The 72,089-nt window shown below is 39.6% G+C and overlaps 3 protein-coding genes across 5 annotated transcripts; 1 reads left to right on the top strand and 2 right to left on the bottom strand.

The window, feature by feature from the left end:
* Nucleotides 1–41,245: 41,245 nt before the first annotated feature.
* Nucleotides 41,246–46,558, top strand: LOC121985382 (pentatricopeptide repeat-containing protein At4g19440, chloroplastic-like). Of its 2 annotated transcripts, XM_042538806.1 has the most exons (3): nucleotides 41,246–44,211; nucleotides 44,316–44,356; nucleotides 46,280–46,558. In XM_042538806.1, exon 1 carries the CDS (start codon nucleotides 41,298–41,300, stop codon nucleotides 43,731–43,733), a length of 2,436 nt encoding a protein of 811 aa, XP_042394740.1. In that variant the 5' UTR covers nucleotides 41,246–41,297; the 3' UTR covers nucleotides 43,734–44,211; nucleotides 44,316–44,356; nucleotides 46,280–46,558. The 2 variants fall into 2 exon arrangements, with proteins under 2 accessions (XP_042394740.1, XP_042394739.1); XM_042538805.1 differs by lacking the exon at nucleotides 46,280–46,558 and having other exon boundaries at nucleotides 44,316–44,487.
* Nucleotides 46,559–47,147: 589 nt separating this feature from the next.
* Nucleotides 47,148–49,095, bottom strand: LOC121985383 (protein trichome birefringence-like 33). 2 transcript variants are annotated; one of them, XM_042538807.1, is made up of 5 exons: nucleotides 48,617–49,095; nucleotides 48,343–48,514; nucleotides 48,054–48,253; nucleotides 47,819–47,977; nucleotides 47,148–47,755 (listed from the first exon to the last, which is right to left on the bottom strand). In XM_042538807.1, exons 1-5 carry the CDS (start codon nucleotides 49,003–49,005, stop codon nucleotides 47,365–47,367), a joined length of 1,311 nt encoding a protein of 436 aa, XP_042394741.1. In that variant the 5' UTR covers nucleotides 49,006–49,095; the 3' UTR covers nucleotides 47,148–47,364. The 2 variants fall into 2 exon arrangements, with proteins under 2 accessions (XP_042394741.1, XP_042394742.1); XM_042538808.1 differs by having other exon boundaries at nucleotides 47,148–47,737; nucleotides 48,617–49,093.
* Nucleotides 49,096–62,034: 12,939 nt separating this feature from the next.
* Nucleotides 62,035–63,122, bottom strand: LOC121987738 (zinc transporter 8-like). The gene is made up of 2 exons (XM_042541473.1): nucleotides 62,562–63,122; nucleotides 62,035–62,490 (listed from the first exon to the last, which is right to left on the bottom strand). The coding sequence occupies exons 1-2, from the start codon at nucleotides 63,120–63,122 to the stop codon at nucleotides 62,035–62,037; spliced, it is 1,017 nt and encodes a 338-aa protein (XP_042397407.1).
* Nucleotides 63,123–72,089: the final 8,967 nt, after the last annotated feature.

The raw sequence follows: 72,089 nt of genomic DNA, 5'->3' as shown, positions 1-72,089 counted from the left end.
AGAAGTAACATTGAAAAGACCAATGTGACTAAGGCTTTTAAGAAGCCTAAGAAAGTCACTAAGAAGGTCAAAGGGAACTTATAGCTAGAGTTGACCTAGAGGAATCTCGTGTGACCAAGGCTTCTAAGAAGTCTAGAGAGATCATTAGGAAGGTATCAAGGGAAATTATCCCTACTAAGTACCTAGAGCACTCAAGGATCACCAATAGGTTTTGGATTTTTAAGAGTATATACCCTATATGAGTTTAGAGAGTGTCAACTCTAATTGGAAGGGTAATTAACCCAATCTTGATGTAGTTTGCACTTTAGGGCATGTTCATGGTATTGTTACACCTTAAAAATGAGAATGATTAATTGTTTACTCTTTGAAAGAGTAAATGTGCCAAAATTTGAAGATTTGGACTCAATTAAAATTGACACAATTAGGATAGAGGCAAAGAAATGACAAGTTGAGATTTTGAAATTTTCTTGAGAAAATGGCAAAGTTAGGTTTGACTTAGCAAAAATATATTAAAGTTAGTCTTACTTAGATAGATTATCTAGGTATTTTATTTATGCATAATTGTCATGCTTTGTGTGCCCTTCATATACCATAACATCATATTTTACATTCATATTTTCATAAAAAATAATCATATGTCATGTCATACAAGCATCATGTCACTGATGATAGATCTAGGATTTACTTTAGAATTTATTTTGAGAAATATGCATGTGGTATATGTCATAATCATCATCATACATTATTTTAATTCCTTGTAATTAAGAACAATGGCATTAATTAACAAATGACTTTCTAGGTAGATGATCAATTTTAAAATACCTAGATAGATGCATGATCCCTTAGTTTTAGGGAAACCCTATTTTATATCTCATAAAGACCATAAGTTAACTTATATGTGTCTTGATACACATTATATATAAGTGAGATGTTAGAAGGATAAATAAAACTCAAAATATTGATTTAGTATATTTTTTTGAGTTTTAAATTCATCAAAACACATAGATTATGTGTTATCCAATCATTGGGAAAGCTAGTGTACAAGTCATATGCATTTAGCCTAAGGAACATGGTTGGAAATTAGTTTTGAAAATTATTTCAAAATACTTTTGAAAAACCTTGATGAAAGCTATCTTTTGATAGGAATCACCATTTTATAGTTAAACACAAACTAGAGCAAACATTAAAGTTTTCAATGGTTTCAACTTGTGTCAATTTTTGAAAATGAGATGTATTTCTTATAAAACTATTTTCCTATGAAAGTATTTGACTTAAATAATGTTTATATAAAATTTGATGATTTTTGAAAATATGTAGAATTATTTAGAAATTTCTAAAATTTGGCTGAAAGTTGATTTCAAAAATATCACAAACCCAATTGATCAACGGATTGATTGGGCATGCTTAATCGATCAGTTGATCGATTGAACTGGATTTTTTTGAAAGCAGAGCCTCATGGAATCAATTAGTTGATCAATTAACTCATGACTTGATCGATTCAAGCGCATTTCCGCAAACAGAGTCTAGCGGAATCGATTAGTTGATCGATTAAATGGCTTTGATCGATTGAATCTCAAATTCAATCGATTGAAAAAGTTGATTTTGGCTGTGTTGGTATAATTTTAGTCTATTAAGCTACTTTTAGTCATGTTAATCATCCTTAATCCTAAGAAATGCATTTATATATAATTAAGGATAGTTTTTTTAATGAAACGAGAAAGGATTGGTTAAAGAAGACTAAGTTGAAGTTTAGGATGATATTTAGTTTCAAAGTTGAATGTTAAACCTCAAAACTTTAAATTTTGGATTCCTAAAGGTTTAGGAATTCCAAGCCATTATTGGTAAAATGACAAAAGATTAGAGAATGTTTTAAGGGAGAGTTACTCCTTAAATACATAATTTAAATTTTTAAACAATAAAATAATGGAAGGTGGGAAACCTTCATTATTGTAAATGCTCTTGGATGAGTATTTGAAGATAATGAAGGGTATGAGACCTTCATTGTAATGTTGTGAATAACAAGTGAGGTTGTGAACAATATGTGGATAACTGTATTGGATCGCGGCGGCAGGCTAGAAGGGGGGTTGAATAGCCCTACGAGAATATAAGCAACCCTTCTCGAACTTTCAACAGAACACTTGCATAAATTATAAAAGAAATAAATTAAAATAAAAAAGAAGAGGCACAAGATGTTTACTTGGTTACAACTGGAGAGGTTGTTAATCCAAGGAAAATATCACACTAGTACTCCTTCAGGCGGAGAAGCCTCTTACAGCAGTGACAACGCCAAAAATAGAAGATAAACTAACAAGGAAGCACACAAGTGTTGGAATACAGAATTCTTGAGTTGATGAAAAGCTTCTAGACCAAGGCTGTATTTATAGCATTGGTTGGGGCGCCTGGAAGGGGTCCAGGCGCTTGGGAGGGGATAAACTTTTATCCTCTTCGTAACGGATCACGTTTGAAGCAATCCTTGTCAAAGTTCAACTCCGGGCGCCCGGAATGGTTTCGAGCGCTCGGACTAGTAAAGTCAACAAGGTTGACTTTTGGTCCAAGTCCTCTGTTCCGGTGCTGCTTGCCTCGGTCCGGGTCATCCGCTCCGCCTCCGCTCGCTTGGGTGATTTCAACCAACTGAAATAAGGCTCACCCGAACCTAATTTCAGCCTTCTCGAACAACCTTCAGTTCTGGCTTCTCGTCCCTCGGAAACGTCGCGCGCCTCCTTCTCATCCGCCCGCGTACTCTTCCACAGTGCCTCGTACCTCAGACGCACCGAGCCTGTCGGCTCCCTCCCGTGCCGTCCTTCTCGCTAGCTACGTCTTTTGCTCGACTCCCTGTACTCCTAAGCTCCTGCACACTTAAACATAAGGTTAAAACACGACAGGACCTAACTTAACTTGTTGATCACATCAAAACCACCCTAGGGTTCCAACAATCTCCCCCTTTTTGATGTGAGCAACCTAAGTTAAGCTAGGGTAAATAGACATAAAAAGAAATAACTAATATTGCAATAAAGTGCAAAAAGATAGAGAAATTGTAGAAAAAAAATTGGTCTACCTCCCCCTAGACTTATATTTTTCATTCTCCCCCTTTGATCACAAAAAAATGAGTTTCCAAGAAAAAATCTAAGGGTTATAACTTAGAAAATTTTGAAAAATTATTTCAAAAATTTTCAGAAAATATTTCTAAGTGAAAGAAGATCTTAAAGAAAATTTCTAAGTTTGAAAACAAAATCTAAGTTAGACAATTTTGCATAAAAAATATTTTGAAAAATTTCTAAGTTTTTGCAATCAAAATTATTTTTAAGAATTTCTAAGCAAAAAACTTAAGCAAGAAAATTTTTCTAAGTAAAAAAATAATATATATTTTTTAAAAAATGATATATTTTTTTTAAAAAAAATATTTGAAAGACTTTCTAAAGTATTATTTAATTTTAACTTTAATGCTTTATTAGAAAGTTAATTAAACATTTCATTTCAATATTTTGGCTTTCAGGCAGTGGCGAGGCACTAGGCCTTCTTGGTTATTGGAGCAACAACCACTTTCTTAGACAAAGCCTCATAAAGAAATTAACTGTTTAATTTTCTCGCTGAAAGCTCTAAATCTAATTAAGAGTTCAAGTTAAGCAAGACTTTAGAACCCAATATAGGTTCCAGCCTACTGGATTGACTAAAAATTTCTTAGGGACATACCTTTTTGAGATATTCCTAATTTATCCCTTGTGGTATCTAAAATACCAATTTAGATTATTAAATTTTCTAACATTTGTATTAGATGAGCATGCACGGTTTTTCAAGTTATTTATTTGTATTTTTAAATTATCATTTTCTAATTTTAATTTGTCTAACTCTTCTAAAGGGCAAGATTTAGCTAGTATTACTTTTAAATTTTTAATTTCTTTTTTCTAATTTACAGCAATCCTTAGTTAACAGTTTAATAAACTTAAATAGTTTATCGGGAGGAAGAGATCACACCTGACTTACCTTCCCGTGTCTCCCCTTGAACTGCTGCTATCTTCCAACGTAGCTCCCCCTTCATTGATGCTCTTGATGCTCATTTCGGAAGAGCTTGACTCGCAGTCGTTATCTTGATGACTTGCCATTAGTGTAAGTCTGGAGAAGGACTCGACTTTTGATTCGGACGACGTATCGTCCCACATCGCGTTTAAGACCTTGTGTTTTTGGATAGGCTTCTTACCTTTGTCCTTGTCCTTATTCCTCAGCTTGGGGCAGTTGTCCTTGACATGCCCTTCTTCGTTGCAGTGGTAGTAGCGGATCATCCTTTTTTTTCTACCCTGCGGATGGTTAGTATTTTTAGATTTACAAAGTTTCTTGAAATGTCTTACCATCATAACCATTTCCTCGTCGTCGAAAGAGGACTCTGACTCAAGTTCATCTCTCGAAGCTTTAAAGGCAATGTTGTGCTTGGGCTCCTTCGTACTTGCACATCTTGATTCATGCACTTCAAATGTCGAGAATAATTCTTCTAAAGTAATTTTTTCTAAATCTTTAGAAATATAAAAAACATCTACTAGTGATGCCCATTTCATATTTCTAGGAAAAGAATTTAGTGCGTACTTTAGTGAATCTCGGTTACTTACCTTTTCTCCGAGATTCGAAAGTTCGGTGATAAGCTCTTTACCTCTCGAGTGCAGATGTGCAGTTGTTTCATCTTCTCTGAGTCGCAGATTGGTGAGCTGGTTGCGAAGTAGATCCCGTCTTGTGAGCTTGGCTTCGGACGTCCCTTCATGCAGCCTAAGGAACTTCTCCCAAAGTTCCTTCGCGGAGTTGTAGTTATCGATTCGGTTGACTTCTTGTGGCGGTAGAACACTCAGCAGATGGTACTCTGCTTTGCCATTTGTCACGTAGTCGACCTGCTCCTTTTTCGTCCATTGATATTTTTCTTTGCCCTCTGGTGCTACAAAACCAAATTCCATTATAAGAAGTAATTCAAAATTGGTTTTGAAAAATATCTGCATTCGCTTTTTCCAAGTAGCGAATTCCCCTTCAAACTTCGCCGGGTATATGCTCGATCCGGCCATCATTTTTGCTTTGATCGGTGGTTAGTCCTCCTAAAGCGTCCTTGCTCTGATACCACTTATTGGATCGCGGCGGCCGACTAGAAAGGGGGTTGAATAGCCCTGTGAGAATACAAGTAACCCTTCTCGAACTTTCAACAGAACACTTGCATAAATTATAAAAGCAATAAATTAAAACAGAAAAGAAGAGGCACAAGATATTTACTTGATTACAATCGGGGAGGTTGTTAATTCAAGGAAAATATCGCACTAGTATTTCCTTCAGGCGGAGAAGCCTCTTACAGCAGTGACAACACAAAAAACAGAAGTTAAACTAACAAGGAAGCGCACAAGTGTTGGAATATAGAATTCTTGAGTTGATAAAAAGATTCTGGATCAAGGCTATATTTATAGCCTTGGTCAGGGCGCCTAGAAGGGGCCCAGATGCCTGGGAGGGGATAAACTTTTATCCCCTTCGCAACGGATCACATTTGACGCGATCCTGGTCAAAGTTCAACTCCGAGCGCCCGGACCAGTAAAGTCAACAAGGTTGACTTTTGTTCCGGGTCCTCTGCTCCGGTGCTTCTCGCCTCGGTCCGGGTCTTCCACTCCGGCTCCGCTAGCTTGGGTGATTTCAGCCAACAAGAAATAAGGCTCACCCGAACCCAATTTCAGCCTTCTCAAGCAACCTTCCGCTCCGGCTTCTCGTCCTTCAGAAATGTTGCGCGCCTCCTTCTCGTTCGCCCTCGCTAGCTGTGTCTTTTGCTCGACTCACTGTGCTTCTAAGCTCCTGCACACTTAGACATAATGTTAAAATACGACAGGACCTAACTTAACTTGTTGATCACATTAAAACCACCCTAGGGTTCCAACAAATTGTTCAATAGGAGAGTTTTTTATGTGTGTCAAATGAAGAGAATGTAAAGTTTAAGTTTGGAAACCTTCATTTATCTAAAGGGGAAGATTATCCTCCTGGAAAGGGGAAGAATAAAGGAAACCATTATTCATGCTTTAGCATGAAGAAGAAGTTGAGGCTGAGATTAGCCTAACTTAAAAGTTAAGGTTGAGATTAGCCTAACTTAAAATTATTGTCAAATATCAAAAAGGGAGAGATTACTGGTGCAATTTCCCAGAGGATAAAGTTGATCAGGTTGACTAAGCTTGAGTTGGATCAAGCCTGAGTTTTGGTTTTTGAGTTTTGATGTTTGATGATATATAGAAATTATAGGTACAATTATTCATATGGGAGATGAATAGTCATAGGTGTTGGAGACCGTTGGTGGTCGGCTAGAAGGGGGTTTGAGTAGCCTTGCACAATATAAAAACAAAACTCTTCTCGGACTTTAAAAGAACACTTGCATAAATTAAATAAAGAAAGAACCTAAAAAGATGAGGCTCATAGATTTGACTTGGTTACAACCGGGGAGGTTGTTAATCCAAGGAAGTTGAAGTGCAATAAAGATCTCCTTCAGGCGGAGAAGCCTCTTACAACATTCAAGCACAGAAAATGAGAAGTTAAACTAAACAAGAGAAGCGTACAAGTGTTAAATATCAAATTGCTTTATCTATTTAGCTTCTTGGACCGAGGCTATATTTATAGCCTTAGTCAAGGTGTCTGGAAGGGGATAAAACTTTATCCCCTTCGGAACGGATCACGGTCAAATCATGATCTGGTCAAAGTCGCATTCCAAGTGCTCGAAAGGGTTCCGGGCGCCCAGATTGATTCCGGACGCCTGAACCATTAAAGTCAACTTTATTGACATTTTGCAGTCCGAGCTCTCTACTCTGGTTCTGCTCGCCTCGGCCCAGATCTTCCACCCCGCTAGCTTGGGTGATTTCGGCCAACTGAAATAAGGCTCACTGGAACCCAATTTCGGCCTTCTCCTCGAGCAGGCTTCCGCTCCGGCTTCTCATCCATCGGAATCGTTGCATGCTTCCTTCTCGCCTGCCAGCGTACTCATCCGCAACTCTTCGTCCCTCGGACGCACCGAGCCCGTCGGCTCTCTCCCGTGCCGACCTTCTCGCTGGTTGCGTCTCTTGCTCCTTGAGCAATCTTCTGCTCCGGCTTCTCGTCCCTCAGAAACATCGCACGCTCCCTTCTTGTCCGCCGGTGTACTCTTCCATAGCACCTCGTCCCTCAGACGTACCGAGCCCGTCGGTTCTCTCTCGCGTGCCGTTCTTCTCGCTAGCTGCGTCTTTCACTCGACTTCCTTTGCTCCTATGTTCCTGCACACTTAGACACATAGTCAAAACACTACAGGAACTAACTTAACTTATTTGATCACATCAAAACAACCTGGGGTTCTAACAATCTCTCCCTTTTTGATGTGAGCAAACCAAGTTAAGATAGGGTAAACCAAAATAAATCAAGAGTAATAAATTTTGCATGAAAGTGTAAAAATTTGATCTACCTCCCCCTAGACTTAATATTTTCCTTCTCCCCCTTTGATCACACAAAAAATGGAGTATCACAACAAGTCTAAGGGTTATAACTTTGAAAACTTTGAAAAAATTCGAAGATTATTTTTGATATCACCAAAAATAATTTTGCAATAATTTTAGAAACTTTTAAAAAAATCTCTAAATAAAATTCAAGCAGAAAGAAAATTTCTAAGTTAAAAACTTTGCAAACGAAATTTCTAAGTTTAGAGAACTTTGCAAAAAAAAATATTTGAGTAATTTCCAAAAAAATATTTGAAAAGACTTTTTAAAGCATTATTTAATTTCAATTTAATGTTTTATCAGTTAGTCAATTAAACATTTTATTGACTTCCAGGCTGTGATGAGACACTAGGTCTTCTTGGTTATTGGATCATTAACCACTTCTAGACAAAACCGCATAGGAAAATTAAACTTTTAATTTTCTCGCTGAAAGCGCTTAGTCTAAATTAACGTTCAAGTAAAACAAGACTTAGGAACCCAATATAGGTTCCAGCCAACTGGATTAATTCGATATTTTTTAGGGACATATTTCTTTAAAATATTTCTAATTTATGTCTTATGGTATCTAAGGTACCAATTTAATCCATAAAATTTTCTAATATGTTGATTATTTAAACATGCATGATTTTTTAAAATATCTACTTGTATTTTTAAATTATCATTTTCTAATTTTAATTTAGCATTTTCTATTTCTAATCTTTTAAGATCTTCTAACAGACACAATTTATCTAAAGTTAATTTTAGCTTTTTATTTCCTTTTTCTAGCATGCAAAAATCTTTAGTTAATAATTTAACAAATTTAAACATTTGGTCAGGTGGTAGAGACTGTACTTGACTTACTTTGTCGATCTCTGATCCTCCCCCTGTAGAGCTGCTTTCCTCCGAAGACTCTCCCCCTTCATCCATGCTCATATAGGATGAGCTTTCTGTGTCCTCGGGAAGGAATTCGGCTAAAAGGGTTGTCCCGGCAATTTCTTCGATCTCAGATTCTTCTGACGACGACTCGGTGTCCATCAAGGAGTCAGATTCGGCTTCAATCGATTCTTCGTCGAGATTCAAGAACTTTTCCTAGAGTTCTTTTGCACTTTGGTAGTTGCCGATTCTGTCGAGATCCTCCACCGGTAGTACACTTATGAGATGATATTCAGCCTTACCGTTTGACATGAAATCGTCTCGCTGCTTTTTGGTCCAGAGGCGTTTTTCAATTTCTTCTCCGTTCACATTCTTTGGTGCTTCATAACCATATTTCATTATTAGTAAAATACCGAAATATGTTTTAAGAAATACCTCCATCCGTCGCTTCCAAAACACGAACTCCCCTTCAAACGTTGGTGGATAAATGTTAGCTCCTGCCATCTCATTGCTTCAGTCGACGGTTAGTCCTTTTGAGACGTCCTTGCTCTGATACCAATTGTTGGGGACCGTTGGTGGCTGGCTAGAAAGTGGTTTGAGTAGCCCTGCACAATATAAAAACAAAACCCTTTTCAGACTTTAAAAGAACACTTGTGTAAATTAAATAAAGAAAGAACCTAAAAAGACGAGGCTCACATATTTGACTTGGTTACAACCGGGAAAGTTATTAATCCAAGGAAGTTGAAGCGCAATAAAGATCTCCTTCAGGCGGAGAAGCCTCTTACAACATTCAAGCACAGAAAATGAGAAGCTAAACTAAACAAGAGAAGTGTACAAGTGTTGAATATCAAATTGCTTGTTCTATTTAGCTTCTTGGACCAAGGTTATATTTATAGCCTTGGTCGGGGTGCCTGGAGGATTCCAGGCGCCTGGAAGGGGATAAAACTTTATCCCCTTCGCAACATATCATGGTCAAATCATGATCTGGTCAAAGTCGCATTCCGGGCTCTCAGAAGGATTCCGGGCGCCTGGACTCTTAAAGTCAAATTTGTTGACTTTTTGCAGTACGGGTTCTCTGCTCCGGTTCTACTCGCCTCGGTCCAAATCTTCTGCTCCGCTCGCTTGGGTGATTTTGTCCAATCAAAACAAGGCTCATCCGAACCTAATTTTGGCCTTCTCCTCGAGCAGGCTTCCGCTCCGGCTTCTCGTCCCTCAGAATCATCGCGTGCTTCCTTCTCGTTCGCCAGCGTACTCATCCGCAGCTCTTCGTCCCTCGGACGCACCGTGCCCGTCGGCTCTCTCCCGTGCTGACCTTCTCGCTGGCTGCATCTCTTTCTCCTCGAGTAATCTTCCGCTCTGCTTCTCGTCCCTCAGAAATGCCGCACGCTCCCTTCTTGTCCACCGATGTACTCTTCCGCAGCACCTCGTCCCTCAGACGCATCGAGCCCGTTGGTTCTCTCTCCCGTGTCGTCCTTCTCGCTAGCTACTTCTTTCGCTCGACTTCCTGTGCTCCTAAGTTCCTGCACACTTAGACATAGGGTCCAAACACCACAGTGTTAGGATGTATACTAAAAGTCTAGCTTTTGGTATAAACATATCTAGAAATAAGAATCACATTGGTCAAATGTCTACATTTATGATAAATGTAGTTGTTCAATTAATTTATATTGTAGATAACATGGTGTGTGGTGTCACACACAGAAGATCATGTTATCGGTTCTTTATAAATTATAAACAGTTGCTCACGACTAAGATAGAAAAGAACAAACCATTGGAATAGTCATAGTGTAATTAGGTATTAGTTTATCTTGACTAATAAATTACACTAGTACACTCTAAGTGTATTGAGTAGGACCATTTTAGGTAAGTTCTTTTATACTGACTTGATAAAAGAACTAGACCTTAGTTATTATGGAAGTGTGTGCTCTTAATCCTAATATAATAACAAGCGCATATATTTGATATTTATTTCTTTAATTTATCAATGGGTAAGATTTAGTTCGATAAATCAATAAGCTCGATAAGTTGGGAAATGATATCACTTATAGTGTGTGTTATTGATTATAGAAGGAAACTGTGTCCTAGTGATCTAGGTTGATAATGTCCCCAAGAGGAGCTCATAAGGATTGTCATGTTAAACCCTGCAGGTGGACTTAGTCCGACATGACGATAAGGTTGAGTGGTACTACTCTTGGACTAAGATATTAATTAAATGAGTTGTCAGTAACTCACTTAATTAGTGAACATTCGACATCTTAAACACAGGGAGACTAACACACTCATAATAAGAAGGAGCCCAAAATGTAATTTGGGATTGGTGCGGTAGTTTAATAATAATTCTTTAGTGGAATGAATTATTATTGATGAAATTAAGTTATGTGTTCGGGGCGAACACGGAATGCTTAATTTCATCGGGAGACCAAAACCAATTCCTCCTCTCGGTCCCTATCGTAGCCTCTTGTATATAGAGATTTATACTCACCACATACTCACCTTCTTACCCATTCTAATGGGGCCGGCCAAGCTAGCTTGGAACTCAAGATAGGGTCGGCCAAGACCAAGTGGATGAGCCAAGTTGGTGGCCGGCCAAAGCTTGGGTCCCAAGCTTAGGTGACCGGCCACTAGAATATTAAAAAGGATTTTTATTAAAATTATTTCTTATGTGGATATCATGGTTTTAAAAGAGAGTTTAAAATTTAATCTTTCCTTTTATAGCTTTCTACAAAAGATTAAGAAAAGATTTGAAATCTTTCCTTATTTGTAGATTGAAAGGAGATTTTAATTTTGAAGAAACTTTCCTTTTTAACCATGATCATAATTTAAAAGAGAGTTTTAAAAATTAAATATTCTCTTTTATTAGTTTCTACAAAAGATTAAGAAAAGATTTGATATCTTTCCTTATTTGTAGATTGAAAAGAGATTTTAATTTTAGAGATAACTTTTCTTTTTGGAAATTATCCACATGTTTAAAAGAATATTTTTAATTTATAAAATTTCCTTTTTATAACCCACTATGAAGGAAAAAATTATTGGAGAAATTTTTTATAAATTTCTGGAAATAAATTAGGAAGTTTTAATTTTTGTTTTAAAACTCTCCTTGTTTTGGGGAAATAAGTGGACGGCCATGTATATTGAGAAGAGAAAATTATTTTTAATTAAATAAATTTTCCTTTTCATGGCAAAAGAATTAAGAAAGTTTTTTATTTAAATTTCCTTATTTGCCAAGACCAAGGATTATAAAAGAAGGGGTAGAGGTGCCTTCATGGTGAACGACTCTATTATTTTTCTTCCTCTCTTTTCTTCCTTGGTGGTGGCCGGCCCTATTATTTTTCCCTCTTCCTTTTCTTTCTTCTTCATTGGCCAGACCTTGTAATCTCATGGAGCTTGAAGATGGCCGGATTTTAGCATGGAGAAGAAGGAGAGAAAGGAAGCATCCCTTGGAGCTTGGTGGTGGTGGCCGAATCACATCTATTTATGGAATATTTGTGGTGGTCGAATCATGCTTGGAGAAGAAGGTGGCTTAGGTGGATTCTCATCTCGGTAGATCGTTGCCCACACAACGCCCGAGATAAGAAGAGGAATACAGTAGAAGATCAAGAGGTCGTTGCATACAAAAGAAGGTATAATTAGTAATTAATTTCCGCATCATACTAGTTGTATTTCTTTTGTATGAATTCCAAACACAAGAGGCATTAGATTCTAGATTTGCGGATTTATTTCAAAGATGTGTTTCTTTTGTTTTGTTTTTCGAATTTGTGATTCGATTGTTCTTTTTGGTTAACCTAGAGTTATTTAAGGAAATTAAATATTAGCTTTCCTTAAAAGGCTTTGTCTAGGCGGTGGTGGTTGCTCCCATATCCAAGAAGGTCATGTGCCTCGCCATGCAGTCCTGGAAGTCAATTTTGGAGATTAATATTTAATGAAATTAATAGCATAGGTGGATTTGAATCAATAGTGTTAAGTTCCGCTTGCGATTCAAATCTAAACCATTAAGAACAAATAAGTTAAATTTGGAATCAATGATGTTAAGTTCCGTTTGCGATTCCTAATTTAATTTCTAAAGAACACAATAGGTTATTTAAGGAAAGGTTCGACACTTGTACAAAAATTTTTTGTACAGTGGAACCGGTACGTTTTCCTAGGACTAACCAACACATAGGACCTAACTTAACTTGTTTGATCATATCAAAACAACCTGGGGTTCCAATAATAGGTTGATCATAAGAGTCAAGTAGGTCAAGGTTGACCGGATACTTGACTGGAAAGTCCTATGAAGGTTAGGCAAGGGCAAGGGAAAGACCAATGGGAAGGTTAGGTGAAGATGAAAATTCAAGTGGATCAGTGTTGACCGGACACTTGGTGTAGAAGTCCCAGTGAGTGAAGTCGAACAGTTAAGAAAGTCCTGGTGAGTGAAGCTAAACACATTGAAAAGTCTAGATGAGTGAAGCCGAACAGTTGAGCAAGCCCTATTGAGTAAAGCTAGGCAGATGGAAATCCTAGTGAGTGAAGCTAGGCAGATGGAAATCTTGATGAGTGAAGCCAGGTGAAAAGCTCTGGTGAGTGAAGCTAGGCAGTGTGAAAAGTCCTAATGAGTAAAGCTAGACAGAGGGAAATCCTAATGAGTGAAGCTAGGTGGTGAAAAGTCTTGGTGAGTGAAGCCAGATAGTGAAAATCTATGTCGATCAAACGATTGACCGGATATCTGGTGTTTGGAAGTCCAAGTGGGTCATGGAGGACCGGACACTTGGCACGAGACGATAAGTTCAAGTGGATTAACGTTGACTGGACACTTGGCACGAGGAGAAAAGTCCAAGTGAATCAAAGGATTTATCAAACACTTAGTAACGAATCCCAACAGGTCAACGTTGACCAGATGCTAGGCACGAGGAAGTCCCAACAGGTCACAGTTGACCGGATGTTGGGCGTGGGAACCCTAGGCTTGAGTAAAGCAAGTTAGGGTTGCTCAATCGATCAGTAGATTGATTGGACAATGTTTTTGACGTGAGGAGCTCAATCAATCAAGTGCTCGATTGAGAGGAAATCATGTGAGCACAGAATGCCTCCCAATCGATCAGATCGATTGGGCTACTCTAATCCATCAATCGATCAACTGGAGCTGGTTTTCTCACGATGACACGAGGTAACCGGAATCAATTTGTTAATCAATTCCTGGGTCTTCTGTGAGAGCACAAAAGATATCTGGATCGATCAGTTGATCGATCTAGCTTACCCAATCGATCAGTCGATCGATTGACATATGACTGTTACACAGGTTGCGAGTTCAGATAGCTGGGATCAGCTGGATCTGATGTGGCAATCAATTGGGGAGTAAGCCCAATCGATTGGAAGCCCTAAATCGTGAAGTATAAAGACGGCGGTGAGGTTCAAACGTAACAATGCTTATATGACTCTTCTCCACTACTATTCGCTAGACTTTGAGCTTGGAAGACAAATGCTGCTACACTTTCCAATTGGTTCAAAGGCATCTTCAAACTATAAGAGATCAAACAAGAGAGGTTCTTCATTGTTTTTTTGTACATTTATTTCTTGTTTTGAGTTGTACTCTTGTGTGAGCTTGTACGAGATTTCTCCACCCCCACCGCCCTTCTCTAGCTTTGAAGTGCCCCAACAAAATCATGGTTGACCAAGAGTATAATAGGCATCGTTGAGGAAGACCTAGAGCTCCGTTGGGAATACAATCAAAGTTCCATATTAGAAATATATGGAAAAGATCATGAGTTTATAAGATGTAAGATATCTCTATTGGTATGAGATCTTTTGGATAGAGCCTAAAAATAAATCTATGTGGGTTTAAATCCAAAGTGAACAATATTATACCATTATAGAGATATATGAATTTTTTTAATCTAACAAGTGGTATTAGAGTTATAGTCCAGATCGAGCCATGTGAGTGGAATAGTGTTCTTGAACGAATAAGATGAGGGTTTTTAGAGGAGTGAACTCTAAGCAAAAAGTCCAAGTGGGTCAAAAGTGATCAGATGTTTGGTGGAAGTCCTGGAGGAGTGAATCATAGGTGGGGAAAAGTCTAAGAAGGTCAAGGGTGATTAGATGCTTGGTGGAAATACTAGGAGAGTGAACCCTTGGTGGTGAAAAATGTTAGGACACTCCAGCGAGCTAGAGGGGGTGATTAGCTCCAATCTCTTCTTGAATTATGAGTCACAACAGAAAATACTCGAAGTAATGCTAACACCCAAATTTACTTGGTATCCACTTCAACGAGGTGATTAATCCAAGGATCCACACAGAGTACACTCTCCATTATGAAAAGGCTCCTTCTCAGAAACACTCCGGAGGTGGAGAAACTTCATACAAGTTCACATACAAGAAATACAATGTAAACAAGAAAAAATACACAATACAAATGAAAACCTTGCTTGCTTTCTTATAACTTGTAAACGCCTCTTGATCATTTGGAAAATACAACAACACTTGTCTTCTAAAACTTAAGGATCGACGGTGAAGAGTGGAGAAGAAGAGTTGCATTTGAATCTTCCTCGTCACCTTTATATTTCGTGGATTAGGGCTCCCAATCGATTAGTCTTATCCCAAATCAATTGTCACATTAGATCTGAGCTCATCCAGTCATCCAAACCTCACAATGGCTCTTTTCTTCCTCACTTAATCAATTTTTCAATCGATTATGGGTCTTCTTAATCAATCACCCAATTGATTATGAAGCCCTTTGTTCGCTCACAAACTTCTCTCAATCGATTACCTAATCGATCAAGCAGCTCCATTCGATCACCTGATCGATTTTAAAGCTCTCTGTTCACTCACGCCCAAGCTTAATCGATTAGAAAATTGATTATGCCTCTTGTGATATCCTCAATCAATTAAAATTCTTTCCAATCGATTTAGCATAGTGTAATGCACTATGCTTCGCAAAAAACTAGCTTCCAATCGATCACTTGATCGATTAGGTTCAGGGTGAATCGATCACCTGATCGATTCACCATGCACTTCATGAAGATATGCCCTCAATCGGTCAGCTGATCGATTAGCACAGGTCTCAATCGAATACCTGATCGATTATCGCTTAATCCAAGTCTAGGATTCCCTTGCCCAATCTTCGGCCAACCATGATCTTTTGGGACTTCTCCACCAAGTGTCCGATCAATTTTTTGATTCACTTGGACTTTGTCAACTTCATTGTGGACTTCCCTTTGCCTAAGGGTGTCAAAAATGAACCCGACCCGACGACCCAACCTGAGTCGACCTGAAAAAAATCATGTTCAAGTTGGGCATTTTCGGGTTCGGGTTGGAGGGTTGGAGAATTAAAAATTTTCGGGTTGGGTCGGGTCGGGTTCGGGTTGACCCGGGTTGACTTAAATATAGGGTTTTGTGGGATTTTTTGGGATTAAATCAAATTTTATTTTAAAAATTTAAATATTTTTATGTATATTAATATCATGTTTGTATAATAATGATGGAGTATTGAGATAAAAATGAAGAATTATAGGGAAAATAGTCCAAAAAAATTGTTTTGAATCAGATTTTCGGGTTATATGGGTCGGGTTCGAGTTAGTTGGGTTCGGGTTTAGGTGTTTTGGGTTGAACTCGGGTTTGGGTTGGGTTAAAAAAAAAACTCAACCCGACCCAACCCGACCCAATCCACCAGAATTGACACTCCTACCTTTGTCTAACCACAGTTAGGACTTTACGTAGCCAACGTGCAATCCTCCTTAACTCACTTAAACTTTCCTTTGCTAATGTGTGATCCTCCCAGACTCAGTTGGACTTTCTTTTACTAACGTGCAGTCCTTTTAAACTCACTTGGATTTACTTGCCTAACAGTAGTTAAGACTTTCCTTGTCAATGTGCGGTCTTCTCGATCTATTTGGACTTTCCTTACTAACGTACGGTCTTCCTTTACCCATTTGGACTTTCCTTTTCTAAAGTGCGGATCTCCTTGACCCACTTGGACTTTTCTTTTGCCAACGTGCGGTCCTCCTCGATCAATTTGGACTTTCTTTTGTCTAACCCTCGAGTTAAGACTTTACCCTTGCTTAACCCTAGTTAAGACTTTCCTTGCCTAACCTCTAGTTAGAACGTTAATCTTGCCTAACCCTAGTTAGGACTTGTCTTGTCTAACCTCTAGTTAAGACTTTCCCTTGCCTAACCTCTAGTTAGGATTTTGCCAGTCAAGTACTAATCCTCCATGACCTATTTGATTTCTCTCACATATTGCTCCACAACATATTGTCTAAACATGTTGTCCATAATATATTGCCCAAGTATCAAAACTCAAGCTCGAATCCACTCGAGCTTAATCAAACTGGTCAACCTTGACCTAAGGAACGATTGTACTAACAATCTCCCAACAAAAAAGTCTTAAAGGAGAGGAGTGACTTCAGTTAATTGAATATTTGAGTGGAGGTTCGGAGTAGATTAATAATGACCGGATGCTTAAGGGGAAGTCCGGACCATAAGAATAATGATAATGTTTTATTTGAGGGGATGAAGATCGTTGAGAACATAATCAATAAATAAACTCATTCTTAATTTAAATGACCCTGAGTAGATTCAATTATATGAAAGTTTGTTTCAATTGAAGGAACAATTGCGTTAACTAAGGGGTCGACTGTATACATTCTGCTCGTATAAAAAAACCCTTTCATTTCTCTTGAATTGATTAAATAAGGATCCAGTCAAGAGTTAATTAGACAATCAATTATTAGAAATAGTCTACTCCTTACTTAAATTTAGTCAATTAATGAGATATTGAGTCAACTTATGGAAAGCAATAATGGCCTTAAAAGATAAAGCCTCAGTTAAGTTCCTTCTTCTACCATATTATTCATTATAACCTCACTAGCTACAACACTGCCCTAAGCTTTCATTTTTGTTGTTTACTCTCGTATTCCGCTTCAAGTGATTAATTTGGAAACCGACCAATTTATTTAATAAAAAGATTTTATTGATGATCATCAAAATAAATTTAAAAGTAAAATAACATACGGCTCTTTTAAATAACATATGGCTTAGCAATCAACATCTAAGAGTTATTTTTCCATTAAAGGGAATTAATTTACAATGTGTTATTTAATTAATTACGAAAATTCATTATCGTTGCATCGGAGGCCTCAAGCCTCCATTTGATAATAATAATAAATGTCAACTTATTAAAAAAAAAATCTTGAGAGATAGAAACATCAGTTTAACCAGTATTTTCAATGATTCCAGGCGTGTGCACGTGGACCAGGTCGCAAGGGAAGATTCGCGGTGGTCGTGGGTCACTCGATCAGCTAGTGGCGACCCACGACCCACCGCATGCACCTGCCGGCAACGGTGGGCCAGGCGCATCATTGCATGTCGCGTCGAATCCGGGCGCGCGGAGGTCGCCAGAGGACAAAATTGAGGTCTGATTTAATATTTGAAATTTGTTAGATGCCCCGTCTAGTTTCCGTACACTTGTCTTGCTGTCCATTACTTGTAATTATTATCTTCTCAAAGGCCTTTAAAAAAAAACGGAAATTGTCTATTTTGTAAATTATTTGTGAATTAAATTTTAACCTAAAATATATCTTCTTTCCTGATAAATTCAAGTACATTCTAAATTTTTAAATAATTTTGTTGGATTCTTGCCAACACTAATTGTTGGATATGAATTCATCAAATTTGATTATCAATCATATGATTTATTTTATTTTATTTTTCTTCCTCTATCTTCCTCTACCCATAGACTCACTAGACCTTTATTCTTGTTGGATAGGATTCATTATCATATTGATTTTGCTTGTCATTTCATTTCATATTCGAATGTAGGATTCGCCGGTATCTCCTACAGAATGGAAAAGAGATCTTCAAGGCATAAACAACCCGATGGCGAATCTTATTCAATTTAGGTATATTTAATTAGTTGGTTTAAAATTTAATATCATGGAATCAGTGGTGTCTAGATAACCCTATTTATCATATTGAGAAACAAGCTAATTTAGTTGTGAATCACAACAAATCCTTTTTCGATAAAGTTGTTCTAGAGTCGAAGCATTTAAGAGAAGTTGAAGAATGAGAGTTCATCATGTGGAGGTGATTAATTCTACACCACCACACATATTTTTAGACATGCTCATAGTTTTAAGGGATCGATGGCCACCTTGTTCAGGCATTGTGTATTGATCCAGTCTGGGATCGTCCTCTATTGACTTTAGGACTGAATGTCTCATACGTGGGATAGAGGCTAAATCCAATACCTCGGTTGAGTTCCGACCATATGCAATATCAAAAGAACTCAAACCTATAATCTTATTTCTTGATTTGTCGTAAGCAAACTTTGATTGGCATAACACCAAGTCTCATTGCTTCAACTTATTTCCTATTAGAGATCTTAAAAAAATTATCCAAACTCGGATTCACCACATCAATCTAACTATCTATCTAGGGTGATAAGTATTACTAAAATTCAACTACGTGCCTAATTTTTCTCCTAAGCTCTTCCAGAAATGGCTGGTGAACTTGGTATCTCGATCTAAAGTCATGGCTCAAGAAACGTAATGTAAATGTACGATCACCTTAACATAAAGATGGCCAATCTGGACAACATCCATAGTCTTCCCGTAAGCTATAAAATGTATCATCTTTGAAATTCTGTCAACGACAACTAAAGTAGAATTCGAGGTTCATTGGGTGTGGGGTAGTCCAAATATAAAATCTATGTTGACGTCAAATCAAGGATCTTCAAGAATAGGTAAGGGAGTATACAAGCCTGCATTGATGAGAACCCCTTAGACCGCTGCCATACATAGCATCTGTGTACAAAGTGAGTCACATCACTAGTCAAATTTAGCCAATAAAATTAGTAAAAATAAGGACTAATGTCTTATCACCTCTAAAATTATGAGTGATAAAACTCACTCATAATTTGTTGCCTTAATGAATAATTCGGGACATACAACTACAATTCACTAAACAGATAACCATTTTGCAAAATAAAATCATGACGTTGACCATCATGTATCTCCTGGACTATCCTTTCGAATGATGAGTCAGTTGTGTACATATCTAAAAAACCTCAAAACTTGTAACGCTGATACTCATGGTAGTGAGTAACGAAAAGCAACAACTCAGGGCATCTATGACACGATTCAGACTCCCAGCTTGATGTCTCAGCTTAAATGTGAACTCCTGCAAGTAAGTCATCCACTTGGCATACTGCCTACTTAGCTTGTATTGACCATTGATATACTTCAAGGCATCGTGATCAGTAAACAAAATAAACTCCTTCTATACTAAATAGTGACATAAATGCTTCAAGGACTAAATAATGGCATGGAACTCCAAGTTATAGGTAGAATAATTTCTTTTGGATCCAAACAGCCTTTCATTGAAGAAAGCAATTGGATGCCCAGACTGACTTATAACACCTTCTATACCAATGTCAAATGCTTCACAATTGACCTTGAATACTTGGTTAGAATTAGGAAGTGCCAGAATTGATATCACGGTCATCTTTTGCATGACCAGTTGAAAATTAGTCTATGTTTCTTCAAATCACTTGAAATCTCATCCCTCAAGACAATCAGTGATGGGAGCAATAAGAGTGCTAAAATTTATGATGAACCGACAATATAAAGAAGTCAAGCCATGGAAATTCCTAATATCGTGTAAAGTCCTCGGCTAAGTCCACTCTAAGACTGCATCTATCTTTGCTAAATCTACGTGCACACCATTAGTAGACACAATAAAGTCAAGGAAAGTTACAGATATAGTAAAAAAAGAATACTTCTTCGTGTTGACAAATAAGCACTCTGTCTTCAGCTTTTCAAAAATAACATGGAGGTGATTGAAGTGTGATGCCCATGTCGAACTGTAGACGAGAATGTCATCAAAGTAAACCACCACAAACTTTCACATGAAAGGCCATAGGATCTAATGTATATGTTGATGCAATTGTTCTCGGATCAAGGTTGACCAGTTTGACTAATCTCGAGTAAACTCGAGTTTAAGTTTCGATATTTGTCAATATGTGAGAGAGAAGTTAAGTAAGTCAAGGGAAGAGCAAATACTTGTTCAAGAAAGCCTTGACTGTTGTTAGGCAAGGGAAATCTCTAACTGAGGTTAGGCAGGGTGAAAATCTATTGAGTGACTAGTCTTAAATGAAGGTTAAGCAACGAAAAGTCTAAGTGGGTCAAGGGGGATCGTACGTTGGCAAAGAAAAGCCCTAACTGAGATTAAGTAAGGTGAAAGTCTATTGAGTAACTAGTCCTAACTAGAGGTTGTTAGGACACTTATGAGCTAGAAGGGGGTGATTAGCTCCAATTACTTTGTTGATGATTTGTTGCAGCGAAAAACTCGAAGCAATCGCTAACACTCGGATTTACTTGATATCCACCTTTTTGAGGTGACCAATCCAAGGATCCACACAGTGCACACACTCCACTATGAAACACTCCTTCTTGGAAATAATCCAGAAGTAGAGAAACCTCGTACAAGCTCACAACAAAAAAAATACAGCAAGAAAATGAATACACAATACAATAAACACCTTGCTTGATCTCTTGTAACCTGTAAATGCCTCTTGATTGTTTGGAAAGTGCAGCAACATTTGTCTTCCAAGGGCTCAAGGACTGGCGGAGAATGTGTGAATGAGATGATCTTCAAACCTTCACAAAAACCTTTTTCTATGATTCAATCGACGCCTCTAATCAATTAGACTTTCCCTAATCGATTACCACATTATCCGACCATCCAACAACCTGTAAAACGACTCTTTTTTCGAACCTTAATAAATTGATGAGTCATCCCAATCGATTCAAAAATCCTTAATCGATTACCCAATCGATTTCCAAACTCTCTGTTCTCTAGCAAAAGACCTTAATCGATTAGACCAATCGATTAAGAAGTCTTAATCAATTGCCTCAATCAATTCCCTTTATCGTGACAAACACAACTCTTAATCAATTGCCTTAATCGACTAGCATGGCAAGAATCGATTGTTCAATTGATTCCATCACCTTCTATTCTCGCGATAAAAGTCGCCCTAATCGAATGCCCTAATTGATTAGGGTATGGCCAATTGATTACCCAATTGATTGCCCAAACCTAACTCGCTTGATTCGAGTCTAGGATTCTCTTTGCCCAACATCATATCAACCGTGACCTGTTGAGACTTTTTCATTAAGTGGCTGGCCTACCTTTAACTCACTTGGATTTCTCTTTGTCTAACCACAGTTAAGACTTTCTTTTACCAAATGAGTGATTTTACTTGACCCACTTGGACTTTCCTTTGCCAACGTGCAATCCTCCTTAATCCATTTGGAGTTCCTTTTGCCAACATGCGATCCTCCTCGATCCACTTGGACTTTCCTTTGCCAACATGTAGTCCTCCTTGACTCACTTGAACTTTCCTTTGTCTAATCGCAGTTAGGACTTTCCTTTGTCAACATGTGGTCCTCCTTGACTCACTTGGATTTTTCTTTGCCTAACCTCCAGTTAGAACTTTACCCTTGATTAACCCTCGGGTTAGGACTTTTCCTTGCCTAGCCTCCAGTTAGCACTTTTCCCTTGTCAAACCCTCAAGTTAAGACTTTGTCATTGCCTAACCTCCAATTAGGACTTTCCCAGTCAAGTATATGGTCAACCTTGACCTACTTAACCTCGTCTCACAAATTGTCTAAAACATATTGTCCAAATATCGAGACTCAAGCTCGAATCCACTCAAGTTTGGTCAAACTAGTCAACCTTGACACGAGGATAATTACACTAAACAATCTCCTAACAATTTTTCCCTTTCAATATTTGAAATATGTTTAAGTTAGGCTAACTCATATTAGCCCAACTTCATTCTTCATCTCATGACAAAGCATGGATATGGATTTCTAATTTAAACTCCATATTTTTTCCTTCTTTGACACACATCAAAAACTTTCCCCGAGAGTCATTATGTTCAAAGAGACACAATGAAAGTCTTATACATTTCATTGAATCTTATACTCAACCTTGAGCATATATTTATCACAATAAAGATTTCCAATCTTCCATTGTCTTCATTCCTTATCATTAAAAGAAAATTCATGCTTTTAAGGAGAAATTTCCTCTCAAAATGTGGTACAAACTTCTATCATTTGCACCAACAATAATTTGGAGTTCCTAAATCTTTTAGAAAACCCAAAGTCAAAGTTCTGAGGTTGAAAATTCAACTTTGAATCCAAAGCTCCTCCTAAACTTCAAATTTGTCATATTTAACCATTCTTTTCGTATTGTCATTAAGAAAATTATCCTTAAATACCAATCAAAGCACTTTGGAGGGTAATTAAAGATGGTTAACTCGACTAAATATGGCTTAATGGAATGAAAACAGACCATTTAAACTAAGAATAGTATTTTTTTTAATCGATTGGTTTTAGCTATCAATCTATTATAACATGTCCAAATTGATTGACATTGGGTGCCAATAGATTACGGTCATTCTCCGCATGCAGATTCTGCACTATAACATATTCAGATTCCGATACCAAGATTTTTCTCATAACTAGAGCATGTTTTTGAATTCTGAACTTCCATGTGGCTACAGTATCAAATTTTGGAATTCAAAGTAATCTTAGCTTGAGGATTGAAGAGTTAAGCTTGCCAATGCATCTCATTTAGCACTGAATAAACAGGAGATTGAATTCTAAACAATTGTGATCAGAAACTTCACTAACAATTGGCACAAAATTAAAGTAAATTCTGCTCTTCTCTATTAAAATAGTTTCCCTTTTCTAGAAATGCTAATCAATTGGAAGGACACTTCATTCAGATTTTGTTTTCCTTTCTTTCATAGATGATGCTCATCCCTTGATTTGCTTAGTGGGTTGGTACCAAATTCTTGATACCAGAAAACAGCTTCAAGAATCTGCATTCAGGATATCAGTTCTGCATTTTTTGCAACTGTAGTGTCACACTTCCATTAGATAATCTTTACACTAGCTTGTAAACATCCTTCAACTTGGCATACATATAAACCAAAAACATTTGTTTCTGGAATCATAAATCAATTTCAGACATTCAATTTTCAGGAACCAACTTCAAAACAAGTTCAAATCAACCACTTCTTCTCTTCCTTCTGAATTCAGGAATTCAAGAGGTCATTTCCAAGATTCAGATTCTAGGGATTGCATTCATTGTACTTCGATAAAGAGACCAAAACAGGGTTTAATACCCCAACAGCAAAATTTGAAACTAAGTTACACTTCAGAAACATTTTCAACCATTCAGCTTTAAGGAATCAACTTCAATTTTGCTTCATGTCCAGTTGCAGCCCTCTTCCATACTTGAATTCAAATCCTGAAGTAGCAGCTCTTCAATTTAGAAATGATTTCAGACTGTAGAAATAAAGATGAATTCAGAATTGATTTATTCTCACCAGTAACAGAATTCAACTCTGGATTTTTTTTTTAATCATCAAAGGATTTGAAGATGTGTTTCACTTAAACCCTTTACTGATCAGAGAACTATGGCTGAAATTACATCAGCTTTAGCTGCCAGCTGAAATTGCATAAATCAGACACTATTTCAGAGTTGCAGAATTTAGGATCCCAACAAATCCCAGTTTAAGTTATGAAGAGTTGAGCTTAGGGAAAGGTATAACTGAGTTCAAAACAATGATAACTAATCAGGAACTAGGTCCATCTGAATGCAATTTTCAAATTAAACTACTATGATCCTTTAGCTAGAAAGAAGTGTTCTGAGTTCAGCTTGAGTTCCTGAATTTCCAACACCCAATCACTCTTCTAAATCCACCTTCAATGACTCTAATTTAATTCCATATACAACTTCCCACACACTTGTAATTTTTTGTCATCATAACTCATCAAGAATTCATCCAAACTCCCAAGGAAGTAAGGCAAATGGGCAAAGCAAATATTGTAAAAGATAAAAGTGTTGAGTGAATTATTCAACAAGCATTTGAAAGAAAAGAATTCAAAGAATGGGGCAAGGAATATACTTCATCATGTTCATGCATGCATATGATTCGTAATTTCGAAAAGAAACAAAGCAAGTTCTAGAGTTCAATTGTCATGAGTGCATATCACACACACACACACACACATATATAGCAAGAATGTAGTAGTCCTCACTAGGCTTTTTTTTTTTGCAGTCAAACTCAGGGGGTGTTTGGTTCTTTCTTAGGAATAGGAATTGGAATGGAAATCATAGTATTGTGGAATGAGAATGAGTATGAGCATGGATATCACTCTTAAAAGCAAGGTTTAGTTAGTTGAATATTTTCTATCGGAATAAATTAATTTTTTTTTTACTCTTAAAAGAAAATAAGAGAAAAAAATCAGATGCGAGAAAAAAATATGATGAGAAAGTATGAAGAGAGAGAAAGTGCGATGAGAGAAAATGAGAAAAGAGAGTGTAATGAGAGAGAGCATGATGAAAGAAGATGAGAGAGAAAACATGATGAGAGGGAAAATATGGTGGGAGAGGATGGAGAGAGAGAAAATATAATGAGAAAAAATGAGAAGATAGAGTGTGATATGAAAGATTGGGAGAGAGAAAGTATGATGAGAGAGAAAATATGATGAGAGAGAAAGTCTGATGAGAAAAAAGAGGAAGCGAGTGTGATGGGAGAGATTGATGAGAGAGAAAGTATGTTAAGAAAAAAAGGAGAGAGTATGATATGAGAGATTGAGGAGAGAGAAAATATGATGAGAGAGAAAGTGTGATGAGAGAAAAAGTCCGATGAGAAAAAAAGAGGAAAGAGAGTTTGATGGGAGAGATTGAGAGGAGAGAAAATATGATGAGAGAGAAAGTGTGATGAGAAAAAAAATGGGAAGAGAATGTGATGGAAGAGATTGAGGAGAGAGAAAATATGTGATAAAATAAGGAGAGAGAAAATATGATGAGAGAGAACAAGGAGAGAGAAAGTGACATAAAAGAAGAATTAAATAAATATATTTTGATATTTGATATTAAGGGGGGGGATTTTAGTTTTAGGTCAAGAGTATTTTTTGAATAAAGGAATATTTTGATTGTTGAAAATAGAGTAATGACTCATTGAGGGGGGGCATGGGAATGAGTCATTACCCAATTATAAGGATTTATTCTCTTATTTGTATTTCCATTCATGTAATTCAAACATTAACAATGACACTATTCTCATTCCCCACTCTTATTCCCCTAAACCAAACGCCCCTTCAGTTAATTAAAATAGAATTTATCACCACACTAACTGATAATATGTAAGCAATGCATTCAATCATGTCAAATGATCTAGAACTTGACGGTCAAACTTAAAGAACTTTTATGATTCTTAAGGTATTACTACTAGCAAACACACATGGAAATATTTATTCAAAACCAAATGAATTATAAATCAAACAAAGTGTAGAGTACGAAAGTAAAATGTGAAATCGAAGTATGAAGTAAAGAAACATATGAAGTAACAAAAAAAGAAAAGAACCGACTCCCCTTTATTCCGAACAGTTGCAACCAATTCAAAAGTAGGATCCACGCCGATAACGGGATGGTCCGAGTGGAAGAGAGAGCTATCCTTATATGCTTGTGATGTCCCACTCCCTCTATTATTGTCTCCTTGATAGGTCTTCTTGGAGGTTAGAGACAGTTCAGATGTAGAATCCAAGCTGGGAGTAGAATAATTGCATTCGAAGTCATGATCACTCTCTTCACTCTTCTTCCTTAGAGCCTAGCAGTCGAAGGCGATTCAATTGGAGTGTGCACTCTAGGAGCTTGATTTTTGTCAAACCTGCCAGGCCAAGAAAAGATTGCATCTCCCACACAGATGCAGGGTAAGAAACAGATGGGAAAAACCAATCTCTGTAGAGCATGTATTGAAAAATAAATCACATCCAATAAAATTAATTATAGGTGCCTCCATGGAATTTTTCAAAAAATCAGAAAAAAATACTAATCTTGCAATGCTAAAAGGTACCTGGAGGTTTTAGAAGAGTGGATATGACTTCCTCTTGGGTTCTAGCTCTGGCTCTGGCTCTGGCTCAATGGTTGTGCTATCAAAGAAAGTGATTCTTTGGGCTGTACCTCCACAGTACAAATTCCTACATTTTCATCTTCAACAACATCATTTCCTGCAACATCAAAAGTGTAAACCAAAATCTCATATACAAAATCTGTAACAATAATAACATCATCAGAGTCAGAATTATGATCATTTACAAATGCAACATCATCACACAAAATACTAGAGGAGTCCTGTAGAGCCGCACTATCCGAGGCAAGACTGTCACAGTCTCTATAATCCATCTCCTCAGGCACGTCAATCTAGTCAGGAATGGTCTTTGAGTGTAATTGACTGGAGCCTTGTGCTAGCATCTAGTTGACAGATGACATCATTTGATCCAAGTCAATCTGGCAATTCTATAATGATACTTTAGTTTTCTATTGGGACTGGATATATGCCTCTTGTTGTTGTTGCATATGCTGCATAAACTCCTTTAGATCTTGCAATTCTGGTTAACTGGGGCATGAACTTCTTCATTTAACTCTTGAAATGTTCCCTAGGGAGTTGGCTCGATCTGCTAGACTAGATGTGACTAGGTAGGCATAGGATTAGGATCATCTTGAAATCTCTGTAGGCTCTGATATGCTGAATATGACTCAGTAAACTGACTTTATGCACCCTAATAACTTAAATGTGTATTATCCATCCAATTAGAATTATAGGTATTTGAAAATGACTCATATCTATTTTGTTGTTGATTGGGTTGGTAGTATTGTTGCTCAGGCTGATAATACTGCGGTCGATAATATCGGCTAATAATATTGTGGCTGCTCAGTAATCCATTGTTCCATGTTTCCATAGATGTAATTTGGTTGTTCTCCCCAACCAGAATCACAATTTTCATTAACACCTCCAAATTGCTGAAATTGAGTATTTATGGTTGCTCACAAAAGAAATTTCAAATTCTCAACTGAAACACTAGCAAACAAGATTAAAGACATGGGGAATATGTAATATAAAGCACATGGAAACAAGAGATGTAAGACATAAATAAATTTTTTTTTTAATTTTCACAATAAAGAACAATCCCTAGATTATCAAACACGGCTAACAATTCACCGACAATTGCCCCATTTTGATGACTATGTCTTGTACCACGATTTCAAACTCAATTAAGAATCAAACCCTTCTACACTAATGTAATATATAGATGACTCAGATCGTATCTCACAAGGAACATAACGGTAGGATGATAAACTTATGATTGAATGTTATTATTTGGTATTTTGAAGTTAAATAGGAGTTTGGATTTTGAGTTGCTAAGACTAATAAATGAGAGACAATGACTGGTAATAAAATCTAACTGAACTAAACTACATTTACAAGAGAATTAAAAGAAGCATAAAATAAAGCATTAACGAAACCTAGACTAATCTAATCTGATTACATCCAAATAAAGACAAGAACTTAAAACAATTGAAAGAGACAAGACAAGAAAGAATTAAGTAAAATAAAATGCATGAATTAAAACTTAACTATTAGAAGAAGCATTTGATCCAACAACATATGAGCATGAATCAAAATAAGATGAGTACATGCAATTCTTAGATATGGGAGAACAATCTAACTGCAAGCATTCATCACTCAACAAAAAGAAACATCAACTACATCAAAGCAACAACCATGCAAACCAACATATCAACAATTGGAGAAGAAGCTTGCTGTCCGGATCTGTGGGAAAAAGTAGGTGCTACGGATGAATCTTCTCCAGCGGCGAATCTGCTGGAGAAGAGCTGTGCACGAAGTGGATGGCATTGCGGAGGTAAATCTTCCTGTCGAGGTGGCTTCCGGATGCGTGGTCTCCTCTCTTGAAAGCTTCAACCGATCGGTGAAGGCTTGCACAGGAAGAAGCTGTGGCGGATGGAGATTGCTCCGCTTCCTCCCCATCTGGAGAAGATGAAGATGGGCTGATGGTGGCCAGAGGTAGGCTCTGTTGAGGATGAAGGATGAGGAGGGAATGAGAGGACCGGCCGGCGGTAGGGGATGTGGTGGAGGCCGCCGACCGATGGAGGAGAGAAAAAGGGCGTGGAAGCGTCTAGTGGAGGAGAAGCGCGATCACCAAAATGTCACTAGCTTCTTTTTTAAACTTAATCTGAATGGACGGCGGAGAACTCTCCAGATGTGGATCAACGGGTCGACATTCTTCAGATATGATCTAACGGTGTAAGTCGATTAATATCTTATCAAAAGACTTAGATCTAGATAAGAGTCATGATTTATCCTCGCGTAATCCGGATGGATTAAATCTTTTATGGATGACTTAAATCGCTTTGATCTTAAATGGACGGTTTAGATTAATTTAAAGTTTGATTTCTTTATTTAAACTCAGATTTTGAACTCATCGGTTTAGATTAATTTAAAGTTTGATTTCTTTATTTAAATTCAGATTTTGAACTCATTTTGATCTGATTTAATTTAGGTTCATGATCCCTTGAGAGTATCATATTCAAATATTTGCATCAAATACTATAAATTAAAAATAAATTGTATTAAAATCTACAAATAAATATAATTCATGAAATATAATATAATTATAAATTTAAAAAACAATCAAAAAGTATAGATATAAGCTTAAAGAATATAATAAAATAATAATTCTCAATTACTAGCTAGAAACTTGTACTTAAGTTAACAAAATTGTTATCTTATGATATCAGTAAATAATAAAAGTTAGATATTTTTAATACGAAAAATAGATGAATTATTTTTATGTATTATGTTTTTCAAGGTTAGTCATTTTCAGTTTTAAATCTTGGACTATATGATTTTTTTTATTAAATGCATATTATTTTACAATCTTTATATCTTAATTTTTTTTAAAAAAATCCTTTCAAATTTTATTATAATTTTTCAAAAATTCCCTTTTTAAATTTTTATTATCTTAAGATTTCTTGTTATTTTTTTTTAAAACTTAGTTTTGGATGAATTTCGAAATTTCCTTCCAACCTTAAAATTTATGTTTTCAAAATTTCCTTTGGAAAATTTTTATTTTAACAATTTTTTATCAATTAAACTTTATTTTTATATATGTCAAAAGAAAAGCATAGTAGCCAGAAGTTATGTATTTTTTAAAATCCTAAAAATCCCTTAAACTTTAATTTTAGGAGAGAAATTAAATTAGGAGGGAGTGTTTTTGAAAATTTACTTTTGAAAATTTATGAAATTGTTGATGCATGGAGCACCGAATAATCGAAACTGGCTTTGATAATGATAAAAGTTCAAAGTTAAGTTGTGTTGTAATATAACAAGGTTAACTAAGTGTGTAGATAGCTCAATTAAGAAAGTCTTAGTAGGCCAGCTGGATCAGATACTAGAAAAAGTGAAAGCCCTAGTAAGTCAGCTGGACTGAATACTAGGCACTTGGAAGTCCTAATAAGTTAGTTGCACCAGATATTAGGCAGAAGTCTTGGAAGATCAAATACACTAGGTAGGAAGTCTAAACAAGTCAGTGGGCTGGATGTCTAGCAAGTCAATGGGTCAACGAGGACTAGACATCGAAAGGAAGCCCTAGGGATTAGAGGATTGGATGTTGAGCAAGAAGTCCAAAAAGATTTGGAGAACCAAATATTTGGCAAATTAGGTAAACTCTCTTAAGAAAAGAGAGTAAGGACGTGTTCCCTTGAAGGGAACGGTAGACGTCAGTCTAACATATAGTTTCACTAGAAATCTAAGTCAAGACCAGACAATTGTAAGACTGTCACTATTTAGATTCACATATTATGCATGTTATGCTTGTTAGGGTCGAAATATGCTATGAGGGAGGGTGAATAGCTCATTGCGCACTCATTGCTTGCTTTGATGATAATAATATGCAGCGGAAATACACACAAAGTACACTCACAACGCTAACACTAGAATTTACTTGGTATCCACCTCAAGAAGAGGTGACTAATCCAAGGATCTGACCCTCACTCACTCATCCACTATGAAAATACTCCTTTTATGGTAACTACCGAAGGTGGAGAAGCCTTGTACAAACTCATAATACAAGAAGAAAGAAAAACAAGCTTATACAATACAAATCTTACAAGATTTACAAAACCCTAGTTTGCTTCTTCTTGCTTGAATACACTTCTTGACTTGCTTGGAAGTGCACCAACACTCCTCTCTAAACCTTCAAGATCTGGTGTGTGCCTGTAAGAATGATCACAAGAAGTGGAGAGCAAGAACTTCTGAGGAAGACGCTGGCCGAAGCTTTAACCTGTGCAACGGTCGTCTCCCAATCGATCGGTTGATCGATTGGGGAGGCTGAATCGATCGGCTGATCGATTCAGCCCTCTTCTGTGCTCCCTGGAAAGTGCCTGAATCGATCAACCGATTGATTAAGGCTTTCTGGCGATCGCGCGAGAAAACCATCCCCCAATCGATTGGGGAGCACAATTGATCGACTGATCGATTGGAGAGCATTGTATGCTCGCGATTTTGCTTCCCAATCGATTGGGCCAGCCTTCACTCGCACCACACTCCCAATCGATCAGCTAATCGATTGGGCTTTGGTTAGCCAATCGATTGGGCTTTGGTTCAATCGATCAGTCGATCGATTGACCATCCTTGGACTTGGCTAAACTCAAGTCCAAGGTCCCCAAGCCCAACATTCGGTCAACCTTGACCTGTTGGGGCTTCTTCACCAAGTGTCCGATCAATCCTTTGACCCACTTGGACTTTTCTCCTCGTGCCAAGTGTCCGGTCAACCTTGACCCACTTGGACTTACCATCTCGTGCCAAGTGTTCGGTCAATCCTTGACCCACTTGGACTTCCACCAGATGTCCGGTCACCCTTAACCCATCTGAATTTTCTCGTACCAAGTATTCGGTCAATCCTTTAACTTACTTGGATTGCCCAACACCAGGTGTCTGATCAATCTTGACCCACCTGGATTTCCGCATGCTTGGCTTCATTCACCAAGTCTTTTCATCTACCTAACTTCACTTACTAGGACTTTCCATCTGTCTGGCTTCACTCATCAGGTCTTTCATCTAGCTTCACTCACTAGGATTTTCAATCTGCCTAGCTTCACTCACTAGGACTTTCACCTGCCTAACTTCACTCACTAGGTCTTTCACCTGGTTTCACTCACCAAGATTTTCCCACTACCTAGCTTCACTCACCGGGACTTTCAACTGCCTAACTTCACTCACTAGGTCTTTTACCTGCCTTCACTCATCAAGATTTCCTAACCGCCTGGCTTCACTCACCAGGACTTTCCAATCAAATATCCGGCCAACCTTGACCTACTTGACTCTTCTTCACATCAAAATGGTCATCCCTTGACCAGAGAGGAATTGCTCCCATAATCCCCAATCGGACGATCTCACCTGCAATCTCCATATATTGTCAAACATTGAAACTCATACATCAAGACTCAAGCTTGAGTCAACTCAAGCTTAGTCAACCTGATCAAGCTGACCCAGGGGATATTGCACCAACAATGCTAACTCTATGATGTAGGAACTAGAAAGTGGAAGTTGTTGCAAAAGTGTACTTCAGAAGATCGGAGAGTTTTCAAGCGCCCGGAGGTCCAGTTGACCAAACAAGGACCAGGCACCCTGATGACTCGAACACAAGGCAAATGCCAAATGAGGTAGCACACTTCAATTGGTTAGAGCACATTAGCATCTAGGCATCAGAAAGGGATCTAGACGCCCAAATATGGCTAAGTCACTAATGTTATCAGATCAAATAGGCTTAGCTGGAGCGGCCTGGGGCTGGTCAAAGCTTCTGGAATGCTCAATAAAAGAACCTTCGCACATCAACCTTTGGATAGATTTTCCAACTCCTCTTCCAAGTGTTACATGCTCCAAAAGCTGTTACGATGCTAAAATGCTACTCCGACATCGACACTCAACTTTGATATCATTTCATTGTTGGTATAATTAATTGTGTACTAAACTTGTTGTTCGTTCATGCTTTAAATTATAAGGAACAGTAAACGTATTACCGTTCCTTATATTTTTGTAAACACTGAACCTTTTGCATTTAAGTCTTTGTTTGGAGGAAAAAGTGTTTAGTGAATTACCTAACATAAATGGTCAATGAGCACAAGCCTTAGACTAGTTGCTGCAGGTTGTGGACTAAGTCAAAAAAAAGTTGTGTTTGCGTTGTGTTTTACTTTCTTATCTACCTCCGTTACACTTCAATCATGATAGGCTTTTAAGAGCAATTACAACCTAGCCCACCAATGTAACCCCAAGTCAACCTAAAAAAATATCGGGTTCTGGTTGAGGGTTTTCGAGTTTGGATCAGATTCGGGTTCGGGTTGGAGGGTTTTCATGTTGGAGGTTTTCAGGTTGGCTTTGGGTTGACCGGGATTGACCTGAATTTAGTGTTTAGTGAATTTTTTTGCTTTAAATCAAATTTTATTTTAAAAATTAAGATATTTTATGTATATCAATATTAATATTTGTATGATAATGATGTAATATTGAAATAAAAGTAAAGAATTATAGGGAAAATAGAGGAAAGTCATTTTAATCAGGTTTTTCGAGTTAGTTGGGTTGATCAAGTTCGAATTTAGAGGGTTTAGATTGTATTCGAGTTCGGATTCCGGTCGGGTTCAAGTTGAAATTTTTTATAATTTTTTTTAATCCAATCCAGTCCGTCCGAATTGACACCCCATGACTTGAGAAGGTTGATTTGCCATCAAATCTTAAAGTAGCTCATAAGTTGTTATTACTATTTTTTTAATGACTATTATTATAACATGTGATTATGCTCACCTTAAGCACCTCTTACAGTCTGTCTTTAGATTATGTGAAGGAAGGTAAATTATAAGGTCAATTTATAATTGACCTCCAAGTTGGTTAGTGGGTGGGAGAATTTGTTTCTCCAAGAGCATGCCCCAATGGAAATTGATTCTTTATCTATTATAATAAGTCTGTCACACTCTAATCAATTGGACATTATTACTAATTTATTTTTAATGATTATTGATCATGTCCGGAATCTGAGTCAGACAGACCGTGGGATGAGGTGGATGGAATGTTGATTGAATCGCGATGTCCCAGAGGGGGGTATGCTAAGATGGCTTATGTGTTGACCAAGTCGTCAGAAGTCCTCTGGCCAACGCTACCTACAGCTAGAGACCGGGTCGCCCCTATCCCTGGTACCCCAATATTCGAGGCAAATCCAACGAGTATATAAGTAACAGACTAAGACATAAAATAATGAAATACGTATAGAACATGAATGGAGAGCGTACCCTGGCCCAGGAGGCACCCTTAGATGGGACACTGCTTATGTTGTCATGACCTTGAAATGACCCGAAAGAGCAGGTAAACAGGAGTCGGATGTGGAGCTGTGTCCGACAGCATAGAGCCGAATGCGACCTGGATTCGGCAGACGACACACAGACCGGGACCTAACAGAGACGTGCAGGTCGGGATATGACATTTGCACGCATGCCGGAATATGACTTCGGCATGTAGGTCGAGATAGGACACTGACACACAAATCGAGATAGGACATCAGCGCGTAGGTCGGAATAGGATCTCGGCACACGGGCGGGGATATAACAACAACAAGAAAGCTAGACATATAGCACACAATCTAAAATACAACCGTAGCTCGAAGGTCGAAACACAACACACTGGCTAGGACAAGATAACGACGCGAAATCCAAGAACAACCGCAGCTCAAAGGCTAGAGGATAGGTCAGATCGGAGCATAATAGCAACAGTGGCCCAAAGGCCCGATCGATGGAGAAAACATACAACAATACAGATCGAGAGTCGGACCAATGAATTGGAAGATGAGAATGTCGAGTGGTCAGATCTAATGGCGGGGGCACCGGCAACGACACCCGCCGCTAGGCGGTTAGGGATCGCTCACTAGTGGTTGTGGAGCGAATGAAGACGCTGGACAACAAAGCTGCGGCCAGGGACATGCTTGACCGACGATGGTGGCTGGCCGCGAAGAAGGAAAAAAGGTGGAGGCAGCGGTTGCGTGCCCCCTTTACAGCGATGACCAAAGGCAATTGTTCAGGAGAGCAGGGAGAGGAAGCTGTCAACGTCGGGAGACAACATCGCATGCATGGCAGCAATCCCCGGAGGCGCGGGGCTAGCTGCGAGGCCGACGATAGCAAGAGACAGCCTGGACGCGAGAGAGATAGAGAGGAGACAACGCTTGCAGCAAGGGAGGCGGCGAGCGCAAGGTCCCTGCGATGGAGAAGGAAACCAACTAAGTAGCCCACTCTCCCTATGTGCGCGGCCTTGGCGACATCAGCTGGCGAGAGGACCGAAGGCGGTGCTGGCCGCGAGAAGAGAGGAAAAGGAGAGGGTTAGCGTCGGAGTGTAGAAGGGAGGAGGTGGTGACTGACGTCGTTGGCGTGGAGAGGAAGGAGGTGACCATCGCTGGCAGGCGTCGCTCGGTGGTGTCGACGAGAGACGAAGAAGGCCCCCTAGTGACGGCAGCTAAAAACACCGAAGAGAATGGAGAGAGAGAGAGAGAGAGAGAGAGAGAGAGGTGCAATGGCTTGCTGGCGAGGTGTCGGCGAGAGCCTCTATCGAGGCGTCGCCGATTGGAGGTGGTAGCGTGCATCCCTCATGTCCCCCCTGGCGGCGGCAGAAAAACCATGAACAAAGTCCCCCTCAACCAGGCTCCCCCTTCCCCTCTTAATCCCTAAATAATGTAATGATGAAATTGCCCCCCCCCCCTTTCTCTCTAATTCCTTCTGGGCCCTTAATCAATATCCACATCGCAAGCCTCCCCTTTAAGTCTAGTCGAAAGAGACACAAGTCCGACTGACTAGAATCAATCGAAAGAAAAGCAAAATTCCTCCTAAATGCAAAGTCAGATCACTAGGCCTGTCATATAACATCAAACGAATAGAAACGAACGACAAGCACCTAGTAGAGAGACGAGTGAGATGTGAACGATGAGCGTCGGTTAGAGCGACGAGTGGGATGCGAACGATGAGTGTTAGGCAAAGCGACGAGTGAGATGCAAATGCTAAGCGCCGGGCAAAGCTACAAGTGAGATGCGAACGATAAGCGCCGGGTAGAACGACGAGTGGGATGCGAACGATGAGCATTGGGAAAAGCGACGAGTGAGATGCAAACAATGAGCGTCGGGCAAAGCGACGAGTGAGATGCGAACGATGAGCGCCGGACAAAGAGACGAGTGAGATGCAAACGATGAGCGTCGGGTAAAGCGACGAAATGAGGTGCGAGCAATGAATGAGGTGAATGTCGACCAGGCCATAGGGAGAATGTCGAGCGAGTCAAAAGACGACGAGCAAAGGGTTCCAAGGGCACGATTGAAAAAGTGTCGAACGAGCAACAGTGAATCGCAACCGGGAAAATTGCCAACCGAATGATAGTAAATCACAATCGGGCAATCGAGAGAATGATGGACGAGCAAAGCCGTAAGCACGACCGGGAAAATGCTAACCGAGTGACAGTAAATCACGACCAAGCAATAGAGAGAACGATGGACGAGCAGAGCTGTATGCGCGATCGAGAAAAATATCGACCAAACGATAGTAAATCACGACCGGGCAATAGAGAGAATGATGGACGAGCAGACCCGTAAGCGCGATCGAGAAAATGTCGACCGAGCGATAATAAACCGCGATCGGGCGACCAAAAAATGTCGACCAGGTGATCGAAGAATGCGACCAAGCGACCCAAGAATGCCGACCGGGCAATAGGGAGAATGACGAGCAAGTCGAAAGACAATGAACAAGGGGTTCTGAGGGGGCGACAGAAAAAATGCCGACTGAGCGATAGTAAATTGCGACCGGGCAATATAGAGAATGATGGATGAACAAAGCTGTGAGCGCGACCGAAAAAATGTCGACCGAGTGACAGTAAATAGCGACCGGGTAATAGAGAGAATGATGGACGAGCAAAGCCGTGTGCGCGACCGAGAAAATGCTGATCGAGCGACAGTAAATCACGATTGGGCAATCGAATAATGCTGACCTGGCATTCAAAAATCTCGACCGGGTAATCGAGAGAATGATGGTCATGCAGAGTCGTGAGATAGACCGAGAAAAATGTTGAACTAGTGACAGTAAATCTCGACTAGACAATCGAAAAATGTCAACCGCGTGATCAGAGAATGTAGCCAAGCGACCCAAAAATATCTACCGGGCAATAGGGAGAATGTCGAGTGGGTCGAAAGATGATGGGTAAGTGGTATCAAACACGCGACCGAAAAAATGTCGACCGAGCTGCCAATGCAGAGCAAAGCGATGAGTGAGACGCGAGAGACGAGTTTCGGGCAAAGCGGCAAGTGAGGCAAGAGCGGTGAGTGCCAGGAAGAAGTAACGAGTGAGTCGCGAATGATGAGTGCCGGGCAGAGCGGCGAGTAGAGTGAGTATGATGAGTGTGGAGCAAAGCGGCGAGTGAGGCGAGTCCCTAACTAGGGAGGAACCCGTCCGACTAGTAGTTGATCGTGAGAGCCTAACTAGGAAGCCGTTGGTTGTAAGAGCATGCTCACTTATAACTCACCCTAGGACGAGAGTATGGAACCCAATCGGGAGGTCGTTGGTCGTGAGAGCATGCTCTCTTATAACTTGAACTGATGTGAGAGTCTGGAACCGTGAGAGCATGCTCACTTATAACTCATGTTGGGACGAGGGTCTGGAATCCCGACCGAGATGTCGTTGGTTGTGAGAGCAAACTCACTTATAACTCGCGTTGGGGCGAGAGTTTAGAGGCATGAGAGCATGCTCACTTATAACTCACACTGGGGCGAGAGTCTGGAATCCCGACCGAGAGGTCGTTGGTCATAAAAGCAAGCTCACTTATAACTCACACTAGGGCAAGAGTCTGGAGGCGTGAGAGCATGCTCACTTATAACTCGCGCTAGGGTGAAAGTCTGAAATCCCGACCGAGAGGTCGTTGGTCGTGAGAGCAAGCTCGCTTATAATTCGCACTGGGGCGAGAGTCTGAAGGTGTGAGAGCATGCTCACTTATAACTCGCGCTGAGACGAGAATCTGAAATCATGACCGAGAGGTCGCTGCTCGTGAGAGTAAACTCACTTATAACTCGCACTGGGGCGAGAGTTTGGAGGCGTGAGAGCATGCTCACTTCTAACTCACGCTGGCGCGAGAGTCTGGAGGCGTGAGAGCATCCTCACTTATAACTCATGCTAGGACGAGAGTCTGGAATCACGACCGAGAGGGTGTTGGTCGTGAGAGCATGCTCACTTATAACTCGCGCTGTGGCGAGAGTCTGAAGGCGTGAGAGCATGCTCACTTAGAACTCGCATTGAGGTAAGAGTCTGGAATCCTGACTGAGAGGTCGTTGATCGTGAGAGCAAGCTCACTTATAACTCGCGCTGGGACAAGAGTCTGGAGGCATGAGAGCATGCTCATTTATAACTCATGCTGGGGCGAGAGTCTGAAATCTCGACCGAGAGGTTGTTGGTCATGAGAGCAAGCTCACTTATAACTCGCGCTGGGGCGAGAGTCTGGAGGCGTGAGAGCATGCTCACTTATAACTCGCGCTGGGGCAAGAGTCTGGAATCTTGACTGAGAGGTCGTTGGTCGTGAGAGAAAGCTCACTTATAACTCGCGCTGGGACGAGAGTCTGAAGGCGTGAGAGCATACTCATTTATAACTCGCGCTGGGGTGAGAGTCTGAAATCCCGACCGAGAGGTCATTGGTCGTGAGAGCAAGCTCACTTATAACTCGCGCTGGGGCGAGAGTCTGGAGGCGTGAGAGCATGCTCACTTATAACTCACATTGGGGGCGAGAGTCTGGAATCCCGACCTAGAGGTCGTTGGTCGTGAGAGCAAGCTCACTTATAACTTGCGCTGGGGCGAGAGTCTGGAGGCATGAGAGCATGCTCACTTATAACTCACACTGGGGCGAGAGTCTAGAAAGCCTGACTGAGATGTCGTTGGCAACACTTGGGTCTGAGACTGGTGGTGATACTCTAGTCCGAGACCAGTGGCGATACTCCAGTCCGAGACCGGTAGAGATACTCTGGTCCGTGACTAGTGACGACAGTTTGACCCTGAATGAGGGAGATAAGAGATCCGATAAGCTGGTCCGAGACGAATGAAGATAGCTCGACCCCAAACGGGGATGATAAGCCCTGAAGTCCGTAGAAGCGAAGCCCGTAGCAATATGAGGGAGCAAAGCATTTATCATACCTGATCATAGAGTGGTGTCGACCGACTGAGGATCTGTCTCAGTCCCTCAACTCCCGAATACCCTTGGAGCGAGGGGAGAAGATAATAATTTGAGTCCTGACCGTCAAAGGGAGTGAAGCCCAGGGCAATATAAGAGAGCAGAGTCTATAACAATAGAAGGAAGCAGAGCACCATGGGTAAATGGAGCAGAGCCTGTAGACGTAAGAGGATGCAAAACAGGTGGAGAATATAAAGCATATAGTAGTAATAGAGTGCAGCGCCTATAGCAATAAGAGGATGCAAAGCCCCATGTTTAAGGGTATAGAGCCTATAGCAGTAAGAGGATGCAGAGCCCCATGGTGAAGGGTACAGAGTCTGTAACACACATGATCGGGAAGCTAGACCCCTAGTCCCTGATCCGAGAGTAAGACTCCTAGTCTGTAATCAAAGAGCGAGACCCCTAGATCTTGATCGAGAAGTTGTACTGCGAGTCACTGATCGAAAAATTGTGTCCTTAGTGTCTGATTGGGGAGTTGTGCCCCTAATGTCTGATCGGGGAGCTGGGCCCCTAGTGTCCGATCAAAAATCAAAGGCCCTAGTCTTTGATCAAGGAACTAGGTCTTACTCTTTTATCAGAGAGCTATAGCAGATCCTATAACCGTTAAAAGGGAGTAGAGCCCATAACATACCTGATCAAGGAGCCGTGCCAACCAGTTGAGGGTTTGTCTCGGTCCCTTGACTCTCGAATACCCATAGAGTCAGGGAAAAAATATAATGGAAAAACTAATCTATCGACCAGCTGAAGGTCCAACTCAATCCCTCGACTCCTGAATACCCGTGGAGTAAGGGTAGAAGATAATTGTTCGTCAGGATCCTCCGAGACTGTGATAATGGCGGAGAACCTCCCAATGTCGTCCAACTTCACATTCCAGAACAGGTGGAGAAGTTCTCACAAACGGTGCTAAATTGATCCTGTCCAGATTCTAAGTCAGACAGACCGCTGGCTGAGGTGGATGGAATGTTGATCGAATCGCGATGCCCCAGAGGGGGGTATGCTGAGATGACTTCTATGTTGACTAAGTTGTCAGAAGTCCTCTGACCAATGCTATCTGCAGCTAACGACTGGGTTTCTCCAGTCCCTGGTACCCCGATGCTCGAGGTAGATCCAACGAATATATAAGTAACAGATTAAGACGTACAATAATGAAATGAATGGAGAGTGAGTACGGAAACGTATCCTGGCCTAGGGGGTGCCCTCAGATGAGACGCGGCTCAAGTTGTTGTGATCTGGAAGAGTAGATGACTCTGAGCAGGCTGGAGAGCTAGATCTGACAACGTGGAGTCGGACGCGGTGGGACGAAACTGGATGCGACCTAGACACGTAGGCCGAGATAAGACACTAGCACGTAGGCCGGGATAAAATATCGGCGCGCATGCCAGACTATAACAATAACCCAAATGCTAGACACAAAGCACATAGTTTGAAATACAACTGCGGCTCGCAGGCTGGGACACAATGACAACACAAAGGCTAGAACACGACACACAGGCTGGGGCAGGATAACGGTGCGAAGGCCGAAACACAATAAACCACAGGGAGACGAACGAAGTAGGCTCCACTACTCGTGGAGTTAGCCGGTATAGGGCTGCGAGAGATGGTGGAGCTGACCCTGTAAGGCGTGAGGGCAGCTTGGCAAGCTATGGCCTGAGGACAGCGATGAAGAGGGGGAGAGGAGAATGCTCCGACGGTAGAAATTGTGTTGGACTTGTGCTAGGGGTACTGGCGGACTGAGGCTGCTAGCCGAGGGCTGTGGAGCGGTAATAGCGGTCGTTGCCGGAGCCGCGAAAGGTGCCTGGTGTCCATGGCGATGACCTAGCTTGCAGGGTGGTCTGCGAGGCCAGCCGGCGGAAAGCGCACAACGAGGAAGATGACGAGAGAGCGTTGGCGTCAGGCCGCTGATGGCGGAGAGACCGCCGACGGGCGACTATGGACACCAGAAAAGAGAGGGTTGCCGGTGCGTGGTGGCGAGCGTGAGATTGTAGTTTGGATCTCTCTTAGTCCCTTCCACAATTTACACATCGAATCACGATTAGAATCCAGTCAAAATTGACTATGATCTTATCTGGGTTCATCTTCCCACTTAGATTGTAGTTTGGATTGAGACAGACGACCGAAGACCACCAACGATGGGCAGGTCACCCCTTGCTTAGCGCCATATAGTCTGTCCACCACCAACGATCTTCACACTTCTTCCTCGATCCAAACTGTAATTTGAGTGGGAAGATGAATCCAGGGGAGATCTCAGCCAATTTTGATTGAATTTCACAACGATCCAACGTGTAAATTATGGAAAGGATCAGGAGTAGATCAGAGATTGCGAACCAAAGGATCTAAATTTCAGTTTAATATATGATATACAAAATTAAATTAAATTACACATATTTATATGTTATATTAAGTATACAACGTGGGTGTAATGATTAATAATTTATTAAAAAATCAAAATGAGTTTATTCAATTTTAATATTTTCTAAAAGAAAGTAGAGAATTTTTAAAAAGTTTTAAAAAATCAGTTAGAATTTTTATTAGGATACTAAATTTTTTTATTATTATTAAAAGAGTTTAGTACTCTATGAATAATAAATCTTGTTATTAATTTATTAAAAAAAATGGATTAGGATCCAGGCCATGCACAGCTTTAACCGGGCTGAGTCAGACCGGATTTGAGCGGGCCAATCAAGCGATCTCGGATTTTGGCGAACGCAATACAATTTGACACCTTTAGGCCACCTTGGTCCATCTATAACCTTACAAATTATCACGAATCTGAAAGTAAAAGCTCCCATCGCGACCGTTGAGTCCTTCGTTTTCATTTCCCCTGAACCCCCGATTCCCCCTTCTTTCCCAGTTGGATCGCGATGAGACTGCGGCCGCCGCCGTTGCCTCCACTGAGATCATTCCCTCGCGCCTTCCACTCTCGCTCCGCCGCCACCTCTTCCTCTTCCTCTTCCTCTTCTGCCGGATCCGGAGACGATTACGCCGCCCTCCGCCGGAGTCTATCCCTTCTAATCTCCCCCGCCCCCTTCGACAGCTCCCTCTGCCAGGAGACGCTATCTCGTCTCTGCCCCCGACGCCTCGAGCGCATCCTGCTGGACCTCGGATCCTCCCTCATCCGCCCTAAGCCTGCGCTTCGTTTCTTCTCCTTCGCCTCCGACAGCTGCGCCTTCCGCTTCACGCCCCGCTCCTACGCCATCCTCCTCCACTCCCTCCTCCGGTCTAACCTTACCGATGCATCCCGCCTCCTGCTCCTTCGCCTCCTCGATCCCCGTTCCACTGTTGCTCTCTTCCTTGACGACCCCGATCAGCGGTTTCGTGAAATTGTGCTTGCCGTCGTCGATACCGCCCCGTCCAGAGACTCGCCTGCATTCGACCTCCTTGTCCACCTTTGCTGCACGCAGCTCCGCTCGGATGATGGGGGAATCGTTGTCTTTGGCATCCTTACCGGGCAGGGGCTCTGCCCGTCTCTCAAAACATGCAACTTTTTGATGTCTTCATTGACAAAGTCCAAGAATCTGGAAGATGCTCAGATGGTGTTTGATCAAATGCGCAAGTTTGTTTCTCCCAATGTTTACTCGTACACCATGCTGATCGATGCTCTTTGCAAGAGACGGAGGGTTGAGCAGGCAATGGCATTGTTCTCGGAGATGGAAAGTTCAGGAACACTCCCCAACGTGGTAACTTATAATTCTCTGATTGATGGATTTTGTAAGAAAAATATGTTGGATGAAGCATTGAAAATAAAGGAGAAGATGACTAGAAGCTCAATTAGACCAAGCATTGTCACATTTGGCATTCTCATCAATGGGTTGGTTAAAATGAATAGGTCTGGCGATGTGGATGCGACCCTGGCTGAAATGCAAGAGATGGGACTGGCTCCTAACGAGTATATATACAACACATTGATAGATGGGCACTGTAGGAAAAGGCAGTTCACTGAGGCAATGAAGTTAAGAGATGAAATGGTGGCAAAAGGTGTCAAGCCAAACCAGGTTACATTAAATGCCATTCTACAGGGATTGTGCAAGGCAGGGGATATGAAGCAGGCAGAGTATATGATTGATGAATTATTGGCAACTGGGATGGAAATAAATATAGGTCTATTTCATTCAATTATATTCTGGCTTGTCAAGAAGGAACATAGAGTAGATTCTGCAATGCGACTACTATGGGAAATGCTGCTGAGGAACTTGAGGCCTAATGAATCACTTTTAACTGACTTGATTGTTGAACTCTGTAGCCAAAGTAAGCATCAAGAAGCCATGGAGATTTTGTCAAAGATGATGGACAAAGGTTTTGGTGTGAATATTGCAACTTCAAATGCATTGATTCACGGACTTTGTGAGTCAGGGAATTTAAAAGAGGCAACTGACTTTTTCAAATCAATGTTTATCACGGGAATTGTGCTGGACAATGTAACATACAACATCTTGATATCTGGATGCTGCAAACATGGGAAGATTGAGGAAGGTTTTAAGCTTTGGGATGACATGGTTCAGAGAGGATTTAAACCAGACATTATTACCTACAACACCATGATACATGGTTTATGCAGTTTAGGTAGAATAGAAGAGGCAGTTAGGCTTTTGAATAAACTAAGGAATGAAGGCATGATTCCTGATCTCTTTACTTGTAGTTCCATGATAGATGGGTATTGCAAGGTTAAGGAGATAGATAAAGCAAAAGACTTTCTAAAACACATGGCTTCTTTTGGTTTAGAGGCAAACATTGTCATCTACAACTCACTTTTGAGTGGATTATGTAAGATTGGCAATATGTCTGAGGCATCCATGCTTGTCGATGAAATGACACATAAGGGCATCTTACCAAATTCTGTTACTTATGGTATCCTTTTGCATGGTTTCTGTGTCACTGGTAACCTAGAAGAGGCTAGAAATATTTTTAAAGTGATGAAAGAGCAGAGTTTGGGCTTGGATGTAATCGGTTACACTATACTTATCAATGGGTACTGTCAGTTAGGTCAAATGGACGAAGCTGTCAAGATTTACAAGGATATGATTAATAGTGATTTAGCCCCAAACAAGTTCACATATACTTCATTGATACATGGTTATGCTAAAATGGGAAACCAGGAAGAAGCATCTAAACTTTTCAATGAAATGCTAAATAGCGGCATTGTCCCTGATTCTGTCACATATAATGCTCTGATGTCTGGATTCTGCAAGAATGGTCAATTAGACGAGGCTTTTAAGATATCTGATCAAATGTGTCAAGCAGGTCTAATGCCAGATGACGTTAGTTATACAACTTTAGTTCATGGAATAACTTCTTCATGAAGTTGAAAATGATTGTTCACCTGGAGGAGATACATCAAACAAAGCTTTCAGAGTTAGCAAGAGAAAGATATGGCTATGATGCACCTTGTTCATCTCCCGAATTCTTAAAGAATCCTATTGCCAAGATGGGGCAATCAATAAAGAAAGCTGCACAGAGTGTCAGTCGAGTTGTGGAGTTAACAAGTATCTCAAATTTTGCATGGACTCAAATTCAAAAGTGAAAGAAGAGAAGTTCATTCTGATACGTTGCTCTAAGCTTTCTAATATCTAGTAGATGAACTATTGATATCCATTTGACACTGTAGGCCATATCAGCCTGAACACGAACTCAAGTCATTTAGGCAGCAATGTTTTGCCTTCTTGTTCATGTAATTTTGCAACAAGAAGACCAGATGAAGCTTGATTCTTCTTTGGGAGCTTGATGGATGAATGTAAAGATTGCTGTCTTCCACTATATGCTGCTTTTGTGTTCTTAAAGGTCATCTATCTTCTCTAAAGTTCGTTATCCTGCATCTGAGCTACACCATCTTATTTCTTTACGTTGTTACTATCATAATCTTATGAACTATCTATATTTTGCAGCTAGCCTACTAGAAGCACATTCAAACTACAAAAACATTGAGGTATATTTTTTAACACCTACGCAAATAAATGTATTCATCTTAGATATGCACTCTTAAGTTGTATTTCTTGTCATTGAAACTGCTGTGTTTCTACCAAAGATTTTTTACTAACAAAAACATCAGAAACATCACATGGCTTCAAGCTCTAACTTGAGCAAAACACTTTCTCATTCTATCCACCACTATGGAACAATTTAAATCCATATTATTTTTTCACAGCAACATATATTTGTGTACCTTATTTTGTTAGATTTGCTAATAGTTTGATGCCTTTCGTATTTGACATCCCCATTTGTAAGGAAGATGTGTAGAGTATAAGCATCTTGTCTTGTAGTTTTGTTGAAACTATGCACTTCGGAGGAATATTTGTGCCACTAAAGTTGTTGGAGGTTTCACATTTTTTATCATTATTGTTGATGTTAAAGATGGGCTCGCATTGTATGTGCCATGCTCATTGTTTCTTTGTACATAATGACGATTGCATTTTTGTGTAGTTTGTTGACTGAGTTGATAATTACTGTTTTGCTTGGGATTTGGTTTTACAACATGCCAAGAATTTTCATATTGCAAATTGTTGTTGTTTCATTTTCAATTAATTTGTAAACTTACAATGTTTGTGCCTTTTTTTAATAATTGCATTTCCTGTCTTGTGTATGAATCTTTCATTGTATGTTTGCTTTATAGTGATAAGATTTGTGTTCCATATGAATTCCTATGAAATAATTGCAAAAATAACCATAGAATGCGTATTCTTATGAACTATTTGTTCCTATGGAATACTTATTATCATGAAATACCTATCCTCATGAATGACATACATGTTCCGTTATTCCCAATTATTTTAAATTCATAAAAGAATAATTATTCATTACTTTGTTATAAAAATTAGTCTTATTTTTTCTATCTTTTATACAACACATTTGATTGTTTTAGTTGAACTAACTAAGATGAACCCAACAAATGAGCTAGCTGATCTTGATTGGTTGGTAGGTTTAGATAGGATGGATGGGTAACATGGGTTAATATCCAATTGATTTGATTGGTCTAGATGGGTCAATAGATTGGTTGATTTGGTCCATCTGTTTGATGGGCTAGTTGGTTAGCTCGACAGGACGATAGGGCTGAAGAGGAGGAAGAAGAGCTCCTTATTTCTTCCCAATGTGCAATGAAAGCAATTCCTCTTCACTATGGGTTCTTAACTTTATGCAATTCTATAGTAGAAAATAACTCTTTTAGAGTACATACCTCTACATTTTACTGCATATGGAAAGTGCTCACCATTAATGCCATTGCGTGTTAGTGGAAATCTGTTTAGTGCTAACAATCAAGGCTAGGATTACAATAAGAGAGCATAGAAATTTAAGAAGTTAAGCACAATGTGTTAGTCTTTGCAAACTTCTTGGTCCTCTATTAATAGCCTTCAAGCTATCTTCAATCCAGACTTTTCAGTTCTGCAATAGGCCAATCGACTCAATGCATTTTTAGTCGACTATTTTAGTGACAACTTTAGCCTTCAGTCTTTCAATGAAGCTCTCACTTGACTCATCTTGTCACCAATAGATTGTTAGCTACAATGACTACCCCCAATCATTTTATGTCGACTGTCATCGATCTTCCCTGTTAGGAATTCAATCGACTGTCTAGTTGAATCAACTTATCCAGTAGAATGCACAATCAGCTAAGTTTTGAATATAAATATTCTATTTGTGAGCCAAATATAAATATTCTATTTTACTCAACACAATAGTTGACTAAATCTTACTACAATCAATTTAATGGTTGTCAAAGCTACTTGACTCTCACAATTCAATAGTTTATCTTTGCTACTTGATTTTGCTCACTAGGCTATCTGCCATATGGTCGCAAATGCACTGTGTTCTCAGTTCATTCAACTTCTCATCCTTCGTTTGTTTGCTTGCGCAGTTTGTCTCCTCCAGCTATCGAAAACATTGTTAACTCGATGCTTCTCATTATGTGATTCCTCGGATGGCTCAAGTCATCATTCTTTGCTCTCTAATGGACTTCGAACCATAACTTTAGTGTGCAAAATCAAGTTCTACGAGCTTCATGTGCATTTTATTAAATTCCTATATGGCTTTATGTACCTATGAAGTACCTTGGTATGAGATCAATCAGCTCTCCAATGGTGTTCCTTGGTCTATGAGTAACTTCCAACTTTATTAATTTCTTTAGTGGGGGACGAGTGTGCACAATAGAACATTCTTGGTCTTCCCATCCGTTGTACCTGTCTCGTTGTTCGATCCATCGATTTTTGTTAGTGATTTCACCATGTAGATCAGGGTTATGACAAAATCAATTGAGAAACAAATCTCCATTCTTCTTTTCCAAAACTCGATTGATGACCGTAAGCTAGAGGAGGTGCTTGAGCTAGCTAGGCGCCGATTGGGCAAATAGCACATTTAAGCTGTCTCAACGAACACGAAATTTTCACACATGTGGGGCATTGTTTGTGCGGCTAGTGTAACGCGTAGCACTCTTGGTTAGCCCGCAACATGTGGTCGTGCCGTTAACACAACATGTAGTGGTGCATCCAACCCATGCATTGTGCACGTTACTAGATCGAACAATGTCCTTAGTAAGGGGACGCCTATCTCTTTCGTATAAAAAGGTAAAATTACTCGACTAGTGGAAGAATGTGATGGTAGCAACAACTATCGAATCACAAGAAAAGGGGGCGGCAGAGGGGGGACCAATAGTTTTGGGAAGAGAACGAAGGTGGGAGAGCAACCAAAGACGAGAATCCTAAAGTTGTTAGAAGTTTGCGAGCATGTGAGAAATTTAAGGAAGCTACTCAATGGGCATTTGGGGCCACTCCATCTGATTGGTGGACATTACAAAGGTTTTGAATGCGATGATCGAGATGTTTGGTGTGACCTCACATTTGAATCAGACATTTGCTAAATTTCGTCAGATTTGATCGATCATGACTGGATCTTGTCACCGACAAGAGCAGAAATCTGAGAAAGTTGTCTGAAAATCGTCGTCGATCATACAGCAAATGCTCTGGGTTGAGATTTCGGCATTGAGAAGAAGATTTTGGCATACAGCAGCTCGTTCCACGTATCTGGGAGCCCCGGCAGGCACCAGTGGATGCAGTCGGCGTAGCTCTGAGGGTCAGCGAGCTGCGCCCGCGACAGCGGGCCCCACTGCTTCTTGTAGATCTGCGTGTGCGCGTCCTTCCGGTACTCCGACAGCTGCGTGATGTTCAGCAGCGTCACCGGCACTCTCGACCGCCGGAGCACGTCGCCGGCGACCCGCATCATGGACTTGCTGGTGCCGGAGCCCCAGTAGCCAGCCTCCCCGATGGGCGCCGTCTCGTTGTAGCAGTTCCCGGCGGGATCGCCGCCCCATTCCTTGCTACTGCAGAGCGCCATTCCTCTGTTACCGTCTTTTCATCGAATCAGATTGCACAGAGCAAATTTGTGAGAGTGATCGATTCACCTCGGGTGAGACGGCGACATGGTGACGAAGACGACTCGGTTGCGCCGAGCGTCCATGCTTTCCTCGACCCACTTCACCGTTCTCCTCAAGGCCAGCCGGTAAGCGTCCTCCGTCGCCATCTCCGTTATGTTCTTCGTCTCGCGCCCAAATGGCCCTCGCCTGCACGGCCAAGTTACTCGGTGTTACGAAGGAATTAGATCGAAAAGCGGGAGAGGAGAAGGAGGCAATCGATCACAGGATCTTCATCTTGCGGCCGGCCATCCACCACAGGTAGGTGTTGAAGACGACGATGTCCGCTCCCTTCCAGTATCGAGCGTGCTTCATGATGGAGCCGACGCGGACGATCCGGTCCGTGATTCGGTGAACCACCGCGTCGTCGGAGTTGGACTCGACCAGGAACGGCGCCCAGTAGAACTCGATGCTCGCGTCGTAGTCCTGTCGGATCGTCGACGGAAGGGGTTGAGCATGGAGGAGGAGGAGCGGCGTGGATGCTCGATATATATCGCGTCGCGGGAGATCCGTACCTTGGCTTTGAAGACGGTAAGGGAGCCGAAGGTCTGCATGGATTTGGCGGCGTCGGGGATGGCCCGGTGGAGGAGGCAGACCATCGACGTGAATTGACCCCTGTTCAGGGAGTCGCCGACGAACATCAGCCGCTTGCCGCGGAGCTTCTCCAGCATGAAGGTCGCGTTGAACCTGAAATATTGGAAAATAATTAATGGAATTCGATCGGAATTCACGTGATTGGAGGCATCAATCTCGAAAGTGAGAAGAGAGAGATCGAATCTCGTTGACTACCTGGGCAAAGAGCAGGCGCGCGGCTGCCAGCGCCAGTGCTGGTAGCCGGAGTCCGGCCTGCCATGCGCCTGGCAGGTGAGCTGCGGCTGTATGTAGGGGCACTCCTCCTCCGCGTACAGCGGCCGCGCCGCCGGCTCGTACACCCACTCCCCCGCGAACACGTCGCATTCCGCTGCGCCGTCCTTGTCTGCAACTCGCGCTTCCGCGTCAACTTGCTGCTCGGTGCGGTAGCGACGGTGGAAGGGGCGGATGAGGATGCAGGAGAAGTCCTCGCTGTAGAGGACGAAGACGAAAACGACGAGGGAGAAAACCAACACGTGGGAAGAGAGGCTGCGCCTCCTGCCTTGGCCGTGGCCGTGGCCGAGCGCCGCGGCGGCGGAATGCTTCATCGGCCGATGAGCTACCGGCGATTCTGAGAGAGAAGGCGATTGAACGGGTCTCCTGCTTTATTAATTCACTCAACGCGTCGCCTGCTTGCATCATAATAAAGCTTCGTTTTTTTCTTCACAAAAAAGAAAGAACTTTTTAAAAGCAAATTAAAGAGAATTTGATTGGTTGATTTATTTATTTATTTATTTTTGTTTAGGTAAATATATTATTATTGGAACGTTTAGTAGAAAATGTGGAAAGCAATCACGTAGTGGTTGGGTGAACACTGAAAAGGGCTTAACTTTTCACCTAACTCGGGTTGCATGTGTACTATTTATAGCCACCCTAATAATTTCACCATTAGTTCATTTAATAAGCTAACTTGAGAAGGAGGAGTTAGATTGGATCGTCACTAAGTTAAGAGAGCTTTAAATGTTTAACATGGTTTGAGGTCATACTTCTGCTCTATGTCCTACATTTGTCTAGCATGTCACCCTTGAAGATTTTCATTAATCGACCCTTTTAATATGAGTGATCCTATCCAGAATCTGAGTTAAATGAAGGTCGGATGAGTTGTCGTTGGTATTGACGGAGAGGCGACTAGGACATCCTTCTCATATGCGCCTACAAGAACAGACCCCCACGTGGTGCTGACGGACAACAATGACTGAACCGGCGATACTTGAGCTCTGCACACACTCAGATAAGCACATGGAATATTAGAGGCCAAAAACTATGGAAAAAGTCCCTGGAGTAGGTTCTTCGACGCTCAAGTTAGGTACTTTTCCCCCAGAAGAACAGTGTACGAAGGAGAAAGAAAAGTAGAAGACAAGTGCGAATGTACGAGAGAGTATACCTGCGTAAGGGAGAGAACCTCCCTTTTTATATGACAGTGCGTACCTCTGGAGTCTGATTGATGTCAGGGAATGTCGGATGTCAGGACCTGTCTGGTGATGAAGGGCACGTGGCACCCTCTTGTGGACTGGAAGAAGGTTTCATTCGCAGATGACTACAGACCATTAGAATATTCCCTGACATACAACAGTTATTCCCTGATAGACAGTTACGATTCCCTGATTTTGTTGTTGTGTAGCGCCTTCTGTCCCGCCCGGGCATGACTAGGGCAACTCAGGAAGATCTGTCAGGTATAACACCTGACCTAAGTCTTGAGGGGCAGGGAGAGCTATGGTGAGATTGCTCTAGAGTTGACCGAGAGTTGACCTACTGAGAGAACTAGGCCTGGGTATGATCGAACTGTGAAAACCCGATTAGTCGAAGCACTTTAGGCATCACCTTGATTGCACATCCTAATTCAGATATGAGATCCTGATCTGTAAGCACCCGATCGGGCATCCTGCGTTTGATGACATCCAACGGTCCTACTTCTTCTTTCCCTAGTTGCTGACTATCACGTCATCTTGACTTTTGACTGCCACGTCCTTCTGACTGTTGATTGCCACATCCACCTGACTGTTGACTGTCACATTCCCTTGACTTTTGACTACCACGTCTCCTTGACTGTTGACTACCACATCACCTCGACTTCTGACTGTCATGTTTTCTTAACTCCCAATGACCGAACCCTTTCATTATGCACCGTATCAATGAGTAATTGGGTAGACATCTATAAGTCAACGTTCACAACCTTTAAAGATGAAACCTTGACCTAACAATTGGATTTTGCAAGATTTCCTTGAGCTTGATTATAACAGAGTATCTCCTTAAAGATGAGAAAAAAAATAAAGGTAGAGGTAAAGTATCAAGAGCTTTAGATGATGAAGGCTTCAACCTTTGACTAAGCTCTTGAATCCTTTGGAGCACTTGATTAGCTTGAGCATAAGAGAATTGAGTTTTACGATGAGTTCATATAGTGTTAGTACAATCGAGAGGTTGTGCGTATAATCAACTTTTGGAAGCTCAACTTAAGAGGGAGGTTGTAGATGAAGTCATACTTAACTTGGGTTTGTTTTGATGTGATTGACTAAATCAAAGACATGATGTTTAAGTTAGACAAATTTGACTTGATTGTTAGATTTGTTTGATTGTCTTATGTCAAGTGTGCAATTATAAAATCTTGACATTACAATAGTTGCAATTTGACCTGTTTGATAGATAAAAGTCTAAGAGGCGATGTATTGGCGAGTAAAGACTCGAATGTGAGTACCTAATAGGTGAAGTCCTAATAGATCACGAAGGACTAATTGTTTAATAGGTGAAGTCTCAAATGTAAGCTCTTGATAGGTGAAGTTCAGATGTGAGTTCTTGATAAGTGAAATCTCAGTTGGCCAAAAAGGATTAATTGTTTGAAAATGAAATCCTAGAGGTGAGATCCTAGCAACTGAAGTTCCATCAAGTCAAGGAGAGGCAGATACTTAGCAAGAAGTATCCCAGGCAAAGTTTGTATAAAGTTTCTCTACCTTTAAAAAAGAGAAAACTTTTCATTTAGTGGATGCAAGGAATGACCCACCTAATGAGTCATAGGCATTAGAGTATGAGCTTCGGAGCAACCAAACCACATAATATGCTTTTGTTAGTATTTTTTTGTTGTTAGTTATTTCTTTCATCGGCTAACATTTGCAAGTATGAATTGTTTCTGTTAGTCCTTTTGGAGGTCGGCTAGAAGGGGGTTGAATAGTCCTATAAAAATAAAAACAAACACTTCTCGGACTTCTTAAACAAACACTTGCATAAATAAATAAGAGCAATAAAACTGAAAGAAGAGGCATGGGAGTTTACTTGGTTACAATCGGGGAGGTTGTTAATCCAAAGAGAATGAAGCGCAATAGATATCTCCTTTCAGGCGGAGAAGCCTCTTACAACATTCAAGTACAGAAAAAATAAGAAGCTAAACTAACAATGAAAGCATACAAGTGTTGTAATCAGAATTACTTGTCTTGTTGAGCTTCTTGGACCAAGGCTATATTTATAGCCTTGGTCGGGGCGCATGGAAGGGTTCCAGGTGCTTGGGAGGGGATAAAACTTTATCCCTTCTCGCATAAATCATGTTTGACCGCGATCTGGATAGCATCCAGGTTCGGGCGTCGGAAGGGTTCCGGGCGCTCGAACCAAGAAAGTCAATAGAGTTGACTTTTTCGATCCGGGCCCTCTGCTTCGGTTCAGCTCACCTCGGTCCGGGTCTTCCACTCCGGCTCCGCTTGCTTGAGTGATCTCAGTCATCCGGAATAGGGCTCACCCGAACTCAATTTCCGGCCTTCTCCTCGAGCAGCCATCCTTCCCGGTTTCTCGTCTCTCGGAATCATCGCGTGCTTCCTTCTTGTCTGCCAACGTACTCATCCGCAACTCTTCGTCCATCGGATGTACTGAGCCCGTTGGCTCTCTCCTGTGCCGACATTCTCGCTAGCTGCGTCTCTTCCTCCCCGAGTAATCTTCCGCTCTGACTTCTCGCCCCTCGGAAACTCCACACGCTTCCTTCTTATCCGTCGGTGTACTCTTCCGCGGCACCTCATCCCTCGAGCGCACCGAGCTCGTTGGCTCTCTCCCCGTGTCGTCCTTCTCACTAGCCGCGTCTTCCGCTCGACTTCCTGTGCTCCTAAGCTCCTGCACACTTAGACACAAGGGTTAAAAATACCACAGGACCTAACTTAACTTATTTGATCACATTAAAACAACCTGGGGTTTCAACAATCTCTTCCTTTTTTATGTGAGCAACTCAAGTTAAGCTAGGGTTAACCAACATAAATTAAAGGTAATAAATTTTGCAAGAAAGTGCAAAAAGATAGAAATTTGTAAAGCTACCCCCTAGACTTAATATTCCCTTCTCCTCCTTTGATTACATAAAAAATGAGGTTCCTTAAAACGTCTAAGGGTACATTTTCAAGACAAATAAGAGAATTTAAAATCTGAATTTTATCAAGTTAAAATGTCTTGAAAAAATTGTTAATAAAAAAATGATAGTGAAAGCCTTAAGTCAATTCTTGAAATATTTTCTGAGAAATAGAACATGTATTTTTACAGAAAAAAATACATTTTCAAGATTTAAACAAATTGTATAGAGATAAGCCTTTAAAGCAATTGAATAAACTCAAATGAAAATTTTTGTAGTAAAAAATTGCAAAAAGAATAACGCTAGCATACTCTTGAGAACAAGAAAATTTTAAGTTATTGCCAATTCATTTCATTGCGATACTTAAATTTTCATTTTAATCTATTATAATTTCTCAAATTTAAAGCAGAGAATTTTAAATATACAGAAAATTTTAAACTCTATATTTGTTCCTCTAACATGTCATTTTTTAATTTGTCGAAATCCGTTAATCGCCAAACTATATATTGCTTGGGTTTCTTTTAACTCACTATTCTTTGTTAATAGCTTTTTAGGTTTGAATTCGCAAAATTTTTTCAAAAATATGATTTCTAATTTGCAAAAATCTTTCGACAATATAATTTCTGATTCGAAAAAATCTTTTGATAATATAACTTCTACTTCATAAAAATCTTTCGACAATATAATTTTTAATTCAAATTCCTTTTTTGACAATATAACTTTTCCTTCGCAAAAATATTTTGACAATGTTTTGATTGAATTAGTCAATTGATCAGAAGGTGGAGACCATACATGACTTACCTTGTCGGCTGTTGATTCTCCCCCTGTTGAGTTGTTTTCTTCCAAAGACTCTCCCCCTTCATCTATGCTCATCCGGGATGAGCTTTCTGTGTCCTCGAGATGGAATTCGGTTGTTGGGGATGTTCCGGGAATTCCTCGATCTCAGGCTCTTCTGACAGTGACTTGGGTTCCATCATGGAGTAGGATTCGATTTCAACTGGTTCTTTGTAGAGCTTCAAGAACTTTCCCCAAAGTTCTTTTGCACTTTTGTATTTTCCGATTATGCCGAGATCTTTGGCAGGTAGTACGCTCAAAAGACTGGACTCAGACTTACCATTTGCCATAACATCATTACGTTGCTCGTCGGTCCATTGATGCTCCTCAAGTTCTTCTCCTTCTTTGCTTTTGGGCACTTCGAAACCATATTTCATTGTTAGTAACATATTAAAATCGGTTTTAAAATAAACCTGCATTCGTCGCTTCCAAAAAGCGAACTTCCCCTTGAACGTTGGTGGGTAGATGTTAGCTCCGGCCATCTCGTTGCTTCAGTTAGCGGTTAGTCCTCCTGAGGTGTCCTGGCTCTGATACCACTTGTTGGTCCCTTTGGAGGTCGGCTAGAAGGGGGATTGAATAGCCCTGTAAAAATATAAACAAACCCTTCTTGGACTTCTTAAACTAATATTTGCATAAATAAATAAGAGAAATAAAACTGAAAGAAGAGGCACAGGAGTTTACTTGGTTACAACCGGGGAGGTTGTTAATCCAAGGAGAATGAAGCGCAATAGATATCTCCTTTTAGGCGAAGAAGCCTCTTACAACATTCAAGTACAGAAAAAAATAAGAAGCTAAACTAACAATGAAAGCATACAAGTGTTGTAATCAGAATTGCTTATCTTGTTGAGCTTCTTGGACCAAAGCTATATTTATAGCCTTGGTCGGGGCGCCTAGAAGGGTTCCAGGCGCCTAGTAGGGGATAAAACTTTATCCCTTCTCTCATAGATCGCGTTTGACCGTGATCTGGATAGCATCCGGGTCTGAACGCCCAGAATGGTTTCGGGCGCCCAGACCAAGAAAGTCAACGGATTTGACTTTTTCGGTTCGGGCCCTCTGCTCCTATTCAGCTCACCTCGGTCTGGGTCTTTCACTCCGGCTCCACTTGTTTGGGTGATCTCGACCATCCGAAATAGTGCTCACTCAAACCCAACTTTCGACCTTCTCCTTGAGCAACCTTCCTTCCAGTTTCTTGTCCCTCGGAATCGTCGCGTGCTTCCTTCTCGTCCGCCAGCGTACTCATCCGCATCTCTTCGTCCCTCGGACGTATCGAGCCCGTCGGCTCTCTCCCGTGCCGACCTTCTCGCTAGCTACATCTCTTGCTCCCCGAGCAATCTTCCGCTCCGGCTTCTCGTCCCTCAGAAACTCCGCACGCATCCTTCTCGTCCGCCGATGTACTCTTTCGTGGCACCTCGTCCCTCGGACGCACTGAGCCCATCGGCTCTCTCCCTGTGTCATTCTTATCGCTAGCCGCATATTTCGCTCAACTTCTTGTGCTCCTAAGCTCCTGCACACTTAGACACAAGGGTTAAAATACCACATGACCTAACTTAATTTGTTTGATCACATCAAAACAACCTGGGGTTTCAACAGTTTCAACTTGTTCCCCTAGATTCTTTACGATCTCTATTGGTGCAATCAACCTTTGGCCAAACTTAAGTTGGCTTGAGTTGAATTTCAATATTTGATCAATATGTTTGTTGACGTGAGCAAGACGTCAAGTAGAAGAAGAGTTTATTGGCAAAGGAGATTATTGATGCAATCAACTACGGGTCAGATTGACCAAGATTGATTTGGATGTAAATTGTTGAGTAAAAAGTCAAGTACATCAATGTTGATCGGATACTTGATAAAGGAGAAATCTAAGTGAGTCATGGTTAACCAGACATGTGGTAGCAGTCAGAAGTTCAATAGGAAGTTGGCAAGAGAAAAGTCCAAGTGATCATGATTGAAAGTTTAACAGGGAGTTGTTATGAGAGACGAAGTCCAAGTGGATTATGGATGACTAGACATATAGCAGTTGAAAGTTCTATTGAGAGTTGACAAAGGTGAAGTTCAAGTGAGCCGCGGAGGACTGATCACTTGGCATTATATGTGAAGTCCAAGGGGATTACGATTGATCATACATTTGATAATAAGGGAAGTATAAAAAAGTAAAGGATGATTGAATATTTGGTAGTGGTGAAGTATTGACAAGTCAAACTTGACCAAATGCCTAGTGAAGTCCTAACAAGACAAGGTTAACCAGATGTTAGGCAACGATGAAGTCTTTGTATGTCAAAATTGATCGGATACTAAACAACGATGAAGTCTTAGTAGATCAAGGTTGATTAGATGTTACAATGATATAGTTTTGACAGGTTAAGGTTAATCGAATGTTAGACAAAGGAAATCTCAATAGGTAAAGGTTGATCGGATACTAAGTAAAGAAAGTTTTAATAAGTTGAGGTCAATCGGATACTAGGCCAGGTGAGAATTCAGCCTTAGTAAGTCTAAAATAAATTAGATATCAGTCGACTGATAAGGAGTATCAATCTACCAATGAACACATAAACACTGAGTTCAGGGTTTGTGGGGATTTGTGTATATCAGTTGACTACTGGGTATGAGCAATTGACTGATGACACTATTATGACAACCAAAATGTTTGAAAATCAGTTGATCAACTCGACTGATTACTATTAGTTGAGTGGAGCAATCAATTGTTGTCATTATTTGAGAGAACATAATGTTCTGAATTCAGCTACTACAATTAATTGTTTTGATATTGATGCGGTTAATGTTGAGTTAAAAAGAGTCGTTTTGCAAATGTAATGTTTGAATTTAGCAGAGTAATTATTTGATAAACCCTATCAGCAACTATTAGGCGGAAATCGATGCCAACTTAAAGGTGGTAAAAGAAGGGTTTCATGGAGGATTTTGATGTCAACTCTTGGGAGTTTTGAAGAAGAGTGTTGTTGTATTTTTAGATCTCAGGAAGCATTCTAAAAGCTATAAATAATGATCAAAGTCATGTTTCTTAATGTAAATTATTCATTTTGATTTCTTTTGATACCGTTTGTACACTTGTTTTTGGTTTTATTTATTTGTAAAAAATAAGTATTGTAAGAGGTTTCTTCATATTTGGAAGGTTTTGGAAGGTATTCGATAAGAAGAAAGTATAATGGAGTATCATTAAGATTAAGCCACGGAGTAGAAACCGAGAATTCAAAACTATATAAAATCTCATATTTTTGTATTTGGGTTTCATTTCTTATATTTATTTTCATTGCGTACTAATCTTTTTTAGACAAGCATACAAAAAAAAACGATCGAAGAGAATCACTATTCACCCCTCATGGGTCCCAACAATCTCAACACACAATGGCCAAAAGTTCTCTAAGAGATTTATATACCTTTGGTTTTAATATTCTCTTTAAAAGCTATTTTTAAAATCTTTAATCAATCTTAGTCATGAAAGTAACGTTTTATTTAATTGTAACTTGTAAGGAAACTCCCTTTGTCAACTTATCTGATCCATAGCTCAAACATCCACCAAGTATATATATTTCATATAGTTTAAAAATAAAATATTAATCTAACACTACTAATTCTACTAATTCAATTATGAATCTAAAAGTAATTTTAGTAACCACAATCATGCCTCTATCATGCTCTCTGGTGTGATGGAATAACTTCAACATCATAGAGTTTCGATAAGTTTCATATGGTGCCTATAACTTGTGCTCACACCCGTATGGGGTCATCTCTTGAGCTTGGTGGAGTAGATGATGAGCATGAGTAGATGTAGGTGAAATGGTGTCCAACAATCTAGCTATTAATAATGACTCTGTCTACTAAAATTATGTGATTAGATAGATTTTTTTTTATATAGCTATACATCCTTATCTCAACAAACGATATTATCAATAAATACTTCATTTCATTGATGATATCACAAATGTTTAAACATTTAGAGAAAGTATGATAATACACATCAATTTAAATTAAAAAAATTTCATTTTGACTTTAATTTAATAAGGAAACTTCATTCAACAAAGCTCTTAGTTATTCATTAACTCTATAAAATTAAAATAATACTATAATACTCACCAACTACAAGGGTAATCAATTTATAGAAATTACCTTAATGGTTGGTAGATGAAATGATCCTTGATGAGAAGCAATTGAAGTTGTGCAAGCAAAGTTAATCATTGATTCATCAAAAAGATTAGATTGCATAAAAAATATTAAACAAGATCTAGTTAAATTCTATAAGTGTAAATAAGAGCAAACAAAATTAAAATTTGAACACCCTAAACCCTAAATCTCTAATATCGTGAACCCTAAAACCTCAACAAAAAAAAAAGACTAATGAATTCGTGAGGAAACTAAGGCATGGAAATAGAAAAATAAAAATTTAGGAATATTTTAAATTTTTAGGATGGAGAACAATTGATTTAAGAGTATTTATAAAGGAAGACTTTAGTACTTTAATTGACTTAATAGAAAATAGAGTCTCACTTTTAGATTTTTACAAAAACAAAAATACTCCTATGATATTTTTTTCCCACAAATTTATCAATTAAGGAGAATAAAAATTAATGATTGGAATGATAGAGTTACAAAAATAATTGTTTAGAATTGGTGATCCATCTACTTCCATTTATTTATTGTTCATTAGGTAAAATAAATTAATTCTTCTAATTATTTTTCATTGAAAAAAATAGAGGTTTTTTCTGTGGTTTCTGACAGATAAGTGAGAAATAATCTATTAATTTCTTCAAATAAATTAAAATAGTTGATATAAAAAATGCCTGCCCATCTCCATCTCTTCTTGGTTGATCAACTTAATTGACTTTCTTAAAATCTTCTAGTTTTAAAAGTCAATACCCCAGTTGTTTTCATTGCAAATCCTTTTCAAAGCACTTTCACTCATAATAAAATTTGAACTACAATTTAATTGAATGTCAACATATATAATAAATATAATAATAACATTTAACTAATTACACCTTTTAATATAATTTATAAAAACTATATAATATAATTTAGGGTATAATTAACTTTTAATTAAAATTTAGTTAAGTGTTAAAACATGAATACTAATATATAAATAATAAATATTAAAAATATTAAAGGTATAGATATAAACATATAATTTAATATTTAATATAATTTCTTTATATTAGCGGAGGACCTAAGGTTAATAAGAAGTGATTTATTTTTTTATTATATCATGTGCACTTGTATCCTCTTTACATTTATCTTCTTAAAGAAAGTGCATAAAATCAATATGCAAGACACTTCACACAATGACAACATTACAAGAAATAACAAGAATAATAACAATAATAAATAAATATGTCTAAAAGATATAGAGACAAGAAATGATAGACATTGTGCCATGTTCCTTTAATTTTAAATATATATGAAAAATAATAAAATAAGGGAATTTGGTGTGAGAGGAAACTAAAACCTCTTCTTTCTTGAAGAAATTAATCAATCAAGTCCAATAAGTTATTGATATGAGATAAAATTACAAAATATATTAAAATCATTTTTAATTGTTTCCCTTTAAAATATATACTAACCTAGGTGAAAAAAAAATGTACTTTTTATACAATTAAAAAGAATAGATTCAAAAGGATCATGTGCCACCAATTGGTTGTATTGATGAATACCTGTTTGCATTAATCTAATCAAGTAAGTTCATTGTTTACATTCTAATATTAAATATTATCTCTTGTGTACATACAATTTATTTTATTAGATTCTTCCCCTCTCTATATTTTTTATTGTGAGAATGAAAGTAATATGAGGAGAAGTTGAAGTTTATAACCCTAATCTTAGCACTTTCTAACACCTTTTATCTATGGTACAACAATCACATGCAACTCCACTCAAGAGAAATAAAAAACATAATAAAATGATGTGGTTGGACTAAGGACAATTATGTTAAAGTCCCTCACATTATAAAATGCTGTAAGTGTACTTCCAATATCACCTTCAACAAGCTCACTCAGCATGTTCCTTTCCATCAAAAGACCTTCTTTGAAAGTCCATAGAGGAGAAGACTATAGGCGAGTACATTAGAAAGCCCATAATGTGTCAAACTCAACCTTGTTGAGTCAAAAAAACTCTACAAATTCCATGTGCACTATTTCATGTTTTTGCCTATTTGATCCATATATTAAATGCACAAGAAAAGGCCAACTTAAATCATATTATCAGCACATTAAAAATATCATGATCAAACCTGACCAGAAGGAAATATTATTCCCCAACATGAAGGTTTGAAATATTGTTTACTTGACAAGACGACAAATTATTCTTTACTCAAAAGGAAAAACATGCCAAAGAAATATTAGACATAATACAATATCAATGCATGTGATCCAATGCCACATGACCATATGGAGGTTTTAACTAGTTTATCATCTTCATAGATGATTGATCATGTTATGTATACTTGATGAGATAAAACAAGTGAAGCATTTGAAAAGTTTGAATAGTACAATTTTAGTTTAGATTTGAAGTAAAGAAATAAATAGTAGAAGTATGAAAGTATGTTAATGGAATCAAGATAATGAATACAATTATTTACTAAGTTTCTAGATCATCTAAAGGAAAAAAAAAGGATTATCTCTCAATGAAATTCTCCTAAAGAAGACCCTTTTTAGACATGGCTGATCCCTAAGAAGTCATAATGACCTACACCCTTTACATAAATTGGGGATCGACGGTAAGAGATGTTTGAGATGAATGTAATTAATTTTTACTATAATGATGATAAGCATCTGAGACTGACATTTTTTTTATAGAGTATCCTTAAATTCTATGGAACAAATATAAAAGGATAAGAAAGCAGGTTTTTCTTATTAAGGGTTTGAGTTTCCAAGGCATATGTTAAATGTTTGGTTGGTGATAATCTCTCTACCAAATTAGATAAGTGTTTATTTGTGAAATATCCATAAAAAACCAAAAGGTATTATTAATTTCTACTTCTCATAAGAAAATAAAGTGTATATTCCTCTTGATGTAGTATTTTCTAAGAAACAATTCATAAATTTAAGAGTTAATAGATTAAGCTGGTAGCGGTTCCGAAAGGAGATGAGAGTTGAGATCCTCTGTCTCGAAAATGAAGTGTCTCCGTGTCCCCTTGTCAATCGGATGGGTTAAATTATATCTCAAGTATGTAGTGTACATCACGAAGATATCATGACCGTCCGATCGATAAGGGGACATGAGGACATGTCATTTTCGGGACAGAGGATCTCAGTGTAGGAGATGGAGAGCCCGGATAACGGTGCAGTGGTTAAATTTTTTTAGTAATTAGGTATTTAAGGATTTTTTTTTTAAGTAGTAGTTAGGTATTTAAGGATTGAATCTTAGCTGTGGTATATAAAGATTTTTCTTCAGTGAGGTAATAATTCCAAAAATAAAAAAATAATTAATCAGATCAAGTAATAGTGAATCTGAGACGATTGACTCGGTTCCATAAAAATTTTTTACAAGCCGTCAGAGTAAATTAGAAAGTTCTTATGGCGGGCGACCTAAAAACCTAATATCCTTTAATTATAAATTTCATTTTAAAAAAATCTCTATAAATACATCATATCTGATAATTTAATTGTGGAGGTCTACATAACAACAGGACGCCCTTCCCACTGCATCTAAACTAAATTACCTAATACGTGGCAGCTAATAAGATAAAATAAAAAAATTATACCTTTTAAGTAATTAATGACATATTATTACTAATTTAATAGAGTAAAGTAGAGAAAAATTCCTAATCACAATCATAATTTTGTATGCAGTCTCCAATCACAAAAAATTTTATTTTTACTCTCTGCATGCAAAGTATTACTGTTTCAACTCTCTCATGCAAATATTGTTACCTAAATTGTCCCTCAATTTTTTAGGTATAAAAAGTCTAAAAATGAGTATGCAGGGAGTTAAATTCAGCACTTTACACTAGAATCCAGTACTTTATACTAGAATCGAGTATATTTTCTATCAAATTAATCATTATATTTTTTCGGTACATAGTCTAAAAATGAGTATAATTCCTATTAAATTCAGCACATTAAACTAGAATTGAGTATATTTTCTATTAAATTGAGCACGATTTTTTTCTTGTTTAATATAATTCCTCGTAAATTTAGCATCATTTACCATTTAAAAAAATCTAGTATATTTTTCATCAAATTGAGTATCATTTAAAGAAAATCTAGTATATTTTTCATCCAATTGAGGTGAAAAAATAATCGTACTCAATTTGATAGAAAATATATTAGATTCTAATTTAATGTACTGAATTTAAAAGAAAATATATTATTTTTTAAATTTTTTATAACGGAAAATATTATGACAATTAGATAAATATATTTGACTAAAGAGTGGAAATAAAAATTTTTATGGATGAAACCGCGTGACAGTAAAAAATGTACTATCAAGCCCACTTTGCAAGAAGAGACATGAGCCCTGCTACCAAAAGCAGGGCAGTGGTCGAGAGCAACTGGAGCATGGGCCTGCTCTGCACTCTCGCGTTCATGAAATCCTGGGCGAGCAAGTCCACCAGCGCCATGTAAATCAAGATCCCCGCCGACGCCGAGTTCAACACCCCCTCCACGATCAGCGCAGTCGGGCTCGATTCCTTGTACGCCGACGAGATCGCCATCCCGAAGGCGATCCCAGCCGGAGTCGTCAGAACGAAGAACAGACCCATTTTCAGCATCGACCTCGCCTTCAACTTTGCCTGCGCAATGCATCCTCCCAGTCCGATGCCCTCGAACAGCTGATGGAAGCTCAGTGACGTCATCAGCGGCCGTATGGTCGCCGGAGACTCCGATGCGCCCAACGATATCCCGATTATCACCGAATGCATCACGATTCCGAGCTCCAGCACCTGAACCCAAACAGTTAGAACCGTCAGCTGACAAGCCCCATTTAAGTCGAAGCAGAGCGCCGGCGGTGCACCTGCGAAATCACGCGATCACGAATCAGTTGCGCCTCCGCTCCCCGCGGCACGCGGCCGTGGGTATGCCCGTGCGCGTGCACTTCCACGTCGTCCTCCGCCGAGGTCCCCGCGTCGCCCACCGCGGCCGCCCGGCGGCTGAGGAAGCCAGTGGCGATCGCGTCGACGGCCAGCGACCCGATGGCGGCGACCATCGCGCCGAAGCCGGCGAAGGGGAAGTCCTGCCACGGGGAGGGGGCCAGGCAGGGGGAGGTGAGGCTGCCGAACGCGTCGGGCAGGATGTGGATGAACCCGGTGGCGAGGATCACGCCGGCGGCGAAGGCCTTGATGACGAAGAACCAGTCCTTCTCCGGGCGCAGCGCCGGTACCCACCGTCCGAGCAGGGGAATGCTGACGCCGAGGCTGCCGCTCGCCAGAATGGAGAATATGGCGGCGATTTTCAACGGGTCCGCCTTCTTCCTGTCGCTGGCCGAGGCGTCGCCGGAGCACTCGCCGTCGCCTGCCGCAACGAAGGGGCCGACCAGGAGATGGAGGCAGAGCAGCAACAACGCGCCTCTCGTCATCGTCTTCCTCCCAAGAATTACTCACCGTACCGTTTAATTATGCGGAACTAAATCGAAAGATGTGCAGTGAAGACGATGAGCACGGTGCGCGTGTGCCAGAGTGCAGAAAAAGGGCAACACCGTACGGAAATATGCGAACGACGCAGAAATTTAAATTTTTAAATAAAATTTACGTTGTTTACCAAAGACAAAAACATTACGGATAACACGTGGTCGAATGTCATTGGCTATAGGAAGTCAACCGAGGAGAAACTTGCCTAGGCTTGTGCTGGACTCTCCTTGCTAAACACGCCCACGAGTTTATCTCTTGTTCCGTCGAGCTTTTGGTTGGGTTTGTTGCTCCAACTAAACGTAAAAGTCTCTCTATGTTGGCACCCAAGTGTTTGTTCTAACAAATTAATCTTTAGTTTCTTTTTCAAAGTTAACATGTAACTATTTCTTAATTGACACATATCTCTTGCATAGATTGTCGAACAGTTTATGGCTGAGAGATTTATATCAAAGTTACATCGTAAACTCATGTAGTCATGTACCCTCCCACACTTATCCTCCCTTGTAAATTAACTTCTTGAGTCTATCATTACACAATTTTAGCATACAAGATACACCTAATGGTCTTGAGGGGAATGAGATTTGTCACCCTAAGCATAGTAGACTTATGATCATACTAGGATTTCAAAACTATGTATGAGGTCTATACACACATGCCATAAAAACAAACATATTGGTCAACATATCAAACAATTCATAAGGTAGATTCATGAATCTACAATACAAATTTGTAGGTATCTCCTAAGTGTAAATTTTATTGTCGAAAGAGACTTTGGTGAATATATATTTAACTTTGATTCAATATAATTAAGTATTATATGTAGGATCTAATTAATGTTAGAGAGGGGTGAATAGTATTTATCAATTTTATGAGTGATTGCGGTGATTATTCTAAATCAACAAATACAAAATACATAGCGAAATAAAAACTAATTTGATTAACTAAATGAGTATTAAATTAACTGAATATGATATGCAATTTAAGGATGACAAATAGGCTAACATGCGAGATTCGACATGCGAGACTAAAAATAGGAATACAAATACTAGCCATAGTTGCCGATTGAAGTTGACATTTGCAAGCACAACGTGTTAGCACGGAGCACAAGAGCTTTTTAAGAGCACAAAGATTTGGATAAATATATTATCATCGAAATTGCTTTGGGCCTCCTTCTATAGAGCCCACATCGATATTGATGTTGATATGATATTATTTTAGTCAATTAGAATCACTCCGATCGCATGTTTTTTTTTCGAAGAAGATAAATATATTATTGAAACAAAAGATTACAGAAGATACGCCTAAGGATTATCTAAGGAAAAAAAAAACTAAAATTCATGGATTTGTATCTTTAAAAACATGCTATCTACATTCTGGAGTCCCATAACATCTTGCTAATCAAGCAAGCAAGCAAAATAGAGATGATTTAGTATTTCATTTGCTTGCTTACAAAGAGGACAAACCTTGTCCATCTCATAGACTAACCTCTCTTTGGGTGCTCAATCATCCATGAGTTATCAGCCATAAAGTGAACGGGTGCTTGGGCATGAGGTAGGATTTCCTTATCACTTTTGCCCACACTTTAATGGCGCCTCTTGGTCTAAAGGCTTCATAGGCTGAAGTTATACCCATGCCTTGACTGTCAGAAAATCATCTAATCAGTAGCTCAGAAGTAGACTGATGTGCAGGTGTCAAGATTTGCAGTGTATCTAGGATATGGAGTAACCTCTTGATCAATGCTAAGTCAGAGTCTTTGGCTTGTCATTCCCATATAGTAGTTCAGCTGAGATATCTTATTGGTCGCCTATACCTTGCTTGCTAACGTGGCTACAAACTTTATCCCATCAATGACGTTTTTCGTTGTCTCTAGTTATTCGGACACCTTTTAGGCGCTTGGAGCTTTGTCAAATTATGATCTTGATCAACTCATCCGGATCACTGGATCTTGTCAACTTTAGTCTCCTGAAAGCCTTCTTCTATTGCTTAGACATTGAGGTCGCCCTGCTCCTCACTCTGGTCGCTTAGAACCTCCCAATTTAGTTAGTTAAGGTTTATCTCCAGCCAATCGCCCGAACTCCCTTTTGATCACCTGGAACTATCAAACTTGTACTTTTGAAGATAAAAATAATCATGAGAAATTATGGATCTTCTTAAAGACACTTATTATTGAGATACATGTCCATCTCTATAAGGCAATATATACTTCAATCTAAGTTAAAAGTTCCTCCAATTTCATTAGAGATAATATGGAAATATCTTGATTCATTACTATAGAATCGAAAAGCGCTAGAAGAGGTGAGGGTGAATAGCAAGTGTCATTTTTTCACAATTTTTAAAAAGTTCGAGAGATAGTAGAGGAATCAATAAATACAAATAATACTAACACCTTTCTTTTTACTTGATTCACAGCCTGTGCTATTAGTTCAAGGCTTGCAATTGTTGATCGCTTTTATTGGATAATCCATTAAACAATCATTTAAGTAAACAATCACAAGCCTTGGACCCTTGACGTGACAGAATTCTAGGGCGCCTGAACCCTTGACGCGACTGCACCTGGGTGAAGCTCTATTCGAGCCACCTTTATCCCTTCCGAGGTACGTGGGCCACTCCCGGGCACCTGCAAGATGACGTGTGCCAGCCAACCAGACTGTACCAATTCAGCTGCATGTGTGGCTAGGTTCGGATCTAACCATGCGCTTGGACCTCTAGTCGTCTCAGTCCACTCCAGGCGCTTATAAGCCCTTTTTCTAGCTAACATTCAACTTTGATTTCCTATATCACAGAATTAGAAAACAAACATAATATAAGAATAGAAATAATTTGGTAGTTTTAGGACTATCCGGTCCTGATTTTATATTTCATGTGAAACCCTAGGTTAGACCGACATCTACTGTTCTCTTCAAGGGAACACACCCTCACATACTCCTCTCAGGAGAATTTACTTAACTTGCTATATCTTGGATCCTCTAGACTTGTTTAGACTTCTCGCTCGACATCTGATCCTCTGACCCCCAAAACTTTCTCTTGATGTCAGATCCTCCTGACCCATCGGACTACTAGATATCTGGTCCTCCAGACCCGTCTAGACTTCTCACCTAGTATACTCGATCTGCCAAGTCTTCCTGCCCAGCCCCATCGACTAGGACTTTTTTGCCTAGCCTCAACTATAACTTCTACTTGTCTATCCGCAACTAGGACTTTTACTTGCCTATCTGTAACTATGACTTTCCTATTACCTAGTATCCACTAGGAGTTTTGTCTTGCCTAGTATCCAATCAACTTAACCTATTAGGACTTTCTGGTTAAATTACCTGCACACTTAGTCAACCTCATTAGATCACAATGAAACTTAACTTTGAACCTTTTCCAATATCAAAATCTAGGTTCGACTATCTGGAGCTCCCTGTACCAACAACTACTCCCACTATATATGTAACATCCATAATGTAGGGTATGTATGTCATACCTCTATTCATTGCACTAGTAGTGCCTTCAATAAAATTTCAAATGCTTTCTTCAAAATATATATCCTGAGTTTAGTGCTACCATTGCCCTCGATAAACTTGATATTACCCATCTCGAAAAAGGACTTACTTGCGGGAACATCAAGCTTAAAGTCCTTCGACTTTTCAGAGTAACCCACAAAATTATAGTTGGCAATCCTTGAGTCAAGTTTTATGTCATTAGAACTATATGTTAGTTAGAACCCTAGAGCCAATTATATGATGATTGTTGTATGAACTCGATGTATCATATTCCTATATACTTATAAAGATATTTCTTTATGGTTATTATACTTATTTGTATTAGTACCAAATAACTAAGTATAATAGCGTCCTTGAGTAGAAGGGTTTTTATCTATATCAATCGATTGGTTGAATTGATAGTGAGATGATATAGAGAATACTACTCTTAATCATTGCTAGTCAAGTATTAACATTCAGGGACAATGTTAATGCGATAAGACTAACATGTAGGTCAACTCGATGACTTGATCTCACAAGTCATGGATATAGAGATATCAAGTTGACACATGGGTATGCATTGGAGAATGTATACTGAATGACCCGCCATGAGAAAGTATCATGGATCGTTATATGAGTGTCATATACTTTCTCATGTTACTATTAGTATGACTATCAGTCCTTGGACCTGAAGTCACCATGGTTCCCTACATAAGAAGTTACATACTTTGGCTTCGTCAAATGTCACCCGTAATTGGGTGGACTATAAAGGCGATTACTGGGTATGTAACAAATTATGCAGAGGGATGTGAGTGATGTAGATGGGATTTATCCCTCCTATATGACAAGAGTGACATTATGATTCTTGATAGAGTGAGACCACTAAGTGCATGACCATGCCTAAATGAGTCAATATAAGATATTGAGCTCATTTTTTTTAGAGTGAGTCTACTTGGAGTTCAAGATATAGATTGGTTAGAGGATGACACGGTCTATGCCTCAATCGATCAATCTAGATGTCAAGGATAGAAGGACATTGTTACATATTGTGAGAGTCACCATTAGTAGTCACAAGGTGATGTTGGATCTCAACATTCTTATAACTTAGGTAGTAATGATGTGTTGCTAGATACCTCTCATTACTTATGTTTCTAAATGGGTTTAGGAGCATTGCCAACGTTACAAGAACCTATAGGGTCACACACAAAGGACAATTAGATGGAGAATAGGTTCATATGATGAACCAAGAGGATTAGGTTCATGTGATGAACCAAATTGGATTAAGAGTAATCCAAATTAGACTAATTGAGTTGGACTTAATTTGATTCATATGTTGAATGAGTCTAATTTAGATTATGACTCATTGAATCAATTTAATTCAATGAATGGAGATTCATTAAATCAAATTGACTTGAATCAATGATTAGATTTGATCAATCATGGGAGATAAATGGGTCAAGTTTGACTTGACTTGAGAGAGAAGATGAAGGGTCAAGTTTGACTTGACCAATTGTCACCTCATTGTGACTTGGCATAGGGCCAGCCAATGATGATGATCCACATCATCAAGGCTACATCAAGTGTATGCCATCTCATGAGGGAGACCAAGAGTCATGACTCTTGGTATTGCATGGAGGTATATAACCTCTCATAAGGTGGTCGGCCACTCAAGTTGTGTGAGTTACATTTTGTGTGCTCATTCAAGAGGTCATCTTCTTCCTCCTCTCTTCTCTTCTCTCCCTCTCATCCTCCATTGTCGTGACCACCAAGAGTGCTAGCACACTCTAAGTGGGTTTTCTCTACCTTTTGTCCGTGTGGATATGTATAGAGGGGTGTACACTTGACACCCTACGAGATCCGGCAACTTTTAGACGAGCGGGATAAGCGAAGGGCTTCGATATAAAGGTATAATCTCTACCATATAGATCTAGTGTAGATCTAGGAGAAAACTAAGTATATGTAAATTTTTATCTTCACATAGATCCGTGGCAAGAACTTCGAGGTTTTTCGCAAAGCAAAAAAGTGGTTTTTGCGACTCGAAAGTTCCTACAGTAGTATTAAAGCCATGTGCGAAGCATATACTAGTTTTATTTGCATTTTATTAGATATTTGCAGATCTGTAAATTTCTGTAGATTTACTAAATTTTAATATTTTTATGAGTATTTTTCTCTTGGGGGCAAAACAACAAGTGTATAGTCACTTGGAGGTTTCGGCCATTAAGAAAAAATTTTCGCAAACGAGTTGGTTTCGACCAAATCAGAGATCTAAATGATTTTAGGTACTGTAAGGTCTATGTAACACTCACAAAATTAATTTTGTGAGTAGGGGTGCTGTCCCTAACCCCGCAAGGGGAATTGTTACTTGACCTCGGCCGAAAAATCAACAAACTAGATCACTGCAAAGTTACGGCTCATAAAGGGTTGTTAGAATGGTAGTAAATTTATGAAAATTTATGAAAAATGCATATTTTGAATATGTGTGTGATGTGTTCATGGTTATGACCCAAAAGACCCAATATGATTAGAAATTGTGTGTTATAATTCATAATACAGCTTGTGAGCCGTCAGTTGGTTGTGCGTGTTGTATTTTGTTACACGACCTTTGTGTCATGCCCTACTTCTTTTAATATTCCTGTTGTAAAATAGTTTTAGACTCGAATGTAACTCGAGTTTCACTTTTGTAATGTACAATTGAAGATGAAGTTACAAGAAGGAAACCGACAACACAAGGTGGTCAAATGAAGACCTTAGAGAAGGTGATATCCTTAGGTTGACCATTCGATCTTCTCTTTGGCTAGAGAGGACCGTAGTAGAGCCACAACCATGTCACATTATTTTTCATTGTGTGTATGTGATGCATGCTATTGTAGGGTAATTAGTGCCTTGATGCGTATATGATACACAATAACGATTAGATTAGATCTTAATCGAGTCAACTCGAAATGCCTACCATGTTTTGATACCCATCACCACCTCGATCATTTGTTGTTGTTGAATCTGCCAAAGCAGAACAACGCATATTATCTTGGTAGGGTGCGGAGGGACAATCTTGGTCCCGCCTATCAAAGCTTAGACGAGTACAAACTCAATTAGATTGAGTATAACTAGTTAACTATATTTGTTCCGGCATAACTATAGGCATTTTACAACGGTTGGAAGATAGGATAAAAATCACATTTATACTAAATCTTGGGCGATTTAGCCAAAGCTAACTCAAGCTTTAGTATAAATGAGGATCTTGATCCTATAAACAAGAGTTGCATAGAGATGTAATTGATAATTAGTTATCTACCGATTATACTAAGTCTTGAGCGATTTAGCCAAAGCTAACTCAAGGCGTAGTATGATGTGGATCTTGTCCCGCGTGAATTATAGCCCATTAGTATGAATCTAGTAGTGTGGTTTGACCACATCCATGACTTGATTCTACAAAAGTCCTATAATTCAGTGGCAGCATCATTTAGTTAAATGCCTAATTAAATGATTAATGGAATATGATATTTACTTTCTGTATTTCTGTTGTAGATTGTCATGTCGACAAACATGAACATTTTCTCCCTGCGTTCTATCCTTGACAAGGACAAGCTCAATGGAGCTAATTTCCTGGACTGGTACAGGAATCTGAGAATTATTCTCACACAAGAAAGAAAACTGTACGTCTTGGAGAAACCCATTCCGGAGGCACCTCCTGCCACTGCCACACGAGCTGACCGAGATGCTTATAAGAAGCATCAGGATGATGCATTAGATGTATCATGCCTCATGCTCGCAACCATGAACTCTGAGCTTCAGAAGCAACACGAGTTGATGTCTGCTTATGATATGGTTGAACATCTTCATCAACTATATCAAGGACAAGCGAGGCACGAGAGATTCGAGATCTCCAAGTCACTATTTCAGTGCAAGATGCAAGATGAGACTCCCGTAGGTCCATATGTGCTCAAGATGATTGGGTACATAGAAAACCTACAGAGGCTGAGATTCCCACTTGGCCAAGAACTAGCCACTGACTTGATCTTGCAATCCTTGCCAGAGAGCTACAGTCAATTTGTCATGAATTACAACATGAACGAAATTGACAAACCACTGCCTGAGCTACTAAGCATGTTAAGAACTGTTGAGCTCAACCTTAAGAAGGTAAAGCCCAACTCCATTTTGATGGTGCAAAAGCATAAAGGCAAGGGCAAGCATAAAGGTAAGGGAAAGTCCCAAGCCAAGGGCAAAGGCAAGGTGATGAAACCTAAAGGAGGGGTTGCCAAGGATGCTACCTGCTTCCACTGCGGTCAGACCGAGCACTGGAAGAGGAACTGCAAAGTATATCTAGAAGATCTTAAGAAAAAGAGAAGTGAGACTTCTACTTCAGGTATATATGTTATATAAGTCAATCTATCTATTTTTGCATCGTGGGTATTGGATACCGGATGTGCTTCTCACATTTGTACTAATGTGCAGGCGCTGAGAAATAGCAGGGCATTGACGAAGGGCGAGGTGGACCTACGAGTAGGCAATGGAGCACGGGTTGCTGCTGTTGCTGTAGGAACTTACTATTTATCTTTGCCCTCGGGGCTTGTACTAGAATTAGATGAATATTATTATGTGCCCTCGGGGCTTGTACTAGAATTAGATGAATATTATTATGTGTCTGCTCTGAAAAGAATATCATTTCAGTATCTTGTTTAGACAAGAAAGACTTTTCGTTTATAATAAAGAACAAATGTTGTTCCATTTATTTAAATAATATGTTCTATTGTAGTGCACCTCTGATGAATGGACTCTATATTTTAGACTTAGAGAGCATCATCTATAACGTAAGTACCAAAAGGTTCAAGTCAAATAAGATGAATCAAACCTATCTCTGGCATTGTCGCTTAGGTCATATAAATGAGAATCGCTTATCCCTGCTCCATAAAGATGGTTTGTTGGACTCATTTGATTTCAAATCATATGTGACATACGAGTCATGCCTACTGGGCAAGATGACCAAGACTCCCTTTAGTGGACACAGCGAAAGAGCAACTAACTTGTTAGGACTTATACATAGTGATGCATGTGGCCCTTTCAATGTCGCTGCCAAAGGTGGTTATAGGTACTTCATTATATTTACTGATGACTTCAGTAGATATGGTTATGTGTATCTGATGACACATGATCCTGTCCGAATCACTGAACCAAAGGACGCTGGGCACGTGGCGCGCTCCTAGTCGATGGCGTGGGCCTCCGTCTGGTCGCACGAACCTCCGGCGATCCTGCACAGAAGTCGGGCCGGGAAGGGGTTCCCGGCGGCGACCCTCCGACGCTCAAGTCAGGTAAGTAAGTGGAAAAAGTGGCTTCGAAGCTCCTGGAATGCGTACCTCCGGCGAAATAAGAGGCTCTTTATATAGAGCGGTGAAAGAACCAATGCACGTCCACCGAGGCGCATACGTGTCCGCAGCCCATACCTCGGTATGCACC

The sequence above is a fragment of the Zingiber officinale genome, chromosome 5B (genome assembly GCF_018446385.1).
Source record: "Zingiber officinale cultivar Zhangliang chromosome 5B, Zo_v1.1, whole genome shotgun sequence".
NCBI classification, from domain to species: domain Eukaryota; kingdom Viridiplantae; phylum Streptophyta; class Magnoliopsida; order Zingiberales; family Zingiberaceae; genus Zingiber; species Zingiber officinale.
The sequence above is the reverse complement of the archived record's forward strand: the minus strand, read 5'-3'. Positions and strand labels throughout refer to the sequence as shown.

What these genes read in the sequence shown, in the direction of transcription:
- LOC121985383 (XM_042538807.1), bottom strand. Translation starts at nt 49,005, where the DNA reads ATGAAGCATTCCGCCGCCGCGGCGCTCGGCCACGGCCACGGCCAAGGC. An exon ending in TTACCGTCTTCAAAGCCAAG is followed by an intron (nt 48,254 to 48,342) that starts GTACGGATCTCC and finishes ACGATCCGACAG; the next exon opens with GACTACGACGCGAGCATCGA. An exon ending in GGCCGCAAGATGAAGATCCT is followed by an intron (nt 47,978 to 48,053) that starts GTGATCGATTGC and finishes TTGGCCGTGCAG; the next exon opens with GCGAGGGCCATTTGGGCGCG.
- LOC121987738 (XM_042541473.1), bottom strand. Translation starts at nt 63,122, where the DNA reads ATGACGAGAGGCGCGTTGTTGCTGCTCTGCCTCCATCTCCTGGTCGGC. An exon ending in GTGATCGCGTGATTTCGCAG is followed by an intron (nt 62,491 to 62,561) that starts GTGCACCGCCGG and finishes GTTTGGGTTCAG; the next exon opens with GTGCTGGAGCTCGGAATCGT.
- LOC121985382 (XM_042538806.1), top strand. Translation starts at nt 41,298, where the DNA reads ATGAGACTGCGGCCGCCGCCGTTGCCTCCACTGAGATCATTCCCTCGC.